At 55.3% G+C, this 69,946-nt stretch overlaps 1 protein-coding gene across 1 annotated transcript; it reads left to right on the top strand.

The window, feature by feature from the left end:
• The first annotated feature begins 9,895 nt into the window (after positions 1–9,895).
• NTSR1 (neurotensin receptor 1) lies at positions 9,896–63,866 on the top strand. The gene is made up of 4 exons (XM_025400031.1): positions 9,896–10,780; positions 57,122–57,323; positions 59,714–59,804; positions 61,115–63,866. Exons 1-4 carry the CDS (start codon positions 10,067–10,069, stop codon positions 61,362–61,364), a joined length of 1,257 nt encoding a protein of 418 aa, XP_025255816.1. The 5' UTR covers positions 9,896–10,066; the 3' UTR covers positions 61,365–63,866.
• Positions 63,867–69,946: the final 6,080 nt, after the last annotated feature.

Below are 69,946 nucleotides of genomic sequence, written 5' to 3'. Positions count from 1 at the left end.
TTTCCCCTGACAGGAGAGCAGGGTATCAGGGCCTGCCCTCCAGGTATCCTCATCCCCTAGGAGGTGAATAAATGATGGAGGTGTCTCCTAAATTCACAGATGACTGTCCCAGGACATCGGGGCACATGGCAAAAACCCAAGTCAAACAGTTCGAGAGAATAAAGATTCCATGGGACTGAAAGTCCAGGGGGCAGCTGGGGCTGGCCAGGGCCTCAAATGGTGTCCTCAGGAAGCTTCAGGCTCCATTTGACTCCAGGAATGGTCCCAGGAGGGCAGGAGTCCTGGGAAGGCATGGGGTTCAGACCCAGAGAGGGGCTTTGTAATCAAATGCATGCCTGTGGCTCCTCCAAGTTCCTGGGTTGGAATCCCAGCCCCCGCTCCTCCAAGTTCTTGTCTTGGGATCCCAACCCCCTGGGCAAAAGTGTGAGAAGTGGGGCCTTTGGGAGGGGATTTGGTGGTGAAGGTGGGGCTTCTTGCAAGAAGGCACCCTCTGTGAACCGGGAAACAGGCCCTCGGCAGACCTTGAATCTTCCCTTGATCTTGGCCTTGCGGCTCCCAGACCGTGAGAAGGGATTTCTGTTGTTTAGGAACTCCAGCCAGCCTCTGGTGTGTGTCAGCACCCCGAGTGGATGGAGACAGGCTCCCTCTCTCTTGCTGCTGGAATGTCTCCCCAGGAGCTTCCATCTCTCACCACCCTCACCTCCCAGCCAGAGGGAGGCCAGGAAGCCAGGGAGATGCTGCCTGAGCGGCAAGGGTGCCCTCTCTCCACACCCCCTGCCAGAACTTACTCTGTGGTGTGTCTAGCTGCAGGAAGTGGGAGATGGAGCCCTTAGCTGAGACTTGGGGTGAAAGGGGAATTCAGAGGCGGCCGATGGACCAGCCCTGGCTGTGTCCGTGGCTCATGGGAGCCCAGACTTGCTGTGTGGACTGGGCTTGGCGTCCCCATGCTGTCCCCCTTGGTGTCCCACATAGGCCCATGCTGGCACCCTGTGAACCCTCTGCTCTCTCTGAGGGTCATGGAGGGAGTGTGCCACCCTCAGTGAGCCGGGCAGCTGCCCTCAGACCCTCTTGCCCCTGGGGTTCCTTTCCCCCATGGCATGGCCTCACGTTGTTAAAGAAAGCGTCTCGAATGGGCCTTTGCAGCTCCAAGGTGAGAATGACAAAGGAGGAACCATTTCGAGGTTTTGCTTTTGGAAACTCCTAGGAAGCGACTACAAAATGGAAGACATTTTTCCTATTTCAATATTTCTAAGCATGGAGGACTCCTGACTGCGGATAAAGTCAGACACTTTGGATCTCTGGAGACGCAGAAGTCATGTTTGTGCAAACTCCATCCTTAGACCGAGGAGGAAGGAAGCCTGAAAGTCAGAGGGAAGAGATGCCTGCACCACGGCACCCAGTCCTGCCTTCCCCAGAGGGCAGCCTGGCACAGCCATGTGCAAGGAAGGACGGGCATGACAAGACCCTCAGCGTCCTGCTCCAACTCCAACCCTGCCTCGAGCATCTCCTCACCTCCTCCAGAGAATGCAAGAGCTGCCCGTCCTTTCTCTCCTGACAATAAACGGAAGACTCATATTAGCTGAATGCAGCCCTTTTAGCTTTACATCGCCTAGTGTGCTCACAAGCACGCCTGGAAAGTTAACCACAAATTGGTGCATTTATAAGAGCCATAAGCCCGCAGCTTCTGGGTGAGAGCAGACAAAATGCTACTTCTGTTTTGCAGATGGAACAGATGGGCTGGCTTGGCCCTCTGCATCGCCTGTGTTGCCTGTGTGTTGTCTTTTTCCCAAAAGCAAATTGCAAAAAGAAAATGGCTTTCCGCTGGGGGCCCAGCAATTAGGAACCCTCCTTCTAGCAGGAGGCAGAGAGGAGAGTATAGGTAGGCCAGGCAGGGCATGAGGAGAAAAGGGAATGGGCTTAGGGGGCTGGGGGCTGCTATTCATCAGTTTTAAACCTGGTCCAGAGAAATTGGTGGGAACGTCATAGGAAATTCTAAGGGACACTCTCTGTGTCCATCGGCCTGAGGTGCGTTCATAGCAAGCTCTTCCCAGGAATAACTTTTAGGAAACTGGGCTGCATTGAAATATGTCTTGGAAATGGATCTTCTTTCCTCAGAAGATAATCTACCTAATTCCCTGTTTCCTCCAAAACATCAGCTTTCTTTGTGTGTCTCTTGGCTGATTTCTTTAAACTTGCTGATGGGTTTCACAATCCAAGGTGACTCCAGGCCGTCTCTGCTTCACCCTTCCACGCGGTTCTGCTCAGCAGGCCTGGAAGGGCGCACGGTGAGATTGCTGGGTGGACAGGAGTCAAGGCTGTGCTTCTGCGAGGAGTCAAGTTAGAGCCGTGGCAACAAGTCCCCCCTGCTTCCTCTCCTCCCACCACCCCACTGCCTGCTGCCTCGGGCGGGACCCCAGAGCCACCAGCCCTGACCCGGGGCCCAGGCTGAATGTGCAGGGTCTTCCACCAGCTCCAGGAATAAAACTCCATGTCACAGGCACAGAGGTCCAGGAGCCGCGTCCCTAACCCCTCTGTCTTCTGACCTCGGGCTGCACACTGGCCCAACCCCGTCCCGCCCGCCACCCTTCCTGCTCACACACCACATTCCAGGACTCGGTGAACGTGTTCTCCTTGGACAAGTCTTCCCAAACTGCCCCACCTCAGCCAGTTCCCCCAGACAACCGGTGCTCTCCCCGTGAACGTGCTTGCTGTAGCAGCCCCGCCGGTCAGCCAGCGCGGAGGCACTCAGTGGGCTGGGCAGGCAGGAGTCCCAAGAGCCCGCAAGGCCCCAGCAGGGACGTCAGGGTGCAGGACGCTACGGTGCAGGATGCTGGGGTGCAGGGTGCCGGGATGCAGGGCGTCAGTCCTTGCTCCTGTTCACAGTCCAGCAAGCTGGGGAGGGACATGGAACTTCATGGGCAAGGTTCCTCCCTAACTGTGCCTCCCCCGCTCCACACAGAGCCGCTCTCCGGGCCCCATCTCCTGGACACCCACCTCCAGGTGCGGAGCAGCTGCAGCCACCTGGACTGTGGCCTCTGCCTGCTCTGTCCTCATACCGGGTTGGCCTGTCCTGAGAGGCCCCCTCTGTCCTCACTCTCCGCAGCACAGCTTGAGACACCGGAGCTGGACAGGAGGGGAGAGGTCTCTGAGCCGTGTGGAGCTGGGCTCTCGTCCTGAGCGCCTTCTGCTTGGAGGTGAAGGCCAGGACGGGTGCAGCCAGGGTGGGCAAAGAGAGCCTGGGGGACCCTGGGCCCCTCGTGCTGTCTTGGAGGGGAGAGGTCTGGTGTACAGCAGGGACTGGGCCCCAGCGGCCTCTTCCCACCTCCCCAGCCCACTTTAGCCATCTTTCATTCACTCATCATTCAGCCAGGCTCTCTGGACACGGCCAGTGTGGGATGCTCACAGCTGGCCTGCTGTGCTGTGAGGACAGCGCCGTGGCTCCCTGTGCATCCAATGTGCCAGACCCTCTCAGGCTGACGTCACTCTGGTTCTCCTGTCTCTCTATTCCACATTTAAGGGCCTTTATGACTCCTCTGGGCCCAGGACAACCCAGCACAGCCTCCCCATTTTGTGGTTGATGAGCTGCCTTAATCCGCCTGCCCCCTAATCCCCTTTGGCAGGTGCCCCAACATATTCACAGGTTCTGGAGAGTCTGGCATGAACATCCTTGGGATCCTTACTCTGCCCACCATGTGGGCAGCGCCATCTCATCCACACCCATGAACGTGAGGCACAGTTAACATCCCCATATTCCAGAGGAGGAAGCCGAAGCTCAGGGCCACCTAAGGTCGCTCACTCTGGAGGTGGCAGAGCCAAGACTTGAAGCCCCTGGGTCGGACTGCAGATCCCAAGCCCTCTGCCTGGTCGGGTGGAGCAGAGTCTCATTCACACTGAGAAACCAGCCACAAGCAGGAGGAGACGGTCCCTGGAGCTGCAGCCAGCGGAGAGGGTCCCCAGAACTCCAGCCAGGGGAGAGGGTCCCCGGAACTCCAGCCAGCGGAGATGCGGCTCTGTGCATCTGAGCAGAGAGAACACAAAGCATGGCAGGGCAGGCAGAGGATGCCCTCCTCCCTCCCTGCTGGGCACAGCCTTCTTTGCCAGGTGGATGCCAGCCCTGGGGAGAGGAGACAGAGCCTCCTGCTGGGTCTCAGAGAAAGGACAGGAGATGAGCGTGGGAAGACCTGCTCCTGCCAGCAGGGACCCTCTGAGCCCCTGTGCCTGGTAGCCCAACACGCATGCAGGCATACACACATGCATGCACACACAGACCATGCGGACAGCAGGCGATTCACAGGAAGACTTGCAGGTGCTGGCACCCAGGCGAGGGGAGAGGCTGAGCAGGTGAAGTGCCAGCTGTTCCCTCCAGGTGCTCACAATTCGCTCAACACACATCTCCCTGTCCTCTGGGTACCAGGCCCGCGCCAGATTCCCGCAGAGCCAGGTGGAGGGCAGATGGCTGGCTCTTGGGGGCATGAAAATTAAGGGAACTTGACCGCTTTTGCCCACTAGGTGTGAGCCCTTGAACCGAGGGCTCACCAGGAGGCTCTGGCCTCCAGGCAGACGGCAGAGACACACTTGTTGATATATGTCTGACGACTGTGTGAGTCAGACCATCCGGCTGAATCAGAGCCCGGAGGAAATACATGATTGAAAACTGGGCCCGTTGCAGAGCAGCCAGCTCTCCATGGAGCCATGTCAGGTTTGAATTGGAAGATTCTTGGCTTCTTAGCTGTGGCAGGTGAAGGAACCCTGGGTGATTTGGGATTTGGAGGGAGTGGGGAGACCTGGTCCCAGCAGGGGAGACCTGGGGTGGGGGGTCAATGGAGCAGGAGAGAGCATGGGAAGGGAGGGAGGCTGTTAAGAGCAAACTCCCACAATACACAGCCAGGGTGACCCTCAGCCCCAACTGCTTGAGACTGAGAGGGCTCCAGCTCCCAGGTCTCTGGACTTGCTGCTTTAAAACCTCGAAAGTCCCAGGAAAACCAGAGTGAATTGTTTGTCCTACCCTGAGCCTCCCAGCCTGCTGGTGCCATCTTCCTCAGGCGACCTGCGGGCACTGTGGAACGGCCATCCCAGCTCACCTGAGGCCCAAAACAGGAATGCTGAGTGTCTATGATGCTGATGGGGACCTCACATAACTCTGGTGGCCAATCACTCTCCATCCTCAGCCAAGCGCACAAGACAGCCACGGCAACGCCCCGAGCATGTCCCCACGCGGGCAAAGACGGAGTGTGTGACCCCACTCCGGGCCATCCTCCTCCCACCCAGCCTCTCCAGCTGCCCTGCAGCCACCGGGGTGGGCCCTGGCCTCTGTGTGGAATGAAGTGTGTGCACATCACAGCAGCCTGGCGACCTAGAGGCCACGTCGTGCATTTCACACACAGGAAACTGGGGGTCCAGGCCCAGTGAAGCTGGGATTTGAAACCACCTCCTCTCCAGCCTGTCACCCCGACATGCCCTCTGTATCCCTGGCCTTCCTGGGGCCCATCCCATGCAGCCGCCGCTGCACTTGTCGGCAGCCACACCCGCTTCCTCTTCTGGTTCTTCCCTGAGAACACGGCTCATGTTTCCAGAGAGCTGGCCGAGGTCCAAGGGGCGGCCTGGGAATGTGAGGGACAAGGATGCCGATGACTGAGGATTGATGGGCCTGTAGCACAACCCCCAGAATCTGCCAACAGCCCCAGAGATGCCTGGAGCGCAGCCAGTGTGAGCCTGGAAGGAGGCTCCGCCCTCCTTGCAGGCCTGCGAACACTTGCTGTGCGTACACACGTGCAGGTGCCGCTCCGTTTTTAAAGATCCTCCTTGGAACACTGTACGTCCTGGAACACGTGCAATTCCCGTGCTGTGGGTGGGAAAATCTATAGCCAAGCTCTACCAATTATGTTTATTACTTATCTTCTGTGCCTCTAACACATTCACGTTTCTCCCCCACCCACCTTCATCCTCACAGGAAACCAACTACTGCTGCCACTGAAACAATAAATGCCTGTTGTTTTAAGCCACTGAGTGTGAGGGCATTTTGTTATGCTGCAATAGATAACTGATGTAGATGTTATTGTAAACTTAATTTCTTCAATTTAGTAAGAGGGCATCCTGCTAGCAAGAGTCGCCCAACAGTGGTTGGGGGCCCGAGGGAAGAGAAGGATGGAGGCTGGAGAGATGGTGACTCTCCTACATTCAGAAGCCTGAAGCCTGCTGTGAACCAGTGACAGGTTTTGCACATCCTGCTGGCATGGCCTCATCCTGTTCACCATCGCATCCGCTCCACTCGTGCAACACAAACCCACTGAGTGCCAACTACGTGCCGGGCAGCGTTGGAGGGACTCAGAGTAAGCTAGCCAATGAAACAAGCAGGGACCCCCACCCTTGGGAGCGTCTTCCAAAGACCTCTCATGTGGTGACTCTTTGGATGTGATTGTCACCCCAGGCACAGATGACTACCTTGCTTGGTAATAAGGACATGGCCTTGCTTACACCACTCAGGGAACCACAGAAAGCCAGACTGTCCCCAGCACACGGGCTGCCCCTGTTCAGCACTCCTGCTGCACCCTAGCATCCCAGCCGTGCCCGTGGACCTCGGTCCTTGCTGCCCTTGGGACCGGCCAGCTCCTCAACAGGCAGCATTGGGAATGTTGGGATCAGGGCAGCAGGTCTCCAAGGTTCTCCAGCTTGCAGGAGACACTCGCCCCCGGAGCCCTGCCCGCAACGAGGCTGTGCCGGGCTTCATGTGTCAGTGAAGGCATCTGGTGGCCAAGGGTGTGGCTGCATCACCAATGGGCATGACCAGACCCGGCCCGGCCCTTCCCAAGCTTCACCGGCACTTTCTTAGAGTCTCAGCTGTTTAGGAAGGGCTTCTGTCTGCAGAAATCAGGAGAGAAAGGGGCAAACAACGTGGAGTTAAAAGCTTCCGGCTGCAGAGCCATCCGGTTGGTGAGTGCACAGGAGAACTCAGAACAGGCGAGCGCCTTGGAGCAGCTGAGCGGCGTAGCTGCCAGGAGTCCCCACCGGGGGCCCGCCATCCGCCGTGTAGAGCAAGGCCTTCCAAGTGACATTTTCCTACGTGGTTTTAAGCAAATGCTCCATCACAATATTTGCACTAAGTTGCCTTTTATGATTTTTTAAGCTCCCAGGCTAACTCAAAGATAAACCTTTGAAAATAAGGGCAGCTTAGCCAAAAGGTCAGGGGTTTGAAAACCAAACAATGAGCTTAGGCAGAGAGAGAGCACAATCTGCTGCATCCTCCTACTTTGGCTGGCAGAGGGACAGACTCCAGTGGCCATTGCTGTGGCCTTCCTCTTTGTGGGGGTCTCGAAAGAGGCGCCTGACGGCCCAGCCCGTGCTCAGGCCCCAGTGTTACCAAGACAGTGGTGAGTGCCTGGACCTGACACTGTCCAGCACATGTACTCCCTGCGTGGACACTAAGGTCCCCGCCCAAGCCCCTGTACTTATCCGGTGAATCATGCCTTCCAGAGGACAAATCCGGCCTATTCCAGCCTACTCTAGTGATGGAACACCTCACCTCACACCCGACACTTAGCTGAGGGTATCCAGCCCCTCTTCAGCCTGACATCAACCTCGTTCATTCCCCGTGGAGACCCATCAGTAACAGCCCTGCCCTTCATTCAGCCACTATTCCCGTTTTACAGACGACTCAATTGAGGCACAGAGACGCTAAGGACACTCGTCCAAATGTGAAGTAGCAGGGCCAACGTTCAAACCCTATCTGCTGGCTTCTGAGTCCACTATCCTGGCTTCCAGCAAAGGGACCGCCGGCATGTCCTTTGATGCCAGGATTTCTAAGCTGTGATGTTTGTGAGCTGCAGCTCCCTGACAACAGTATCAGGCTTCGGTTGAACAGAGAAGCCCAAAGCAGGGCGAGAACGGATGAATAAGCATGGAGTCCCGCTGCCAGCCATCAGCTCAGGAGCCTTGAATTCTCCTAGCTGGGTGGGCCCAGGAGGGGGTTCCTCAGCCTCCCACTTCCCTCAACACCCTGCAACACCTGCCCCAGCCTGCCCAGGTTTCCTGCTCCCAGCACAACAGCTGCAGCCAGCAACATCCACAAAGGCCAGGCTGATTCCCCAGCCCTGCACACACGCAGCCGCAGCTCTACCCAACCTCTCCCAGGGGTTCTGGGGAGGAGGGAGCAGGGGAGGGGGCGGGGAGGGCCTAGAGAAGGGACAGTAGTGCCCTGGGGGCTCCTGGGCAACCCAGACATGCGGGGGACAAGCTTGTGCCTGGTCACCTATGCCAGTGCTACCAGGCGCTGCGGGGACAGGGAAAGGACAAGAATCTCGCTCTCACCTGGCTCCCGAGCCAGGGGCAGGGGCACCCTGTGAGGCGCTCCGAGGGAGGGAGTGTGCACAGCCTGCAGGGCCTGTGAGGAGGCACTGACGCGTGCTGTGGGGCTGCCCCTCCCAAATCCTGCTGGGGTGTGGGCTCTCAGGGTGACTTCTTTTTTTTTTTTTTTTTTTTTTTTTTTTGAGGCGGAGTCTCGCTCTGTCGCCCAGGCTGGAGTGCAGTGGTGCGATCTCGGCTCACTGCAAGCTCCGCCTCCCGGTTCCCGCCATTCTCCTGCCTCAGCCTCCCGAGTAGCTGGGACTACAGGCGCCGCCACCACGCCCGGCTAGTTTTTTGTATTTTTAGTAGAGACGGGGTTTCACTGTGTTAGCCAGGATGATCTCGATCTCCTGACCTCGTGATCCGCCCGTCTCGGCCTCCCAAAGTGCTGGGATTACAGGACAAATCCAGGCGGTAATAAGGGGCCCAGGGGATCACATCCCATAGCATCATGAGACCGGCCCAGGGTGCCAGGTGTGGGGCCCTGAGTGGGGAGGGTGCTGTTCTGGGCACCTGCTTTCCACCCTCCCTCATTAACCCCTCCCCAGACTTTGATGAAACCATCTGTGGCTCCTGGCCTCTGCAGGACCCAGCCCCTCAGCTCCTCAGCCTCTGCAGGACCCAGCCCCTCAGCTCCTCAGCCTCTGCAGGTGTCCCTCAGCACTGCCTCACGCCCCTGCCCCAGGTGATAACTATGCCCTGAGCCCCCACCATTCCCACTGGGCATATCCCAGAAATATGCATTCACAGACCAGGCACGCCCATGACTGCGGCTAGATTTTAAAAGTAATCACAAGAAATGTAATCTCTAGTGGTCCTGGAGCCCCCCTGGGCACCCAGCTTCTGGCACCCTGTGGGCACCCAGGAGTGGGGGGGGGCGGCCCAACCAGCTGCGCAGCCGCCCAGCCCTGCCAGCGGGGAGCTTCCTCCCTCCCTGCCCTCCGGATACACCCTCACCCCCACTGAGCGAGCCCAGGGTTGGGGGAGGTGCATAGTTCCCTTACTAGCCGGAGCGAGAAATTGCGGAGAACAGGGAAAAGGGTGGCAGGAAGGGCCCGGTGCACGATACCCGCCGCACCCGCCCGGAATCCTGATTCCCTGGAGCGCTCAACCCAGCCTGCCCTGCCCCGGGGAGCGCGAGGGGGCGACCCGCCAGGCTGCACCCGGGTGGGGCGGGGACGACAGCGGGGGCTGCCTCCCTCCTCCGCCGCCACCCCCAACTGCTGGGCGCGCCGCGCGGCCGCCGGCTTCGTGGAGACGCGCAGAGCCGGGAGGGCGCGGGCGCGGCGGGAAGTGTGCGGGGCTAGGGTGCGCGGAGAGCGCGAGGGAGGAGATTCGGAGCGAGGGAGGGGAGCGCGCCGGGGCAGCCGTGCGTGCATTCCTCCCGGCGCCACAAGCTCGCCCCGCGCAGCCCGAGCCAGGCTGCGCGCTGTCCTCGGGAGCCTGGGGAACCGCGCGATTTGGAAATCAGAGGCACCCGGAACCGGTGGCAAGCGCCGAGCCCGGAGACAGCCCGAGGAACCGCGGAGTCTGGAGCCAGGAGCCCGGAGCTGGGGGCGGCGCGTCTGGGTCTGGCGCTTCCCGGCTGGACGGCGCGCCCGCTGGTCTTCGCCACGCGCCCTCCTCTGGGCTCCCGTTCATCGGTCCCCCACTGAGACGTGCCCACTCCCGCCCGGACTTCCAGCCCCGGAGGCGCCGGACAGAGCCGCGGACCCCAGCGCCCACCATGCGCCTCAACAGCTCCACGCCGGGAACCCCGGGCACGCCGGCCGCCGACCCCTTCCAGCGGGCGCAGGCAGGACTGGAGGCGGGGCTGCTAGCCCCGGGCTTCAGCAACGCTTCGGGCAACGCTTCGGAGCGCGTCCTGGCGGCACCCAGCAGCGAGCTGGACGTGAACACCGACATCTACTCCAAGGTGCTGGTGACCGCCGTGTACCTGGCGCTCTTCGTGGTGGGCACCGTGGGCAACACGGTGACGGCGTTCACGCTGGCGCGGAAGAAGTCGCTGCAGAGTCTGCAGAGCACGGTGCATTACCACCTGGGCAGCCTGGCGCTGTCCGACCTGCTCACCCTGCTGCTGGCCATGCCGGTGGAGCTGTACAACTTCATCTGGGTGCACCACCCCTGGGCCTTCGGCGACGCCGGCTGCCGCGGCTACTACTTCCTGCGCGACGCCTGCACCTACGCCACGGCCCTCAACGTGGCCAGCCTGAGTGTGGAGCGCTACCTGGCCATCTGCCACCCCTTCAAGGCCAAGACCCTCATGTCCCGAAGCCGCACCAAGAAGTTCATCAGCGCCATCTGGCTCGCCTCGGCCCTGCTGGCGGTGCCCATGCTGTTCACCATGGGCGAGCAGAACCGCAGCGCCGACGGCCAGCACGCCGGCGGCCTGGTGTGCACCCCCACCATCCACACCGCCACTGTCAAAGTCGTCATACAGGTAAGCCTCAGTAACCAGCCCCGGGGCTCCCCTCTCCTTCACCCCAAAAGCAACGCCAGTGGTGTGCCTTCTGGGTAGGGAATGGGAGAGATGTCACAGAGACAGTCTACTCCTGTGAGGCTGCGAAGGCGGTTGGGGCAGCTTGGGTGCAGCTCCGGAGTTGCCAGGCTCAGCCCCTATCTTCTCCCCTCCTGTTGAGGGGATGGAGCCCCTGCCTGTGACCTCCCTGGGGTTGGTGGCTGGGCCTCCGACGTCTGTGAATTCCTTAAGTTCTAATGGAAACATGTGCGCTGGCACCTGCGTCTCCAAAGGAAGAGGTCCCTTTCATCAGCTGCTCAAAAGGCTTTGTGCCCCCAACAGGTGACGTTCCTCTCCTCTGCAGAGAAGCCCCCAGACTGACTCTGCCAGTGCCTCCCAACTGCCTGCCCTGACCCAAACTGGGGAGTCAGAGCAGAACCTGATGCCATCTTGGGCTGGTTCCTAGTTTAGCCTCAGCTTTCCCATCTGTATGATGGGGTAGTCTTAGCATTGACCTCAGAAGGTAGAGCATTTGAGAGAGAATGTATGGGAAGTGTTTGCATGGCCCCCGACACGTAGAAGCGCTCACAGGTACTGTTACTGCTGGATGGTGGGGACGATGTTTCTGCTGGGAAGGTTGTGAGGCTCTGCGTGTGGTGGTGGTGTTGTGGTGAGGTGCATAAAACTGGAGCCGAGTGACCAAGGGCCCCCCAAGGGTCTGAGCAAAGCGCCGTAGGAATGCAGGTGGGAAGCCCCCTTGGGAATCAGTTTGGCTGAGGTTCGTGGCTGGAGGGGAGGACTGATCAAACCAAAGTCCCGAGCCGGAGGTTGGTGTCCAGGGAGGAAGTCAGGGCTGGTCGGGCACTTTGGATGGCACCTTGGACCACGAGCAGCCTTCGAGGTGTGGAGTTTCTTCCATTTCTGGTGGGCTAAGGAAGCCAGAGGGTGAAGGATCCAGGCAGAGTCGCCCACCTCTGCCCAGCTAGAGGGGCTGGGGTGGCTGGCTGTCCCCCTGGCTCCCGACACACCAGCATCGGCAGCCTCCCAGCTAAGCTTCTGTAGTTGCCTGGGCAGCCCTCATATGCCAGTGTGCCCGGTGGGGGTGGGGGCAGCAGTGCCGGGCAGGGCGTCACCTGGGCCCTAACTGACCCTCCACTGGCCACCACCCAGGTAGACTGGGGGGTGGGGGGTAGAACTGAGCTCCCAGTCTCCCCGGCTGCACGTAGAACTGGTGGCCACAGGTGTCTCCTCTCGGGGAGGCCCCTCCCACAGACACTGGTAGCAGGCAGTGAGTCAGGGCTGCTTTGCCTCTGCCGCAAGAGTCCCTGCCCTCCCCAGAGGCAGAAGTAGGCACGGCCCGTGGGGTAAACGCAGTGATAAGTGACCTCTCGCTCCCTTTGAGGCTTCATCTGCTCTCCCCAAGCTCCTGCCTTTGATCGGCATTGGCCAGGGGGAACCTATCCCCAGTCGGCGTGGAGGGGCCCCAGGGGCGACAGCCACCCAATCCTTCAGAAGGTGAGCAGTGGAGGGGTCAGTGCTGTCACTGCCCACCCAGGAGGTGTCCCCGCTCAGACCCCTGATCCTCCCGCTCCCCTGGCAAAAGGCCAGGAGCTCACCAGCCTCCACAATCCTCGAAAACAAACAGCTGAAAAGCACAGGGGCGTGATGACAGCTCGGCTCCACCCCCAAGAAAGTGTCCTCCCTGGCGTGCGTGGGTTCTCTGCTGGGTACTTGGGATTGGGCACCTGTGGGACATCATTTTGCCTCCCAAAGCACCACCTGTCCAGCCTTGTTGCTTCGAGGCTGTGAGGCAGATTTGGCCAAGTCATGCTGCGGCCAGCCACAGGCACTCGTCCACTCACAGAGGCCTGTGACACTTCAACCCTGGGACAGCGGCCCCATGCCCTGCAGATGCCATGCTGGCCGAGCGTTGCTGAATGCCCCTGGCATCCTCCACACCCTTGGAGAACGTAGTTTCCACTTTTCTTTAAAGGGCTCAGCTGCGTGCCTGGGAGCGGCTGATTACAAGGGTGCTCCTCCATCCGATGCTGGCGGCCTGGGGCTTTCCAGGGCCCTAATGCCGGCTGCTCCGTGTGCTCGAAAAGAACATTCCTTGTAGGAGAGGCCTTGGCTTCCCCCGACCCCTGCTCTGCCATTTGCCATTTTACTAGAGGTTTCCCCAGAATTAGGGGGTTTATGGTCTCCCCGTGGGCTTCTGGGCCACTGGCAGATCTGGGTGAACATTCAGCTTTCAAACGATGATGTCTGACTGAGGAGGGGCTGGATACCCTCAGCTAAGTGTCTGCCTCTCAGTGACCACGTTTGGAAGTGTTGGGGCAGTAGCCAATCAAATGGCCCCTCTTTCCAAAACAGGGGTCCTTTCCTGCCCCAGGGGCCCCTACGAAAGTTTGACTTGGGCACTTGCAAACAGAAATTGTGTTTAGAAATGAGGTGGTTTGGTGATAACACTTTGGAGCAACTTACGGTAATCCTCCCTGAAGCCAGCTGGGCATTTTCCTAGTGTGTAGCTGGGGCTGGGAGTCGACAGTGGAGTGGGCAGGGCTCTCAGGCCAGCAGACAGGACCTGGTGCCCAGGACCCTCCCAAAGGCCCCAGACCTGGCCCCAGTGCCAGCAGTGTGACTGGGAGAAGGTGCTGGGGGCTCAGGGACCTACGGGTGCTCCTGGGTTCCCCTGGACTGTCCTACCCCTCCTCTAGCCCACCCACACACGTGGCCCCACACAGGTAGATGGCCCTTGCTTCTTGGATGGTCCCCCATGGCACAGGTCCAACCTCCAGGTTTGACCTCGGCTGTGGCACAGGCTCTGTGTGGCAGGGCTCAGGGCTGATGGCCCAGATGGTGGGTCATCAGAGTCCCATGCTTATCCATCCACGGTGTGTATACTGAACGTATGCACACGTGTGTGTCCAGGGACCCACGGTGGCAGGGGCCTGGGACCTCAGGTATCCGATTCAAATCAGATGAGGGATGAGGTGGCTGCAGCCTTTGAAAGTTTTAGAGACCCGCCCCGACCACGGCCCCACACGAAAGCAAACCCTCTCGGCCTCACAGGCACGAGTCCATTAGATCCTTCTGAGTGGCCGTGAGGACTCCTTTCATCACTGCCATTGTCTGCACCAAGCGAGTCCCGCTCCTGCAGGCTCAGCCTCCCTGCCTCCTCCTTTGTTTTCTCTGCAAGCCTTCTTCATATTGAATACAAACAGCGGTGCTCTTTGCTGGGTTAGATCCCAACTCAGAGGGCACCTGCTCCCTCCCAGGGGCCGACGAGGCCTCGATTCATGCAGGAGGAGCTGGTCTCCTACAACCCCTGCTCCAGAGGCCTCCAGGAACAGACAGAGCGCAGGGCAACTTGGCGAACACCCCGGCTGTTCAGGGCTGGCAGAATTCCAGGAAAGGAGAGGCAGCTGAGACAGGGAAGGAGACGGGTTCCAGTGAAATCCGGCCGTGGATTATTTCAGGGCTCCTGTCCCGTGCCCCAGGCTGTGCCCAGCACCCTCCACAGGCAGAATCCTCATTCTTAGGAAGGATACAGAGGTGTTTAGAGTGTGGAGTCTGCAACTTATTCTCAAATCATTCAGGAAAAAAGGTGTGGCCAAATGGAAGGAGAGCAAGCAGACAGTGAATCAAGGGAGGAGACCGCTCGCGGGCCACGCGGCACTGGGCTGCAGACCTGCCACGGGCAGCCGAGCGTCCTGGGTATTCTTCCTGCGACTGTTCAGCAGTGGGAACTTTTTCTAGTTAGAAAGTTGCAGAAGGCCGGGCACGGTGGCTCACACCTGTCATCCCAGCACTTTGGGAGGCTGAGGCGGGTGGATCACCTGAGGTTAGGAGTTCAAGACTAGCCTGGCCAACATGGGGGAACCCAATCTCTGCTAAAAATACAAAAATTAGCCGGGCGTGGTGAAGGATGCCTGTAATCCCAGCTCCTTAGGAGGCTGAGTCGTGAGAATCGCTTGAGCTTCAGAGGCAGAGGTTGCAGTGAGCCAAGATCACACCACCACACTCCAGCCTGGGTGACAAGAGGGAAAATCCGTCTCAAAAAAAAAGTTACAGAAGAAGTTGTTCTTCAAGGGGTCCTTAGAACAGCCTGCCCCACTCTGACCTCCCCTGGGGGCGGGAAGGGGACCCACACCATGCAGCTCTGGGCGGCTCTGGCTCCGGCTGTGGCGGCCACAGTGTCCTCACCTGCAGCGCAGGGCTTCGAGTGCTGTTGGTGTGAGGCCAAGAGTCACACACTTCCTCCAGTCTGAAAAGCCCATGACCCTTTAGAGGAAAGGAGTGGAGCATTTTTCCTGCCTTTTCTATTCAAACGGTACTTTAGAATAACCCAAGAGTAGGTAAAGGGCAGCGTCTCAGTGCAGAAATGTTCACCAATAAGTGAAGAAGGAGCAGGAGTGTCAGAATCCCACTCATCAGGTGCAGTCCTGATCAAACAATGGATGCCGGCATGGATTCTTGGTAGCTGCCGGTGTCACGAAGGGGAGAGAGTTAGGTGTGAGGTGAGCTCTGGTGTGCACACAGCCCCATGGCATCCTTGGAGCAAAGCCATTGAATCTGAATCTGATGGAGCCCCTGATGCCACTGCCAACACACAGGACACACCAGGGACAGAGGAACAGGGACAAATGCACCATTAGGATACAGCCAGCAAAACCCAGACCACAAGAAACACCTCCAGACAAACAACTCAGTCTGTCCTACAAATAAACAGTGAGGGAATCGGAGACGGTGGCCTGGATTCTTAGCAAAGACTCGGACAAGTCAACCTGTTGCAGAATGCCGGCACCAAAGCCGATCATTCCTCATGCCAAGAAACAGCGAGAAAAGCCTGGGTAGTTGAATAGCTACAAATTCTTGTCCAGAGCTGTTATGGGTATGGTTGTCAAAATGGTCCTGATCTCTTAGAGGTACATATGGAAGTGTTTACAGACAAAATGATACAATGTCTCAGATTTACTGAAGCATGGTCTGGAGGAAGGGGCTATAGGATGGCAACAGAGGAGACAAGATTGGTCTTAAGTCTATAATCGTGGGAAGGGGGTGTCGATGACATTTTTGGTGTGTGTTTGAAAAATTTAGTAATTACAAGTTTTCAAAAGGTTAAAGTGCTATATGTTGGAAATAAAGAATTTGGCGAGAGAAATCAGACGTTCAGACGGTGACTCTGAGGCCGTGGGGGGTGAGAGGGCAGGACAGGACAGGGAGGCGACCTTGGCCTTGTTCCAGGCACTAGATCTGCCTGTTGGAGCCAGGTGGGAGACGGCAGGGAGAGGACCTGCAGACATGTACCTTGTTGGTTACATGTACCTTGTTGGTTCCGTGTTGGTTGCGGTTCAAAGCTCATGGAGCTGTAGGCTGAGGGGTGGATTTCAGCGCGTGTCAGTCCTGCCCCTGTGAGTCTGTGTTGGTTGCGGTTCAAAGCTCATGGAGCTGTAGGCTGAGGGGTGGATTTCAGCATGTGTTAGTCCTGCCTCCATGAGTCTGTGAAAAACAACAGCAGCAGAGAGTGGCCAAGCTGCCGTCCGCTCAAGGCTGTTTCGGGTGGCCAGGTCCTCCCTCCTGCCAGCCTGTGTGCACTCAAGATCCTCCTCCTCTGCATGGCCATGAAGGGCTGTGGGGACACGAGCCCCCCACCCCGCAGCCCCTCACGCCCTGACCAGGCTGCTGCCTGCACAATGCTAGCTCTGCAAGGTGGGCATGGAGGGGAATAGAGATCCTGGTTCTTGGCACTTGGGGGGATGGTGTTCCTGAGGTCACAGCCATGGGGTCTGCCTGCCCCAGAGACCCCCCACTGTTCCCCAGCCACACCCTGGAGTTTGACCTTGTCACCGCCAGTGAAGGTGCAGTCGCCGAGGGGCTGGCCCCATCCACATGGCATCCCAAGGGGAATGCACAACTCCAGAGGGGGACCACCGGGCTCCACAGTGTCAGTGAAGAAACCGAGGCCCAGAGAGGGGCAAGGCACCTGCCCCACCCCTGTGCCCACTGCTCTTCCCAAAAGCATCACCAGTGGGGCACCACCCACTCCAGGAGGCCAAGGAGAGAGCCCTGGGTCTGGAGTGCCACGTGGACCTGGTACAGGTTGGAGAGGGGAGGTGCCCAGCGTGCTGACCCACCCGAAGCCACCCACACCTGCTTTGGGACTTTACATCCCTGTGCACCTGTGGGGGCTGCGTCCTGCATACCCAGGGCTGGCTCCTGAAGGCAGGCAGGGGAGCAAGAAGGGGATCAGGGGAATGCTTCCCGAGAATTGGTGGTTTTGGGTTGTGCCCAGTGGCTCGGAATGGCTGGCTTGCTAGAACCCAGGTTCAAATCCCAGCTTTATCGCTGGCCAGCAGCATGACTCTGAGCAAGTGGTGTGACCATCTGTGCCTCTGTTTCCCTATCAGCCCACTGGAGGTAGCGACTGCCCTGCGGTCTCATGAGTTAATGACATAAAACGCTAGAGACTGTGCCTAGGGCGGAAGAAGGACTCAATTACCCACGCGTATGAATTTGTGTTCTCCCCTGAACAACAGCAGAAATGCAGCAGCACTTGGGAGGGCCGGGAGCCTCCCCAGGCAGGAGGAATTCTCTTCTGAGCATCTGGGCTAACATCTTTCCTTCCTTCCTTCATTCACTCATCATTCATTCACTGAACACTTACTACAAGCCAGGATGGGTGTATAGCAGCCCAAAAAAATTGGCAAAAAGTTCTGGCCCCCTGAACTCATGTCCCACCAGAGAAGATAGAAAATAAGCAAAATAGATAGGCATGATACATGACTGGCAGGGAGTATCAAGAGCTGCAGAGAAAACCACATGGGGGGAGCGCAGGGGTGCAGGCAGGTCAGGAAGGCCTCATGCAGACCCTGCAGGAGCACTCTGGTGGGCGTCGGGGAAGATGCCAGGTAGGGGAACAGCAGGTGCAAAGACCCCGGGGCAGGCACGTGCTGGGTGTCGGAGGAACAGCGCTTGCCTGGCTGGGGTGGCCAGAGCAGAGTGAGCAGAGGGCCGTGTGAGAAGCCACCGGCAGATCCCGCCGGGCCTCATAGACCTCGCTGCAGCTTTTATTCTAGAAGAAGTGAGTGGGCGTGGGAGATTCTGGGCAGAGCCGCCATGCAACTTACATGTTAAAGGGACAGCTCTGAGTGCTTTGTTGAGAATGCATTTAGGGGTCAGGAGAGTGGTTGGGAAGCTGCTGCCGGATGTCTTGGGAGTGACCAAGGTGACCTAGGCCAGGGTGGGGGTAGAGAAGGTGGTGGAGAGGGGTAGGATACCAGATACGTGCTTTTCTTTGTTCCTACTTCATTTTTCAACTGACATGCAGTAAGGTTCCCTTCTGTGCTTGTTCGCACCTGAGCTTCGATAAACGCAGCCCTGTATCCCCACTTCAGAAGACAGATGAGCCCCAGCCCCCAAACCCTGTGGCCCACCCACCCCGATGCCAGGCCCTCCACCCACTGGTCTGCTCTCCTTCCCCACAGCTTTGCCTTTTCTGGGGTGTCGCGTGAGTGGAGCCAGCTGGGCCGTGGCCTCTCGAGCAGGCCTTCTTCCTTCACTCCATCCTCTGAGCTGTTGCCTGCATCCACTAGGCGTTCCTTTTGACTGTGGAGTCAGATCCATTGTGTGGATAGACCACGTTTGGTTGATGCATTTGCTACTGAAAGACTTTTGGGTTGTTTCTAGGCTTGGGCGATTATGAATAAAGTAGCGACAAATATTGACATATGATGAATTTTGTGTGAATATACATTTTCATTTCTCATGAGTAAATACATTGGTTTCAGATTGCTGGGTCATACAGAAAGTGTGTTTGCCAGCATTTCCAAAGTGATGAGCTGTTTTGAATGTCCCTAACCCTAGCCCTAACCCACAAGAGAGCACCGGTCACTCTGCATCCTGGCCGGCTCTTGGTCTTGCCTCACTGCTCTGGCTATGACTTCCAGTATGATGGTGAATAGGAGTGATGAGAGTAGACATCCTTGCCTTGCTTCCAATCTTTTTTTTTTTCTTCCGAATCAGGATCTTACTCTGTCACCCAGGCCGGAGTGCGATGGTGCAATCTCACCTCTCTGCAACCTCCACCTCCCAGGCACAAGCGATTCTCCTGCCTCAGCCTCCTGAGTAGTTGGGATTACAGGCACATGCCACCACACCCGGGTAATTTTTTGTATTTTTTATGGCAATGGGGTCTCACCATGTTGCCCAGGCTGGTCTCAAACCCCTGGACTCAAGAGATCTTCCTGCCTCAGTCTCCCAAAGCGTTAGGATTACAGATGTGAGCCACCACACCCACCCTGCTCCCAATCTTAGGGGTAAAGTTTTCAGTCTTTCTAATTAAGTGTAAAGTTGTTACTTTTTAGTTTTTTTGTCAGTTTTTTTGTTTTGTTTTGTTTTGTTTTCATTTACCCATTCTAATAGGTGTGTATCTTGTTGTGGTTTTAATTTGCATTTCTTTAGTGACTAATGATGTTAAGCATCTTTTCTTGTGTTTAAGTGACATTTACTTATCTTCTTTGGTAAAATGCCTGTTCTAATTGTTTGCTATTTAAGAAATTGGGTTGTTTTCATATGGTTCAGTTTTTTTGTTTTTGTTTTTTTTTTTTTTTTGAGACAGAGTCTCGCTTAGTCGCCCAGGCTGGAGTGCAGTGGCGCGATCTCGGCTCACTGCAAGCTCCGCCTCCCGGGTTCACGCCATTCTCCTGCCTCAGCCTCCCGAGTAGCTGGGACTACAGGCGCCCGCCGCCTCGCCCGGCTAATTTTTTGCATTTTTAGTAGAGACGGGGTTTCACCATGTTAGCCAGGATGGTCTCGATCTCCTGACCTCGTGATCCGCCCGCCTCGGCCTCCCAAAGTGCTGGGATTACAGGCGTGAGCCACCGCGCCCGGCTCATATGGTTCAGTTTTGAGAGTTTTAAAAATACATTCTGCATATGAGACCTTTATCAGATATGTGATTGGCAAATATTTTCTCCCATGTAGCTTTTCTTTGCATTTGCCTAACATTGTATTTCACATGGCAAAGAGGTGCAATTTTGATAAAGTCCAACATATCACAAATTTTATGGATCACTCGTTTGGTATGGTGTCTAAGAATTCAACGCCTAGCCCAAGGCCACAAGGATTTTCTTCTGTATTACCTTCTAGAAGTTTTATAGTTTTATATTTATGTTTATCAGCTATTTTGAGTTCATTTTTCTGTAAGGTGTGAGGTATAGGTCCTCTTTTCTATAAGGTGTGAGGTATAGGTCCTCTTTTCTATAAGGTGTGAGGTATAGGTCCTTTTTTCTATAAGGGGTGAGGTATAGGTCCTCTTTTCTATAAGGTGTGAGGTATAGGTCCTCTTTTGCATATGAATATGCGAATGTGCCAGCATCCGATAACACGATGACAGCTTTCTCCATGGAAGCTTCTTTGTGCCTTGGTCAAGATAAGTAAGCTGACCACATCTGTGGAGTCGACATCTACTTTCTCTTTATTATTATTATTATTTTTTTTTTTGAGACTGAGTCTCGCTTTATTGCCCAGGCTGGAGTACAGTGGTATGATCTCACCTCACTGCAACCTCCACCTCCTGGGTTCAAGCTATTCTCTTTTTTTTTTTTTTTTTGAGACGGAGTCTTGCCGTGTCGCCCAGGCTGGAGTGCAGTGGCACGATCTCGGCTCACTGCAAGCTCCGCCTCCCGGGTTCACGCCATTCTCCCGCCTCAGCCTCCCGAGTAGCTGGGACTACAGGCGCCCGCCACCACGCCCGGCTAGTTTTTTGTATTTTTAGTAGAGACGGGGTTTCACCATGTTAGCCAGGATGGTCTCGATCTCCTGACCTCGTGATCCACCGGCCTCAGCCTCCCAAAGTGCTGGGATTACAGGCTTGAGCCACCACGCCCGGCCTCAAGCTATTCTCTTGCCTCAGCCTCACGAGTAGCTGGGATTACAGGCAGGTGCTACCACACCCAGCTAATTTTTGTATTTTTAGTAGAGATGGGGTTTCACCATGTTGGCCAGGCTGGTCTCAAACTCCTGACCTCAAGTGATCTGCCCCTCGGCCTCCCAAAGTGCTAGGATGACAGGCATGTGCCACCGTGCCCAGCCTATACCCACTTTTGTCTGTTCTTTTTTTTTTTTTTTTTTTTTTTGAGACGGAGTCTTGCTTTGTCACCCAGGTTTGTGGTGCAGTGGCCGGATCTTGGCTCACTGCAAGCTCCGCCTCCCGGGTTTACGCCATTCTCCTGCCTCAGCCTCCTGAGTAGCTGGGACTACAGGTGCCCGCCACATCGCCTGGCTAGTTTTTTGCATTTTTTTAGTAGAGACGGGGTTTCACCATATTAGCCAGGATGGTCTCAATCTCCTGACCTCATGATCCGCCCGTCTCGGCCTCCCAAAGTGCTGGGATTACAGGCTTGAGCCACCGCGGCCGGCCTTGTCTGTTCTTTTAATCTGTATATCCCTAGCATCTCGATCCCACACTCTTTTGATTACCTTAGCTTTACACTAAGTCTTTCAGGTAGCGTGAGTCTTCCAACTTTGTTCTTTTTCAGAATTGTTTTGGTTATTCCAGTTCCTTCACTTTCTATGGAAATTTTAGAATTAGCTTGTTAATAGCTACGAGAAAAGTCTGCTGGGATTTTGTTAGTGTGTAGTGGAGATTTGGCATCCTAACCTTGAGACTTTCAATGCATGAATACAGCACATCTCTCCATTTATTCAGGTCTTCTTTGATTTATTTCATCAGTAGTAGTTTCCAGCAAGTAGATCCTACTCATTGCTTTTAGATTTGTACCTAAATATTCATGGTTTTGGTGCTATTGCACATGGTACCTTTTTTGAAATTTGCTCTTTTCAATTTTTCATAACTAGTACATATAAATATAATTAGTTGTATATATTGACCTTATATTTGCATCCATGATAAACACACTCTTTAATTCTAACAGTTTTTGTGTAGGATCCTTGGGATTTTCCATGTAGGCAGTCGTTCTGTCTGTGAATAAAGAAAATTTTATTCTCTCCTTTCTAATCTGTATATGTTTATTTCCTTTTGTTGCCCTATTACTCTGGCTATGACTTCCAGTATGATGGTGAATAGGAGTGGTGAAAATTGACCTCTTGCCTTGTTCCTGATCTTAGGCAGAAAGTTTGTAGTCTTTTTAATCGAGTATGAAGTTTTTCGTTTATTTAAGCTTTTGGGAGAGCTCTTTATAAAGTTAGGAAAGTTTCCTTGTATTCCTAGTGTGCTGAGAGATTTTTTTCTTAATCATGAATGAATAAGTTTTGTGCAATGATTTTTCTGTCTCATCATGTGGTAAGATCCTGTGGATTTTCTCCATTAGTCAGTGAATGTAGCGAATTATATTGATTACTTTCCAGTTGTGATAAAATGTACATCACATAAAATTTACCACTTTAGTCAATTTAAGTGCACAGTTCTGTGGCACTAAGTACATTGTCACATGTCCATCCCCACCCTCCCTCTCAGTACATTGTCTTGCGACCTTCTCCACCCTCCCTCTCCAGAGCGCTTTTCATCTTTCCAAACTGAAGCTCTGCACCTGTCAAACACTAACTCCCCATTTCCTCCTCCCCCAGCCCCTGGCAACCACCATTCTACTTTTTGTCTCTATGAATTTGACCACTCCAGGTGCCTAATATAAGTGGAAAACCTTGGTTAATTTTTGAATGATGAACCAGCCTCACATTCCTGGGACAGACCTCATTTGGTCGTGTATTAGCTGGTTTTGACTTGCTAGTATTTTGCTGAGGATTTTTGCTTATGAGAGGATCTATGCTTATGAGAAATATTGTTCTGTAACTTTATTTTCCTGGATTATCTTCATCTGGTTTTCTGGCCTCATAACATGAGCTGGGAAGTTCTTGTTCCTTTTATGTTTTCTGTCAGAGGCTGTGTAGAATTGGCATGATTTCCTCTTTAAAGCTTTGGTAGATTCTCCAGCAAAACCATCTGGGCCTGGAGTTTTGTAGGAAGGTTTTTATAAATTCAATTCTTTTCAAAGAGACTGGGTGTAGTGGTTCATGCCTGTAATCCCAGCACTGTGGGAGGCCAAGGAGGGTGGATCACCTGAGGTCAGGAGTTTGAGACCAGCCTGACCAACAGGGTGAAATCCCATCTCTACTAAAAATACAAAACTTAGCCAGGTGTGGTGGTGGGCGCCTGTAGTCCTGGCAACTCAGGAGGCTGAGGCAGGAGAATCACTTTAACTCGGAAGGCAGAGGTTGCAGTGAGCCGAGATCACACCAGTGCACACCAGCCTGGGTGACAGAGCAAGACTCTATCTCGAAAAACAAATTATTTTAAAAGATAAAGGAATATTCAGGTTATATATTTCTTGATGAGTAAGTGTTAGTAATTTGTATCTTTTGAGGAATTGGTTCATATAATCTATTTTGTCAAATTTTAGAGCATAGATTTATTTGTGGTATTCTTTCATCATCCTTTTAATGTCTGTGGGGTCTGTAATATTGGTAATCTGTGACTTCTGTCTTTTCTCCTTGGTCAGTATGGCTAGGATTTTATTAACATTATTGTTCTTTTTCAATAATGAGCTTTTGGTTTTGTTTATTTTTTTTTTCTATTGTCTTTTAGCTTTCAATTTTATTTATTTATATTTCATTTCCTTTTTCTGTTTGCTTTGGATTTAATTTGCTCTTCTTTTCCTAGATTTCCTAAGGTGGGAGCTTAGATTATTGATTTAAGATCTTTATTCTTTTCTAACACAAACATGAAATGCTATAAATGTCCTCCTAGTTAGTGCTTTCGTGGTATCTCAAAATTTTTGAACATTGTTTTCTAATTTAGATCAAAATATTTTTATATCTCTTGAGACTTCCTCTTTAACCTTTGAGTTACTTAGAAGAGTGTTGTTTAGTTTCCAAATGTTTGGGATTTTCCAGATATTATTTTGTTATCCATTTCTAATCTAACCCTATTATGTTTAGAGAACAAACTTGCATGACTTAAATTCTTAAATTTGTGAATGCTTGTTTCATGGTTTAGGATAGTGGTCTATGCTGGTGAATGTCACATGCACACTTGAGCAGAATGTGTTGTGCTACTATTGCTGGCTATATTATTCCATGAAGGTCAATTTATTTGATAGTGTCATAGTATTTAATTCTAGAATTTTTATTGGTTCTTTTAATATAGTTTCTTTTTCTCTTTTAAGACCTTTCATTTTTCCATTTATTTCAAGAGAGTTACTTTTACATCAAGGAGCATGGTTATAATGCCTGCTTTAAAGTCTTTGTCTGGTAAATCCATCCTCTGGGTCATCTTGAGGGCGGCATTTATTGATTATCTTTTCCTTGAGAGTTAGTCCCATTTCCATGGTTCTTTTTCTGTTAAGTAATTTTGAATTAATTCCCGAACATTTTGAATTTCGTTGTGGTTGTTTGGGTTATGTTAAAATCCCCTGGAGAGGCAGTCATCTTGGTCAGAGCTGCCGCTTTTGTCTCACCGTCTGTCCGTAGTGGTTCTGATGTCAGGCCTGTTTTTGGGTCTTTTGCTGTTCAACCATTCCACATGCAAGCGCCATTCAGGGGCAAGCTTAGATCTTGGAGATGGTTTACATCATAGCGGTTTTCAAGCCCTTGACTATAATTGTTTAGCTATGTTCTTTATATATGGTAACTGCAGGACTTGTATTGACTCATACACAGAAGTGGGGGATCCCCTTGTTCAGCTCTCGCCTCTCTGAGATTTCCTCTCACACTCTAGTTTCCAGGGATCCTTTACTTAGTCCTCCAGCCAGGAAGCCAGAGTATTCCATGTTATGTCCTCTGCTGACTTCTTTAGATCCACCTCTCTGTATTTGCTCTTGGAATGGTTGCTCTGGAATATCAGTGTGCCTCTGAGTGGACTCTGAGTGGTCAGAGTCTGATCAGATTCACATCATGCTGATTTATACCTGACACTTCTTGCTTCTCACTTCCACCTTGAGGTCTGTTTCAATGGACTCATTTTCTTCTTGTCAGTGGGTCACATTTTCCTTTCTTTGCATATCTAGTCATTTTCAATCTGTACTAGACCTTGCAGATGACGCACTAAAGAGACTGGATTGTGTTATGTTCCTCTGGACAGTGTTGATGCTTATTTTAGCAGGCAGTTCAGAGGCAGACTCGTCATCTTGAACTTGTATTGGCTTGGTTTCATGCTTTGTTGAGTAAACAACTACGGAAAGCACAAGGCATTTTCCAATTCCTTCTCACTTGGAAGAACTCAGCGTGTACCTTCAGCCTCCTCTGTGGATTCTGTCTTGGCTGGGGTGGCTTTGGAGGCCTCGCTCTAGGGCTTCTCCATCCTCCTGTGCCATGGGCTTCCTGGCATCTCTGTTGGCTGCTCCATGTGTTAATGAGACTTCTTCCCTCTAGCTCTGCCAGGATACCAACCGCCCTCCAATAAGCCTTTCATGGCCTTGTTCTGTACACACTGAGCCAGCACAGATCCCATAGGAAAGCCAGCGGAGGCTTCTGAGGCTCGTCACCATGCAGTCCCCCTCTCTAGCACCTGGCTCTGCAGATGCAGCCACGGCCGCAGCCCCTGTCTCTGATCTCTGCCTTCTTGGCTCAGATAATAATGTTCTGCCTGGACCTCAGCTCTTATGTCTCCATCAGGAAACTGTCCCCAAACAGAGGCGTGGTGATGACGGGCTCACCTTGCAAGTATCCCTGCCCTCAGGGGCCACAGTCCTGAGGTTTGTCCAGGGTCTAAAAACAATTGCCTGATACATCGTGTACAATTTTATGGCTGTTTATGGCAGGAGAGTTAGTCCAGTACCCCTGGTGAAAGTCATCCATAGATTTTAAACACTGCCTACTTTCAAAAAGATCTGGGGCAGCTTATGATAAAAGGCTCGGGCTCAAAGGAATTATTAAAACAATGTTGTAAAAGAACACAGAACAAAGAAATAGAGTTATCCAAGAAACATGAGGCTGAGGACAGCCACTGTGTTTGAGTAAATCTTACACTGAAGCTTGTGAAAAAGAGCAACATTGTTTGGACGTAAACATTTTTAGCCTGTTGTCTGTGAAAAGGTGAACTTACTGTAAATTTCAGTAACTCTCCTTTGACATATTTAAAGGCTAAGAGAATTCTTTCAAGAGCCTTGTTTTCTTATAACTCAAAAACGGTTCCTCTCCTTAAAAACTCCCACTTCCAGGCTCTCGGCGTTCAGCGAGTGCAGGAGCCGTTTGGGAATCATTCCTGCTTGGGAATCACTAAACTGTGACTGCCCACAACAGCCGTGGGATGTGCCGTCTGGGATGTCGCTTCCTGTTGTTTGGCAGAATCATGAAGCCCCCGGCTCCTGTGAGTCAGGGAGGGACCGCAAGTGTGTCTGGGCTGTGTCACTCTGGAGCTGTGCGCGGAGCCGTCCGGGATCTGCTGGTCGGGAGCCAGGGCAAGGAACGCTCATTTGTCCACCTGTCGGCTTCAGGCTGCGGCCCAGCAGGATGTGCACAGTAGGAAGCGGCTGTCAGGGGTCACTATTTATTGCCTGGAGCTGAGGGATAAGCCGTTCCATCTGGGCTGACCCCATGGTAGAGGACCAGATCCAGGATCCCCAGACCAGGGTTCGCCAGCGGTTCCCATCACTGCCGCCCTGCCTGCACCCTTAAAGCACAAAAGCTGGCAGCGGAGACAGAGGTCTTTCCAGCCAGGGGCCTCCCCAGACACAGCAGCCTGAAGCTCTCCTCTCTGGACTGTCCTCAGTACAGGGAGCCCCCAAGCACAGGGCTTTGTTTCCCCTGCGCCTGTGATGGGCTGAGGGAGTCAGGGCCGAGCCAGCGGAACACTGGGGTTGCTTTGAAGCTGGCTTCAGGTGAACACGCTTGCCCCCTGGGTGGTCTCCAGGTGGTCTTCCCATGGCAGCAGGTCAGGTGGAGGCAGCAGCCTCTGGGGCAGGAGGCAGAGATGAGAGGGGCCATGGGCAAGGGGTCTGGCAGCTCTGTGTCTGCCCAGTGGCTTCAGCCAACTTGTAGGAGGCAGTGGGGAGTGGCAGCCCAAAAGGCCCCACTGTCCCCACAGGCCTGGCACAGGGTTGAGGGTCCAAGATTCTGCCCCGCTCAGAAGTTTGCTTTGCCGAAGTGGCCCGAACTCTCAGGGGACCCGAGCCACGGCCTCCCAAGTCCTGGGAGGAGCTAAGAGGACCCTTGCTGCACCCAGACGCCAGCTCAGAGGGCAGCAGCTCTCAATGGAGCCCCGGGACCGTGGGCCCAGAAGGTTAGGGACAAACACTCAGATGCTAGTGCAGTGACCTGGAAACGTGCCTGGAACAGTGAGGGTCCCCGAGGCCCCTACCCTGGTGAACTTGCCACAGACTAGAAGCAGGTAATTGCAGGGCACTCAGACAAGGTTAACACCCATTAAACTTCCTGCAGTGGATTTTCCTGACAGCTTCTTCAAAAGGAGCCCATCTAATGTATTAAAAATACCTGCATTTGTGTCCAATCAGCACAGAGATGCTCAGAAAGCCTCCAGTTAAAACCACCGGGGCGGAGATCTGTGTTTTGACAGCTCCAACCCCAAACACCTTTTGTGCTTCTGCCTGTCATGAGGAACCACAGAAACCTCAAGGGTCTCCTGGGCAGGCACTGGTCTCTTGGGGCTGCAGACTGAGGAGCTCAAAACACAGAAATGTGTCTTCCATGGCTCTGGAGGCCAGAAATCAGGGTCCCAGGCCCACAGTCCCCAGACGCTCTAGGGGAGGACCCCTCCTGCCTCCTCCAGCTCCTGGAGGCTCTTGGCATTCCTTGGCTTGTGGCCGAATCGCTCCTTTCTCTGCCTCTGTCTCCATGTGGCTTCTCCCTGTGCGTCTCTGTGTCATATAAGGATACTGGTCATTAGATTTAGGGCCTGCTCCGATCCAGGATGATCTCATCTCAGTCCTCAGTTACATCTGCACACTCTTTTCCCAAATAAGGTCACACAGGTTCCAATGGACACATCTTTTCAGGGCTACCAGTTACTCCACAACACCACAATTCAAGGGGAGAGGCAGCAGGCACCAGGCCTCCTCTCCCGGCACGCAAGAGCTCGCCGAGAGCACTGCTTCCCAGGGCACAGGGTGGGACTCCCTGGCTCCTGGTGGAGAGCAAGCACCAGAGCCCCAGATAGGTGCAAGGGGAGAAACAGGAAGGGGCTGGGGAGCTACCCCAGTCCCCAGCCCCAGCTCGGTTGCCTAGAACAGTCCCAAGACCAGCATGATTCTGGCCTCCCAGCGAGGGGGAAGGAAGAGGAGCAGGGGTAGAAGTGACTTTTCACAGCCTCATCCTGCAGGGCCTCCAGCCAGGTCAGGCCGTGGGAGACATGGTGGGAAGTGGGAGGCAGGAGGTGAGTGGGCTCAGGGCATTTGCCGCCTTCTCCCCACTGCACTGTCTCCACACTGTTGGCCTCGTCTCCCCGTGGCTGCCTCTCGGTCCTGTCACTGCCCACTCCTCTTGCTCCCTGGGGGATAAGGTGGAAAGCGGTCCCCTGGATTCAAGCCTTAGAATCCTGCAGCCACCCAACCGGCCGCCCCTTCTGTCCACACCTCGTCTGCTGTCCCTGAGCTCAGTGTCTTCCAGTTGCTGGTTGGAGGTGCCAGCTGGTTCCTGCTGGGTCCATCTGACAGTGACACAGGGAGGTTCAGGCGGGCATGGGCACTGCCACCTCAACTCTGAGTGTTACTAGTATCACCCCCCACCTTGAATCCCAGCAAACCAAGAGGAGGGAGGAGGAGGGAGGGAGAGGGAAAAGAAGGGAGGTGGAGGAAGGGGGAGGGAGAAAGAGAAAGGAGAGAGGGGGAGGGAGGGGAAGGGAGAAGGAGGAAGGGGGAGGGAGGAGGGAGGCTAGCAGTGCCCAGGATCACCCAGCCCAGGAAGAGCATGGAAAGGAGGCCGGCCCTGGCTTGGGGATGGGGGGACTCTGGGTGGCTCTGCCATGCACCCTGAAAATCTCTGTCCACCAACCTCGTGGGCCAAGAGATCTGCTGCCCTGTCCCTGCCCTAGGGCTTGACTAGAATGTCAGGGACAGCGTTTGGGGTAGAACAAAATGGACATGCTCCCCTGCCCTTGGGGTGAGCAGCCCTTCCGAACCGGTCTCAACCCTCTCTGTGGGGCTGCCGTTCTCCTGATTCCCTCCCCAAAATTGTCAGCTGGGATCACCTTGTAGAAACCGCAGTTAAAACCCAAGCACAGGACTCCGAGGAGACGGATCTCCTGAGAGGCTCCAGTCTGCAAGAGCCGGCAGATCAGCCTGCATCTGTCAAGGGAACTGCCGTGACTATCTGTCCATAAATAAAACCTGTTTTCATTTCTCCTGCCCTCAAGAAACTGCTGCTATCGGAGACCAGACCCAGGAGGGTGGGCTGCTTATAAAGGAAACCCAAGAGGCACCAGCTTGGCCTCGCTTGGCACTGCATCCCCACTGCCTGTCTGCCTGTCCCCGGGAGAATCAGCCATCCCGGGCACAGCAGGCTTTAGGACGCTGAGATTGCCTGGGCATGCTGGCTGGTGCCTGTAGCCCCTGCCATGGAGGCTGAGGCAGGAGAATCACTTGAGCCTGGGAGGTTGAGGCTGCAGTGAGCCGTGATGGCAACTACTGCACTCCAGCCTGGGCAGCAGAGCAAGACCCTGTCTCAAAAAAAAAAAAAAAAAAAAAAAAAAAGATGGTGGGAATGGCTTCACAACCGTGGAGTGCTTTTCTCATTTTACTAGGTGAGGAGGAACAGGTTCATGCTCCCCGAGGCACAGGCACCTAAGACAAGCCTGTGCTGGCCGCGTTCGTGGAGGAGGCTACAGATGGCCAAGATGCTCACAGGCCAGGCAGTTCCTGCCCAGGCTTTGAATGTGGCCCCATCCACACTGGGATGGTTTTGAGAACCAGATGCCGGTACGTGCACCTGTCTCTCTGAGCCCCATCTGGAAACTGCTTTGTGGACAGCCGTGGCCTTGGATGAAAGGGGTCCTCACCGGAGCTTGCTGGGGTGCATGGCCGGAGGAAAAGGGTTTCTTTTTTTTCTTTTTCTTTTTTTTTTTTTTGAGATGGAGTCTTGCTCTGTCGCCCAGCCTGGAGTGCAGTAGCGCAATCTCGGCTCACTGCAAGCTCCGCCTCCCGGGTTCACGCCATTCTCCTGCCTCAGCCTCCCAAGTAGCTGGGACTACAGGCACCCGCCACCTTACCCAGCTAGTTTTTTGTATTTTTTAGTAGAGACGGGATTTCACTGTGTCAGCCAGGATGGTCTCGATCTCCTGACCTCGTGATCCGCCCGCCTCGGCCTCCCAACGTGCTGGGATTACAGGCTTGAGCCACCGCGCCTGGCCTGGAGAAGGGTTTCTGTGTCACCTGTTTTCATTGGTCCCGAGGCTCAAAGCCCTCCTGGAGTCCCTGAGAGACCGCCTCGTCCACCTGGGAAGCAGGTCGCCTGCTTAAGCCAGGGCAGGACACATCAGCCCTGCACAGGAGCCCATGAGGGCTCCTCACTGCCCCCTCCTGAGCTGGGCTCCTGCAGGCTCCCTTGCCCCACAGACCTGTCACCATGTGGATGCACTTTCTGCAGCTCACAGGCCTGAGGGCAGGGTTTCCTCTCCACCCTCGGAACAGCAAGGGCTGGGTGGAAGTGGGGGTCCCAGCGAGTCCCAGCCCAGAGTGCCAGGAACAGGTGAGCTGGAGTGAGAAGGAACACTGAAAACACACAGGTTGGCACTGCCTGGGGCCACGGGTTCTGCCCCAGAGACTGTGCCAACCAGACTGCCGATGGGTCTGGAGCCACCTCTGCACCCTGCCAGGCCGCCGGCGCTCAGCACTGGTCTGAGGAGAGTCCACTGCGGTGCGGCCGCTGGGCAGTAGCTCTGAGCCGCCGCCTCCAGCATCAAGGTGACTGAGGGGATAGCACAGAGAGGGCAGATGGACGTGGATTTCCTGGAGGGGAGGCGGGAGTGCCTGAGCCACAAACAGGTTTCATCACAAAACCTGTGTCTGGCGTGGTGGCAGGGGGACCTGTGGGCTGAAACCAGCGGTCCCTGGGCCAGCAAATGGCCGTGGCCCCAGAACCGCACAGCAGTGGCCAGGGCCCACGGCCTTGGGTCAGACCTCAGTCTTCTGGAGTTTCCTGAGGGCCAGAATGGGAGAAGAGCAAGAAGGGCAGGTGGGCATGGGTGCCGTGGCGAGGGTGGGGCCAAGTGGGCAAAGGGACAGACCTGTGTTCCCAGTGCTCCTGGCGTCGGCCGACCCAGCACCCGGGGCCTGCACTCACTCACCTCCTGTCACAGCAGACAGTGCTGGGGGCCCAGCGAGGCCCGAGGCCCACGGTGCCTACAGGGCCAAGGCAGGGCCAGTCTAGGCCTGGCCCTGTCATCTGACCCTTTACGCACCCTTCTAGGGCTCCTTATGACCACAAGGAAGAGCCACATTGATGGATGACGGGTGTGCACTGGATAGCAGGGAGGGCTTCCTGGAGGAGGGGCCAAGTCGGCTTTGAAGTTGGGGACAGGGAGTGGTGCACGGGTCCCTCCCGAATCTCCCAGCTTCTGAGCCTTGATCAACAGGAAGGAGACAGGTACCTTGGGGTCAGGGCTCTCCCTTTTCCTCCCCGGTTACTCAGCCAGACCCCAGGGTCACCTCCTCCATGAAGCCCCGTTTCCCCATCCCTGTGGTCAGTGTGTGCGGCGGCCCCACCCTGAGAAGGGGCGGAGCTGGGTGGGTGCAGACACTGCTGGTGATGAACAGACAGACGTCGTCGCTGCAGGAGCAGGCGGAGCTTCCGTTCCCAGCACCAGCTTCACTCCCGGGGATTTTACTGTTCAGTTTCTAAAAATGGCAGAGAGTTCATTTCTCAACATCCCCTTGGCAGGGCTGCTTCCATTTCGGTGAAAGTGGGGGCCGTTTGTGGTTTTCTCTGCCTGCTGGAGTCTGGGCCACGGTGTCTGCGGAAGACGCCACGTGCACAGCTGGGCTTTCTTTGTGTGTGCCAGCATTGCTCAGGAAGGGGAAGGAAAAGGAAAATGAGTCGTGAAGGGCAGGCCAGCACCCGGAGGCCAAACAGGTTTCGCGGCAGCTGCTTCCGCCAAACGCCAGAGGCAAGTCCACCGGGTCACCTGGACAGCCCAGCCAGCTGCTGTCACCTGCACCCAGAACCAGCCCTCAGTGGAGTCCTCACTCCAGACAGAGGGGTTTCGGGATGCTGAGAAGGATCTTGGGGTAGATTCTTTTCTGAAGGAAGCTGGAGATGCTGAGTTGGAAAGGGACCCTAAGCCTGTCCCCTGACCCCACCCAGCCCTTACGGTGACACTCAGAAGAAGCTGCTGGCAAGACCCAAGAGATGGACGTGCAGTCCTCGGTCTGTGCACACCTGAAGGGCTCGTGCCCTGCGGGGAGCTGAACCTGAGACTGAAGCTGTATCGAGACACATTTACTCACAGCATGTCCCAAATGCCCGACACCCGCGGATCCACCCAAGTCTGCTTCTCTGCTGTGCCTGCAGCCCCCAGGAGTGGCCATCTGCATGGTCAAAGCCACGCCTCCTAACCTGGGAGCTCTCGGGGGAGGTCAGGGTGGGGAGAGAGTAGCTCCCTGGGAGCCCCAGGGTGGCCTGTTCATCACAGGCTCTGTGGCTTCCAGTCCACTGGGGAGAGATGAGACAAAGGGAGAGCGGAAAGATCTGGAATTTCTTTTGTGCATGGAGCAAGGGCAGTCCTCAGAAGCACAGCCTGAGACAGGGATTGGGGTGCAGGTGATGGATGGAGGGTGGGCCCTCAGTGGAGGGAAGGGAAACACTGGTGTAGCTCAGAGCCTTACAGGCTCAGGAACCTCTCCCGGGGTGCTTCCCGAATGCAGATGCCAAGGCTCACCCCAGACCAACTAGATCAGAATCTTCAGGGCAGGGACCTAGAACCTGGGCCTTGGGGTTTGGGTTTCTACATTTTTTTTTTTTTTTTTTTTTTGAGACGGAGTCTCGCTCTGTCGCCCAGGCTGGAGTGCAGTGGCGCGGTCTCAGCTCTGCACCTCCCAGGTTCAAGTGATTCTCCTGCCTCAGCCTCCTGAGTAGCTGGGATTACAGGAGCCCACCACCTCTCCTGGCTAATTTTTTATATTTTTGGTAGAGACAGGGTTTCACCATGTTGGCCAGGCTGGTCTCAGACTCCTGACCTCAAGTGATCCACCTGCCTCGGCCTCCCAAAGTGCTGGGATGACAGGCCTGAGCCACCATGCCTGGCCATCTAAATTGTTATTAATAGACTTTATTTTTTAGAACAGTTGTAGAGAAGCGTTGAGCCCACAGGACAGTGGCTCCATGGTGGCTCCTGGCCCCCACTTGTTAATAACAGGTGTCTCCCTGTTACTAACATTTTGCATTACTATATTGTTACATCCATGAGCCAATATTGATACATTATTAAGGAAGGTCCGCAGTTTATATTACGGTTCACTCAGTCTTGTGCCTTCTGTGGGTTTAGACAAATGTGTAATGTCCTATATCTACTATCCCAGGATCCTGCAGAAGAGTTTCATTGCCCTAAAAAGTCCCTGGAGGCGGGGCACGGTGGCTCACGCCTGTAATCCCAGCACTTTGGGAGGCCGAAGCGGGCGGATCACGAGGTCAGGAGATCGAGACCATCCTGGCTAACATGGTGAAACCCCGTCTCTACTAAAAATACAAAAAAGTAGCCAGGCGTGGTGGCGGCGCCTGTATTCCCAGCTACTTGGGAGGTTGAGGCAGGAGAATGGCATGAACCCGGGAGACGGAGCTTGCAGTGAGCCGAGATCGCACCACTGCACTCCAGCCTGGGCGACAGAGCGAGACTCCGTCTCAAAAAAAAAAAAAAAAAATTCCTGGGAGCCCCACGTGTTCATTCCTCCCTCCCCACAACCCCTGGCACCCACTGACCCTCTTATTGTCTTTCCAGTTTGTCTTATCCAGAACATCATACAGCTGGGGTTTATACAGTATGCAGCCTTTTCAGACTGGCTTCTTCCCCTTCACAGCGTGTAGCTACGGTTTCTCCCTGTCTTTTCATGGCTTGATAGCTTGTTCTTGGTACGGCTGAATAATATTCCGTTATCTGGATGTCACAGCTTGTTTATTCACTCAGCTGTTGAGGGACATCTCGGTTCCTGGCATTTGTGAAGAAGGCTGCTAGAAACACACATGTGCAGGTTTCTGTGTGACTTTCTCCTCCTTTGGGAGTAGAAATGCCAAGGAGGGCGGTCGTTGGAACACGTGGTACGAATATGTTGAGCTTTGTAGGAAGTTGCCCAAGTGCCTTCCAGTGCGGCCGTGCTGCCTCGAACCCCAGCAGCCGCGGTGAGGGCTGTTCTGTCTCCACAGCCTCGCCAGCGTTTGGTGTTGTCAGGATCCTGGTTCTGGTTTTTGTAGCCGTTCTCATTTGATCTCATTGTTGTTTTCATCGACATTTCTCTAATGGCATGTGATGTTGAGCATTTTTCATGTGCTTATTTTTCCATCGCTACGTCTTCTTTGATGCGGTGTCTATTCAGACATTTTGCCCAATTTTTAATGTTTGTTTCCTTATTGTTGAGTTTTAAAAGTTCTTTATATATTTTGGATAACAGTCCTTTATCAGGTATGTCTTTTGCAAATATTTTCTCCCAGGCTGTATCTTGTCTTCTTATTCGTTTACCAGTGTCATTTTTAGAGTGTTTTTTGTTTGTTTGTTTTTTGTTTTTGAGACAGAGTTTCACTCTTGTTGCCCAGACTGGAGTGCAATGGCGCAATCTTGGCTCACCACAACCTCTGCCTCCCGGGTTCAAGTGATTCTCCTGCCTCAGCCTCCCGAGTAGCTGGGATTACAGGCGTGCGCCACCATGTCCAGCTAACTTTGTATTTTTAATAGAGACGGGGTTTCTCCATGTTGGTCAGGCTGGTCTCAAACTCCTGACCTCAGGTGATCTGCCAACCTCGGCCTCCCAAAGTGCTGGGACTACAGGCGTGAGCCATCTCGCCTGGCTGTGTAATTTTTTAATTTTAGTAAGTCCAGCTTATTCATTTTTTTCTTTTTGTGGATTATGCTTTTGATGTTTTATCTAGAAACTCATTGCCAAACCCAAGATACCTAGATTTACACCCAAGATACCTAGATTTTATTACCTAGAAATTTTATCTTGCATTTTATATTAAATAAAATGTGTTATTATCTATAAATTATATTATCTTGCATTTTATATTAAGGTCTGTGATGCCTTTTGAGTTAATTATCCCAAAAAGTGTAAGACCCATTTTTTTCTACATGTGAATGTCCAGTTGTTCCAGCACCATTTGTTGAAAGACAGTCTTTTCAACATCAATAACCTTTGCTTCTTTCTCAAAGATCATTTGCCCGTGCATGTGTCTGTCCACTTCTGGGCTCTCTCTTCTGTTCCATTGGAATATTTGTCTGTTCTTTAGCCATGATTACACTTTACTGGCCAGGCGAGGTGGCTCACGCCTATAATCCCAGCACTTTGGGAGGCTGAGGCGGGTGGATCTCTTGAGGTCAGAAGTTCAAGGCCAGCCTGGCCAATATGGTGAAACCCCATCTCTACTAAAAATACGAAAATTAGCCAGTTGTGGTGGCAGGTGCCTGAAATCCCAGCTACTCAAGAGGCTGAGGCAGGAGAATCACTTGAACCCAGGAGGCAGAGGCTGCAGTGAGCCAAGATCATGTCACCACACTCCAGCCTGGGCGACAGAATGAGACTCCATTTTAAAAAAAAGGTTACACTGTACAGATTACTGGGGCTTTATAGCAAGTGTTGAAATCAGGTAGTGTCCATCCTGTGAACTCACAGTATGACGTTAAATAGGAGTGAGGATAGGGGTCCTCCCTGCTTCCTTCCCTATCTTAGGAAGAAAAGCTTCAGGTTTCTCACCATTAAGTATGGATATGGGCTGTAGGTTTTTACTAGATGTTCTTTACCAAGTTGAGGGAGTTCCCTTGTATTCCTGGCTTGTGAAAGGTTTTTCTCACAGACGAGTGTTGGGTTTTGGGAAATGGTTCCTATTGCCGTGATGGATTTCAATCATCTGTTTCCGAACCTTGCAGCAGCCTCGTGTACCTGGAATAAATCCTGTGGTGTGTAATTCTTAGCATGTAGTGCTGGATGGGATTTGCTGCTATTTGTATAATTCTTAGTATGTGGTGCTGGATGGGAAATCCTATGGTGTATAATTCTTAGTATGTAGTGTTGGATTTGCTGCTATTTTGTTGAGGGTTTTGCATCTGTGTTCATGAGACATCTTGGTCTGCGTTTTCCTTTCTTGTAACATCCTTGGTTTTGTTATTGGGGTGATGCCGGCCTTGTAGAGTGAGTTATAAAGTGTTCCCTCTGCTTCTATTTCCTGGAAGAGACTGTAGAGAATATCTATCATCTGTTCCTTAAATTCATGGCAGAATTCTAAGTCAGTGTCCCTGCATGGCTCTGGGCACGCTGGTTCCCAACATGATCTCTCCGCTTCTCTTCCTTGGGCTCTCGCTGCCTGGGCCTGGAGGGTCACATTGGGCACAGGAGGCGGCTCAGGCTGAGAACCAACGGCGCTCACATCACCTAAAGGAGGTTCCCGGCTGGCAGCCTCCAGGTGCTGGAATGTTTCTCGGTGAGAAGCCACCACGGGAGTCTGTGGGCTTGTCACATCACCCACAGGCGTGGCCCCAAGGCCACGTATCCAAGCAGCAGTGCCGTGCATATTCATGTCGGCATTGGACTTGCAAATTCCGAGTGAAGTAAATGTCATCTGCAGCGTGTAGACATTCGTTCTTTCAGGAGAAGATCTGTCGGAGAAAATGCAAGCTGATTACCAGCCTAACAGAGAAATGTGCATCCTGGTCCCTGCAGGGCCACCCTGGAGGCGCCTCCGCATCTCCCATGCACAGCTCTGGGGGAGCTGAAAATTAGCACCAATTAGGGGAAAATGAAGCTCTTGGTTTCCTCCTGAAGCATTTGGTTGAAGCTTTCTGCGCTCCTTTCTGGGGGCAAATGAGCATCTCTCGGGACAGTTGTGTTTCTCTTGGGCAGGGAGCCACTGGCAGCTTCCCAGTGGGACTTGTGCCTTCCAGTCCAGATTTCCACTTCGGAAAGGGAAGGTTCTAGAAAGTTCTAGAAAGCTCGGCTGTGGCTGACTCCTGGCTTAGGGCTCCAGCCTGTCTCACCTAGCAATGCAGGGTGAGCCATGTGGGCTGGCTTCTGGGGATGGGGAGGAGAGAGACAGAGAGACACACAGGGAGAAACAAGGAGATAGAGAAGAGAGAGGGAGAGAGAAAAGGAAAGAGAGGAGAGAGGGAAAGGCAGAGAGAGAGAGACAGAGGGAGAAACAAAGAGAGAGAGGAGAGACACAGAGATAAAGGGAGGAACAGAGGAGAGAGAGGGGAGGAGTGGGAGGGAGACGGCATCCTCTCCTCCCTGCCCTTGCCTGGGGTCTCGGCTGAGGGAGGGAAGGCTCTGTGCTGGGGAAGAGGCCTCCAGCAGGGAGTAGTGACTGATGAATATATGATTTGCTACTTTATCTCAATAGAGGATTTGAACAGCCCCCAGACAAGGTCGCATCTTTAATGACGGTTTTGGATGCTGAGCCAGCCCAGCTTGGAGGGGGCTTCATTTCACAGATGAGGAGCCTGAGGCTGGGGGAAGCCACGTGCTCAGATGCACACAGCTGGGGCCGGCGGCGGGTTTGCCCGACCTCAATTCTGTGCTTCTCATCCTGGAAGCGACCGCCTTGTCCCCTCTGCAGCCTCCTTCTCTGGCTCAGCCACGTGGGTCACTACTGAGTTCACTCTTCAGCCCTGGTGGGGGACGGGCAAGAGAGGCGGCGTGAGGGGCGGGCGGAGGCAGCGAGGCCTGGGGTGAGACCTTTCTGGAGCCTTCTCTGGAGTGTGACCCCCTCCCCACCAAAAAAAAGTCTTGGCTCAGCTCTCGGGCTTTGGTGCAGCGGGGGATCATGGCCAATGCAAAGGAGGCCGAGCTCTGCTCCCAGAAGGACGTGGCCCCGCTCATCTTACCCAGGCTTCATTTTGGGGCTGTCTTTTTAGATGGTTGAAAATGAGTAACTCATCCTTGACCTTGTGCAATGCCCACGCCCTCTGCCCAGGGCTGACCTGGAGGCCCTGGGTTCTCTGCCGAGCAGAGCTAGGGCCAAGACCACGCCTGGGGAAAGAGGGGCAGACGCTGGTGTGCCTGGCCCAGGTGGCGTCCCACAAAAGCTGCAGGCAGCCCTGTCTAATGTGGCAGGCCTGGGCCACACGTGGCCACTGGGCATTGAGACATGGCTGGTCTGAGTGAAGATGAGCTTCGGCCTGAAATCCACACCGGGTTTTAGAGAGTTAATGCAGAAAGGCAGGTGTACAATAGCTCACTAATACCGTTGCACATTGAAATGGTATTTTGAATACATTAAGTTAAATAAGATATCGTATTAAAATTATCATAACTGTTTTCTTTCCACTTTTGTAACATAGCTACTGGTACATTTAAGCCTCGCGTGGCCTGCGTCCTATTTCCACAGGACTGTGCGGCCCGAGTCCCTCCCTGCCAACGAGAAGAAGCCCTCAGGTGGCCTCGGGGCATGTCCAGAGCCCGTGCAGCCTCCCCTCGGGTGGGGTGCCACGTGCGGGGTGCCAGGTGCCGGCTGAGGCCCCATATGGAGGCTGCCCTGCGCAATGGGCAGTAACCAGCGGGATGCCATTGTGGGCAGTGATGTGCACGCTAAAGAAAGATGCCCAGCTCCCTCCTCCCCCCCACCCGGCCACCAGCTCAGTGCCAAAACTGTGGGCAGGGCGTAGGAGGCAGCGAGTGCCCTTGGGGAGCTACCAGGCCTGCGGGGTCCTTGGCAGAGGGGCAGTTCTCAGCACAGGGAGGAAACTGTGCAGGATGGTCAGCCTGTCCCCACAGCAAGGGATGCTACCTGGGGCTCCCGGGTAACCCCATTCATAGTTATTGGAATTGCTGCGATGGAGGCAGGCGGAAGAGGTGGCACTGCCAGGGAAGCAGGGGCCCCGTGGGGAGAGAGTGGGTGCCTCCTTCACTTTCCTCAAAGCCTGGCAGCCTTGCAGTGAGACTGCCACTCTCTACAACAAAGAGCCAGCTCCACTGCGCACGCCGGAGTCTCACAGAGAAGCCGATTATGTCTTTGTGGCAAACACATTATTAGGAGTGAGATGAATTCGTTCTGTGGGTGGGGATGGTTCAGGAAGAGGCATCCCAGCCCCAGGAACAGCCTCACCGCAAGGTGGCCTCAGCCTCCCCCATGCTCCCCTGGAGGCTGCTCCCTGGCTTGGGGGGTGGGTAACACGGGTGCCCCCCGACACGGCGAGGGGAGCTCACCTCCTGAGGCTGGAGCGCAGGGAAGGAGGAAAGGGCACACGCGATGCCCGAGGACCAGGGACGGGGTCTTCCCCACTGTGACCTATGGGGCCGTGCAGGGGGCAGGAGCAGCCCCCATCCCAAAAGGAAATGGGACAGGAGTTGCCGAGAACAGGCCCCCTCACCCTTCAATTCCTCACGGGTTCAGCACTTTCTCTGAGGGGGTCTGGTCTGAATCCCAAATTCACATTCTGTATTCAACTGTTCCCTTCATTACAAAGAACAAATTTCAGAGCCCAGTAATTCCCGTTTAAATTTGTCAGTGTTCATCCCTCGACAGAAACAAGTGTGTGGTGATTACAAAAACCGGGGTATTAGCCCAGTGGACGGTTTGTTCTGAAACCTGTCCCTTCAGGGCAGGGCCTGGATTAGGAGGCCTGAGATCTGCCTGGAGCCTGGGGTGCTCGGGCAGGGGCGTCATGGCTGTGGGTTCTCTGCACTTGCCCCATGGCGCAGGGTGGGAAGGGTAGCCAGCCTCCTTTCCCAGTCTGGGTCTGGGGCTACTGCCCTTGACAGCTGGGGAGACCCTGGGAGCCCAGACGCAGAGCCCCACTCCCTGTACCTCAGGCGCAATCCCCTGAAAGACAGGTGCCACTTGGTTTTCAAAAAGGCAGGAACCAAACCCCTCTCACAGTTCCAGAAGCTTCCCTGAGTCCCAGTTTAGGTGCAGAATCTCCTCTGTGGATCACTCCAACTGGGGAACCAGGAGAGGGGGTTGGGGAGAGGAGGGAAGTGACTTCCACCTGCAGGTGGGGCGAAGCGACGGCTTCCAGCTCTGCAGGGCAGGCCCGACCCTCCGGGAGACCCCTTTTCCCAGAGAAGACTCTGAGGCCCTGGCCTGTGGCTCCCAGGGAACAACCTGGACCCTCAGCATAGGACCCACAAGCCAAGGCCCTCCTCTCTTTTTACTGCTTCGTTTTCTGTCTGTGACCAGGACCCAGGCCACATGCACACACCTTGCCTAGGAGTTACTTAGTGATGTGTTCCGCGGTGTCCCCACCCAAATCTCATCTTGAATTGTAATCCCCATAATACCCCGTGTCAAGGGCGGGACCAGGTGCAGCTGACTGGATCATGGGGGCGGTTCACCCCAGGCTGTTCTTGGGATGGTGAGTGAATCGCACGAGATCTGATGGTTTAGAAGCGTCTGGCGTTTGCCCTGCTCTCACTCGCTCCGTCCTGCTGCCCTGTGAAGAAAGTGCCTGCTTCTCCCTCCACCGTGATGGAGGTCTCCTGAGCCTCCCCTGCCCTGCAGAACTGTCAGTTCAGCCTCTTTCCTTTATAAACTGCATAGTCTCGGCAGTTCTTTAGAGCAGCGTGAAAATGGACTCAGACACTCGGCCTGGGCCCAGTCTTTTCCGGATGGGTGGTGCGATGGTCAGCCCTGTGTTCACGAGGACGGGGCCAACCCACCCCCACCTGGAGCTGTAAAGTTCATCAGCCCCACCTGCTCCTCTACGTACTGCTGCGGCCGCGTCAGCCACCGTGAGTGGTTCTGCTCAAAAGTTGAGATCCTCTGGCCCATGAAGCCACAGGGACTCACTCTCCAGACCTTCACAGAAAGCATCCACTTGCCCCGCCCTAGGATGCGTGTCCAGAGGTGAAATGGCTCCCTCTGTGCTGTTGGAGAGCCCCTGGACTCACGGCTGCGCCCCTGCTCATCGGGCACAATGGCAGGCACAGGACCCCTGTGGGGCCACTTGTCCCACTTGCAGGGAGGGGCTGAGCATGGGACACAGCATCCACACCTGCACTTCAACCCTCGGTGGCCTTGCCCCACTCAGGGGCTGAGGAGAGCCTGGAGAGAGATGCCATCCCTGCCTGGGCGCTGCGATCCTCCTTCCTTCCCACCTGCCCTCGCCCCCACATCTGCCCATCGCCAGGTCCCGCCCCAGATGCAGGCCACACCTGGGTCCCCCCCGGCCCCAGCCCTGAGAGCAAAGCCCAAATGCAACTGTGGCTGCAGCGGCCTCCTTCTTTACCTCCTGCTGCTGCTTCCCACTTCTGAGCAACTCCAAGGCCAGGATTGATGACTTGACCCCTGCCCCCGGTCCTCCCCGCCCCCCACACACCTGCACCACCTCACACACTCTTACCTCCTTCCTCCCGGCCCACAGATGCCCTTCAGCCCTGGAGCCTCTGCGTAAAGCTCCCTCCTCTGGAAAATGGCCCCTTGTCTCCCCCAGACCACGCTGCATGCCCCTTGGTCCTCTGTCACAGCCACATCCCTTTCCCTGCAGTGCCCATCTGCCCACGTCTGCCCGCCCCACCCCCTCCTCTGCCTCTGTGCAAGGCGCCTCAGATGCCTCAGGTGCACCGTCAGGGCTTGTGAAGGCTCCATGAGGCAGGCCTGGGCACTCAGTGCACACAGAGGGTGCTGGAGGGTGCGGACGGCCGGCCTGGGTGAACCCAGGGAAAGGACAGACAAGGCAGGTGCAGCCACTGAGTTCTGGAACATTCCAAGAAGAGTCAGGCAAACTACTCCCTGCTCAGGTCTGCAGCCCAGCTTGGGGAGAAGCCTGAAGCCACGGGGTCAGCCTCCCAGCTGCCGGCAGTAATAGCTGAGCCACGGGGAGGCCTCGTTCCTGAAATGGCCTCAGCTGCCACGTGTCCCTGCAGGGTGGAAGGACAGGCTGATGGCCATGAGCGAAGCATTGGGAAAATCTCCCAGAGAGCCTGTGAGCCGCGCATCTGGCTCTCTAGAGACAGGCTTCTCCTGTAGCCAATCAGCCTTCTCTGGCTTTCACCAGCTCATACCTTGCAAGGCGGCCACAGGCCTCAGCTGGGCCTGGGTCGGGGCCTTCAGCCACACCTGGGTGGGCAGGGAGCCCTGTGCACAGCCTGTCTTCTGCCTGCAGGGTTAGCATGGCAGGAACCCGGGCTGGAGGCTGGGAACACGCCCAGGCTCACACTGGTCCTTCAGGTGGCTCCAGCCTTGCTGCTCTTGGCAGCAGAGATGGCGGAGGGTCTAGGTCTCAGGCCAGAGATCTCCAAAATGGACCAGCCCATCCCTTTCCATCATGAGGAGGAGACAGGGCCAGCACGAGAAGGGAAATAAGCTCAGGGTCGTTCAGTGGGGCCAAAATCCTGGGCTGCCTTGTTCTTGAGTCTAGGATCTAGAAACAGGGAAAATCTGGGACTTGCCGCCTCCGTAGTGATCCATCTTCTACACACGCGTGTTTTCATGCACTGAGCCATTCATAGAACAGAAAAGCCTGCTCACTGTTGGAAAGGAAAGCCCTGCTTGGCTGTGAGGGAGACGCCTGTGGAAGCTCATGTCGTGTGGCGACGTTGGGGCCCGTCGGGCTCTTGAGACTGAACCGGGAGAGGCCGAGAGGCTCCCCAGGACATTTCTGGGCAGCAGGACCCTCTGGCTGTGCTTGGCCCCAGCCCCTGGGCTCTCTCAGTTCACCGAGTCTCCGTGTCCCATGCTCTTGAATTCCCAGACTCGGCATTTGATGGGGCGGCCCTGGGTCCCACTGCCTTTCCAGAGCACTGGCCCTTCCTCTCGGCCACGCAGGGGGGAGGCTGGCGCCCCTGGAATCACACAGGAGGGGCCTGGCTGAAGCACAAAGGGCGGAGATCCAGAGTTAAGCCAGAGCCTGGGGCCCCTCTGAGCCCAGGGGCTGGGCAGCTGGGGAAGCCAGGAGAGCCAGATACCACTGAGTCAGTCCCTCCCATGCAGGTACTCGGGGGTGTGAGGGGCAGCCCCGGCCCTCCTCTCTCACCCCTGCAGCCTCCTCCGGTGGGTGAGGACCCTTGGCTCTGTGTCCTCCATAATCAGATTCACCATGGCAGGGCACAACTAATTCCATTGACACTGCTGAGATGCTGTGTACAGCCAGACGTCCATGGGACACAGTGGCCAGCTTGGCCAGTGTGTGGCCACTGGGCGCTGGGAGGGGCAGGATGTGCCTGATGCCCATATGGCTGCATGGCAGAAGGGCACACAGAACCATGGGGCTGGAGGTGCAGCGGCCAGTGACGGCCAGAACTGGAGAACAGGCCAGTGGGGTTCAGGGCATGTCCTGCACACACAGCCCGGGCATGGCTGTCCCGCAGGCAGCTGGGAACACTCGCTCTTTTCCAAATGTGCGCTCTGCAATGGAAAGTTCAGTCCTGCTGGGACTGCTGGCCCCCAGCAGCACCACCTCGTCCCCAGCTGCAGGGCCTCCCCTCTTGGTCATAGCTGGGGCTTTGCACACACTCCCTGGAAACCCATGGCTTGCATTTGCAGGTCTCTGGGCTTTTCCTGCATGGAGCAGAGAACTTTTCCCGATGGCATGGCTTTTGTCAAGGGACCGGGCTCCAAAACGCTCTGTGCTAAGTGTGTTGGCCCCACTTCTAATCTGTCAGGTTAGTGCCCTGCGTTCTAGCAAAGTGTAAACAAAAGCTTTAGCAAACCTGATCAAATGGGCTCATTCTTAGTCATAGGGTGAGCGGCAGGCAGATCTCACAAGTCATGCAGGCCAGAAGGAAAAGGGTTGTGCTGACAGTCTGAGGGTAGAGACGAGAGCTGTGGACTCAGGCCCAGGGGAGCCCCCACCTGGCCACGGGTTTCCTCATCTGAGAAACAGGAGTGTGAGGCCCCACCAGGGATCCTTCTGCTCAGATCCCCAGAGAGGTGGGGGCTGTGACTGGGGCCAGAATTCCACCGCGACTCACTGCTCTGCGCAGCCTCCTGTGCTTGTCAAGAGTTTTTAAAGCTCCGTCATTTCTTCTCAGCAGGTGCCTCGTGGGTGTGGGCATTCTCATGGGCTTGAAGCTGGCAGATATTTGAAAACATGGCAGAGACCCACAGCCCACAGCCTCAGCCGCTGGCTGTCATCTGTCGCTGCCTGTGATTTACTCTTGAGAAATGCTGGAGCAGCTGAAAAGCAACTCGCTGCCCCAGCACTGCCCTCAGAGTGACTAATGGGGCATACCTTCCCCAGATGTTGCTGAGGGTCCTGGGCCCCGGCCAGGCTGAGTGAGGGGAGGGCCGTTCCCAGGGCTGAGGGCCAGGAGCCTCCCCTCCTCCTGTCCTGGAGAGCACCTGCCCAGCACAGGTGGAGGAGGTGAGGATGTCAGGAAGGCCCTTTCCCTAATCCAACTGAGGCCCTCTGGGCTAAGTCAGTGGTCTCCTGGCAGCCAGGCTGTCAGCCGGGCACAGACAGGATGTGGCTTCCAGGGGCTTCTGTTCTGCCAAGTCCCCACTCAGACAGTGGCCTCTATGGCTCCAGCAATCAGGAGGGAAAAGATTCCGACTCCCACTCTCAGGGCTCCCTGCTGCCTGGAAGAGGAGAGGAGGGCACACCTCTTGCAGAGGTGACGGGTGACTCACCTGCCCCGCTCAGAGGAGGGGGTCTGCAGGTAGCCAGAGTTCTCCTGATGGGATCCTTGCCCCCTGCTGGCTTGGGGGTCCCCACACCGGCCCCCTGCCCCACACCATGTTCCTCCTCACCCCAGGTCTGTGCGCCCCTTCAAGCATGCCCGGGCACTGTCCGTGGTACTGAACCCCTGAGGCTCCCTGGGGCTCTGGCATTCTCTTGAGCCTCTCCCAGAAATTCCAAACCAGAAGAAAAGCGCAGGGACCAGAGTGGAGGAGCCATGGACAGAGGCTGTGGGGCAGGCTCTGTCCCTGAGAGGTCAGCAAGGAGCCACAGCCTTGGACTAGAGGCTCTCAAAACCTGGCAGTGGCCCACAGAAGGCACATGCTCAGGTGAGGCACGTGCTGCCAAAGCTTCACCAGTGGAGAGGAGGACCCTGCTTGTAGGCTGGTCCCTGATGGAGGCAGTGAGAGCTCATGCTGTGGGATCAGGCCCCTGGGTTCACAGCTGTGCCTGGGTTTATCTACAAGATGAGGCTGACAGGAGCCTCTGCCTCACAGACAAGACCTGTGTGCCTGGGGTGGTGCACACAGAGATGTGTAGACCCCAGGACAGTCGATGTCAGCTAGAAAGTGCAGGTTAGAGGAATTCAAACCATTATTTTTTAATACTGGGCCAAAACCTGTACATCAGAGCTCTCTAATGAAGGTGTGGATGGGGTTGTGATGGGCCAAGTACTAGCCAGAAGCTGTGCTGTCCATTTCATCCCCTCCCCACGGTGGTCCCACAGACACCATGGTGGCTCACATGGCCCCTCCAGGTCATACGCCTGTCCTCTCCCCAGTCCTGCCCTCAGGGACTCAGAAACCCTGGCGTTCCAGGAGGTGGTGTGTGGGCTCCTCCTCAGGCCAGGTCTGCGGTCACTGCTGACCACACGGCAATGCACGGCTTTCCAGGCTCCCGTCCACCGTGGGTCAGGCATGTCCCCACTGGGCAGCAAGTCCCACAGCTTTGCATTCCAGATCCCAGCAGCATCGTGAGCCGGGCCTGAAACTGCTCAGATGCCTGGGAGGGATGACCGAGGGCAGAGACTGGGGACTGAGGGACAGCACAGTATCCCAAGCTGGCCACTACCAGAACCTTCTAGAACAAGGTCAGACCACCAGTTCTTTATGCCTTCCGTCCTCTGCTCCCCAGACACCTGCTTACACAGAGTCCTAGGTCTCAGGTGTCCTGTGGGTGGCCCACGGTGGCCTCTGCTTTTCCCTGGGTCCCCCCATGGTGTCTCCTCTGAGGACAGCCACTGGTCAGAGCCTCCTGGATGACCTCACTCCTGGAAAGCACTGGGCTGTGTCACCTTAAAGATCCCTTTGCTCTCTTGGCCCTGGCACCCCACCTCTGGCATGGGGAGCAGGGACCCTCCAGGGTTCCCATCTCTCTCCCCCAGTGTTTCCCCAGTTTCAGGGCTGTGAGGTGGTCACAGTGGCTTTGGTGTGGCTGTGGGATTCCTGTTCATCCCAGGGCACCTGTCGCAGGACACATCCACAGCAGAGGCAAGTGGAACATTCTCTGAGTTTCAGCTTCATGTTGGTAGTTCACTGTGGGAATCTGGCTTTGGGGGAACACACCTGAGACCGTCCCAACTACCCTGCCCTCTCCCCAGATCAGCTCAGTGGGGTCCAATCCAGAGTCAGGCTGGAGGGGAACACGGAGCCGCCCCTGCTGGACGCGCATCCCGGCCATCTCAGGCCCACCCATTGCCTCATTGCCCCCTGCCCCCAGTCCAGTCAGCCGAGTGCCCCGTGGTGTGAGTGCGTCAGGACATGGTGACCAGCCTCAAAGGGTGGGCCTTTGAGTTGTTCCGCAGTCGTTGGTGTTTTGAACAAGCCTGTGCTGACAGCCCTGGCACACAGCGTTTCTGAATTAACTCTGCCGTCGTTCCTGGCCTCAGCTGTGGTGGGGAAGGCAGGTCGGAGTCATGAGAACCCTGAGGGTTGCTCCCAAGTCAGTGTTTGCTGGGTCCAGCGGGGGCCTCTCCACCTGGAGTCTGTCTGGGAGGTTAGAAGAGACCGTCCCTGAGCCTGGGCCCTGCTGGGGCTGGTCATCCACTCAGGGAGGGGGCGATCCCCTGCCAGCCCAGCAAAGCCACCCCAGCGGTCACCACCTTGGGAGGGTGTGGACAGGAGCCTCCCCTCCCACCCGCCGCACAGCTTCTGCACCCATCTTACAAAGCCTGTGGGTTCTGCAAAGCAAAAGTGTTTTGCACCTTCCCACTCAGCACAGGCTGGCCATGGAGCCGGGAAGCAGTGGGCCAGTCTGGGGCTGTCTCTTGATCTAAACACGATGGGATTAATTAGAGAGAAAGGCAGAATACAAAACAAGCAATTGCTCTCGAAGAGTGAGGTGAGAACGCCCTGCCTGAGGTTGAGGGGCTGAGGCCGGCTGTCTGGAGCCTGTGTTGGGGGCACCCTCCTGCTGGCTGGCTGTGCCCTCACCCGTGGACAGGCATACTGTGTGCACCCCTCCCACTCCCCACCTGCTCTCCACGGCCAAGCTCAGACCAACCACCCAGAGGCTGCAGCCTCACCCAGATCCCCCTAACACACCTGCTGTTTCATTGTCTAACCTTTCACTCAACCTCCCTCCTCCTCAACAAAATTACAAATGTGAGGGGGCAGAGGCCAGGCTGTCCCTCCCATAGGCCTGGCCCCACCAGCCGTCGCCCCAGCGTGTCCCATCCCAGCCTCCCGAGTCACAGCCCTGTGCCCCCCAATTTGCTCCCTTTTCTACACCCAAGGGAGCACAGTCAGTGCTCCGGGAACTGAGGCAGCACCTCTGGGCTCACTCTTCTAGAAATGATGCTGAGGGGCTGGGCGCGGTGGCTCATGCCTGTAATCCCAGCACTTTGGGAGGCTGAGGTGGGCGGATCATGAGGTCAGGAGATCGAGACCATCCTGGCTAACGTGGTGAAACCCGTCTTTACTAAAAATACAAAAAAATTAGCCAGGTGTGGCAGCTGGGCACCTGTAGTTCCAGCTACTCGGGAGGCTGAGGCAGGAGAATGGCGTGAACCCAGGAGGTGGAGCTTGCAGTGAGCCGAGATCGCACCACTGCACTCCAGCCTGGGTGACAGAGCAAGACTCCGTCTCAAAAAAAACTAAAAATAAATAAAAATAAAAAATTAGCTGGGCATGGTGGCGCGTGCCTGTAATCCCAGCTACTTAGGAAGGCTGAGGCAGGAGAATTGCTTGAACCTGGGAGGTGGAGGTTGCGATGAGCCGAGATTGCGCCACTGCTCTCCAGCCTGGGCAACAAGAGCAAAGCTCGGTCTTACACACAAAAAAAAAAAAAAAAAGAAAGAAAGAAAGAAAAGAAAAAAGAAATGGAGCCCAGGAGGACCTGCCGAGCTCACAGCTGGCCAGGGAGCAAGCCAGGCCACCCTTCCTGGCACCAAACCCCAGGCACTCGGCTGCCTCCCAAAGACTTGAGGCCCTACCAGCCACTCAAACGCCATCCCCCAGACCCAGACAGGGCCAGGAGGCAGGGGATGGCCGCTGAGGGGTGCACACAGCAGAGGATACTGCCCGAAGCACGAATGAGATTCCCATGGAGGCAGCCCCACCTCCAGACCACCACGGCTGTCACAGCAGACACCCCTGTCTCCCACCACGACCTTCTGCTCCGAAACAATCACCCCCAAAACCTCAGACCCAGCCACTGAGGCCCACAGCCCAGAGCCCAGCTACCCAGCCGGCTCCGAGGTGGGTGGCCCAGCCAGTTCCTGCCACCTGAGGGTGCTGGTACACACACCAGACTCAGAGGGAGACCCAGACAGACAGCGACACAGAGACAGAGAAACAGATACACAGAGGAAAACAGAGTTACAGAGAGAGAGACACAGAGAGACACAGAGACAGAGATACAGAGACACAAGAAAACAGAGAGAGATAGAGACGGAGACACAGATAAGATACAACCGAGATAAACAGATGCAGGAAAACAGACTCAGAGAGAGACACAGGAGAACAGAGACACAGAGATACAGAGATAGAGACACAGAGAAACAACAGAGACACACAGAGACAGAGACACAGGAAAACACACAGAGAGATATGCAGAGAGAGACACCACAGAGGCACAGACACAGGAAGGAAAACATACAAGGAGAGAGAGACAGAGTCACAGAAAAACAGAGACATCACAGGAGAAAGATACAAAGAGAGACAGAGACACATGTTCTGTGTCGCCTCCAAATCCAGCTGTGGCGCGGACCCCGCTGGGACTGGACAGCCTCGCCGTCCCCAGGGCTTCCCTGATGTCGGCCGCGACCCTCCCCTGCTGCTTGGAATTGCAAAGCCAGGTGGTCTGGGAGTCACAGCCACCACGCGTCCCCCAGAATATTCATGGGGCTGGGCCAGGTGACTCCCTGCTCTCTTTAGAGACAAACAGAAAGACTCCAGGGTGCTGTGGTGTCAGTGGCGCTGAGACGTCCTCTGGCCGGCCCTGCATGACCTTCAAGCTGCTTGAGTCCACTACACAAAGTCCCTCAAGGCCACCCTATGTGGCCAGGGCTGAGACGCCTAGAGAGGTAGACGCTCAGCCTGGGCAGGGACGGGGGCCAGACCTAGCAGGGGTCAGAGAAGGGGTCAGCCAGGAGGAAGGTCCAGGCTGCCGCCCGGCGGGTCACACTACCCCAGCCTGGCCATCTGCTTCCTGTTCAGTTCTCACCCTCTGAGTTCTCAGGTCCTTGAGTTTGCAGGACCGTATGCCAGGAGTGCTCAGGGTCCCTGCAGGCTCATGGGTGCCATCAGGTCAGAGATGAGAAGTCACCTTTGAGCAGAGGCCTTCCCGGAACCCCCAGCACTACCGCAGCCAGGCTGCCACAAGCATCGCTGTGTCTGTAGCTCTTATTGGCCCTGAAGTTACTGCAGGTGGTTCTGTCAGTGGTCTCTCCTCCCCAGGATCCAAGACCCCTGATGGGAGGGGCTCCTATGCCTTCTCGAAGGCAGTGATGTTTGTGGGAGGGGACGGAAGGAGGAAGGGAGAAAGGTGGAGGGAAGCTAGACTAACCAAGAGAAAAGGGAGAAGACGTAGCTAAAATCAGAAGTGAAAGAAGAGACTTTATGAGATGCCACAGAAATCAAAAGGATCATAATAAACTGTGAACAATTTTATACAAACCAGCTGGACAGCCTGGAAGAAATGGATACATTCCTAGAATGTAAAGAAACTCACAAGCTTCCTAGAGTCAAACGTGAAGAAATGGAAAATCTGAAAGGACCAATAACAAATAAGGAGACTGAATCAGTTATCAAAAACGTCCCAAAAAAGAAAACCCCAGGGCAGGACCAGGTTGCTTCGCTGATGGATGCTACAAACATTTAAAGAAGAATTAACACCAGTCCTTATACAATTCTGAAAATGTGAAGAGGAAGGAACACTTTCTAACTCATCTTACGAGGTCAGCATTGTCCTGACACCAAAGCCAGAGAATGACGCTATGAGAAAAGAACCAAGAGGCAAAAATTCTCAACAAAATACTAGCAAACTGCATTCAACACCATGTTGAAAGGATCATCCTTCATGAGCAGGTGGGATTTATCCCTGGGATGCAAACATGGTTCAGCACACGCGAATCAGTAAACGTGATTCACCATATGAACAGAATGAAGGACAAGAGCCATTCGATCATCTCATTTGATACAGAAAAAGCATTTGACAAAACTCAGCATCCTTTCATGATAAAAACACCCAACAAATTGGGTATTGAAGGCATGCTACACAATAAAGGCCATGTGTGACAGACCCACAGCTAACACCACACTCAGTGTAAATACCACGTATGACAGACCCACAGCCAACGCCACACTCAGTGTAAAGGCCACGTATGACAGACCCATAGCTAATACCACACTCAGTGTAAAGGCCACGTATGACCCACAGCTAACACCACACTCAGTGTAAAGGCCACATATGACAGACCCATAGCTATCACAACACTCAGTGTAAAGGCCACGTATGACAGACCCACAGCTAACACCACACTCAGTGGTAAGAAGTAGAAAGCTTTTTCTCTAAGGTCAGGCAAAGCAAGGATGCTCTACTCAACGTGGTCCTGGAAGGCCTAGCCAGAGTCATTAAGCAAGGCAAAGCAATAAAAGGCATTCACATCAGAAAGGAAGAAGTAAAATTTTCTCTGCAGATGACATGAACTTATGTATAGAAAACCCTAAAGACTCCACCAAAAAAAAAAAAAAAAAGCTGTTAGAACTAATAAACACATTGAATAAAGTTGCAGGATAAAAAATTGACATATGAAAATGAGTTGTGTCTCTATACACTAACAATGAATTATCCCAAAAAGAAATCAAGAGGGCTGGGCACAGTGGCTCACACCTATAATCCCAGCAGTTTAGGAGGCCAAGGCGGGTGGATCACCTGAGGTCAGGGGTTCGAAACCAGCCTGGCCAACATGGCAAAACCCAGTCTCTATTAAAAATACAGAACTAGCTGGGCATGGTGGCACATGCCTATAATCCCAGCTACTTGGGAGGCTGAGGCAGCAGAATTGCTTGGACCTGAGAGGCAGAGGTTGCAGTGAGCCAAAATGGTGCCATTGCACTCCAGCCTGGGCAACAAGAATGAGAATCTGTCTCAAAACAACAACAACAAAAAAAAAAAAAAAGCAAGAAAACAATCCCATTTACAATAACATCAAAAAGAGTAAATTTAACCAACGAAGTAAAAGACCTGTACACTGAATGTAACATGATGAAAGAAATTGACACAAATAAATGGAAAGATATCTCATGTTCATGGTTTGCAAGAATTAATAGTGTTAAAATTTTTGTACTACCCAAAGTGATCTACGGATTCAGTGTAATCCCTATCAAAATTTCAATGACATTTTATGCAAAATAGAAAAAAAATCCTAGGATTCATATTTAACCACAAAAGAGCTCAAATAGTCAAAGCCATATTAAGAAAGAACAAAACTGAAGGCATCACACTTCCTAATTTCTTTTTATATTACAAAGCTATAGTAATCAAAACAGCATGGTACTAACCCCACATAGATCCATGGAACAGAACAGAGAGCCCAGAAATAAACCCACTTTTGTACAGTCAAATAATCTTTGACAAGGTGCTATGGTTTGAATGTCCCCTCCAAAACTCATATTAAAACTTCATCCCCAGTGTGACAGGATTGAGAGGTAGAGCCTTTCAGAGGTGATGGGATCTGTGAGGATTCAGCCCTCATGAATGGATTAATCCATTCATAAATAAATAAGTTAATGGATTAAGGGGCGATCACACAAGGGGAGCTGGTGGCTTTATGAGACGAGAAAGAGAGACCTGGGCTAGCATGCTCAGCCCCCTCTGCATGTGATGCCCCACGCCATGGTGGAACTTTTCCAAGAGTCCCCCCCAGCAAGAAGGCTCTCATCAGTTGCATCCCTTGGACCTTGGACTTCCCAGCCTCCATAACCATGATAAATACATGCCTTTTCTTTATAAATTACCCAGTTTCAGGTCTTCTGTTATAAGCAACATAAAATGGACTTAGACACAAGGGCACCAATACACGGTGGGGAAAAAGCAGTCTCCTCAGTGATGGGAAAACTGGATATCCCCATGCAAAAGAATGAAATTGCACCCTTATCTCACCCCATGCAAAAAAAAAAAAAAATCAGCTTAAAGTGGATTAAAGATCTAAACATAAAACCTGAAACTGTAACACTGCTAGGAGAAAACATAGAAGAAAAGCTTCTTGACATTGGTCTCGGCAATGATTTTTTTATGGCAGTAAAAACACAGGCAACAAAAACAACGTAAATGAGACTACATTAAATTGAAAAGTCTCTGCACAGCAGAAGAAACAACAAAATGAAAAGGCAGTCTACAAAATGGGAGAAGAATAAGCAATTTAAAAATGGAAAAGGGACCTGAGTAGACATTTTTCCAAAGAAGAGCTACATATGGCCAATGGGTTTATGAAAGGTGCTCAACACAACACCACTAGTCATCAGGAAACGGCAAATCAAAACCACAGTGAGCTACCCCCGTACACCTGTTAGGATGGCGACCATCAAAAAGCAGGCAGATAACTAGTGGTGGGGACAATGTGGCGAAAAGGGAATCCTGGTGCACTGTTGGTGGGAATGTATGAAACGGGTACAGCTGTTACGGAAAACAGTATGGGGACTCCCAAAAAAATTAAAGATGGAACCACCATAGGATCCAGCAATCCTACTTCTGGGTGTTTATGCAAAGGAAGTGGAATCTGGATCTTGAAAAGATCCCTGCAAGCCCATGTCCACTGCAGCACTGTTCACAATAGCCAAGATACGGAATCACCCCAAGTGTCCCTCGACAGACCCACGGATCGAGAGAGCGTGGTGCGGATACACAGCGGAGTGCTGCTCCGTCTTGAAAAACAAGCAGATCTTGTCATTTGCAGTAACCTCAATAAACCTGGGGACATTATGCTAAGTGAAATAAGCCAGGCGCAGAAAGACAAATACTGTGTGATCTCGCTTATGTGTGGAATCTGAAAAAGCCAAACTCGTGAAAACAGAGAGCAGAGCACTGAGTGCTGGGGGAGGGGAATGAGGAACCAGGAGAGGACGATCAGGGGCTGCAAAGTTTCAGGTATAAGGCGAGTAAGTTCTGGAGCTTTGAGGTACGGCATGAGGACCAGAGTTAACAATACTGTATCGCACACTCAAAGTTTCCTAGAATAAATCTTGTGTTCTCACTACAATAAAAGGGGGTCACTATGTGAGGTGATGGATGTGTTCATTAGCTTGATGGTGGTGATCACTTCACAATTATCCATAGATCAAAACATCACATCGTACACAGTAAATAGATACAAATTTTTTGAGATGGGCGTCTCGCTCTGTCACCAAGGCTGGAGTGCAGTGACACAGTCATAGCTCACTGTAGCCTCAAACTCCTGGGCTCAAGCACTCCTCCCATCTCAGCCTCCCAAGTAGCTGGCACTATAGGCATATGTCACCATGCCTGGATGACTTTTTAGTTTTTGTAGAGATGGGGTCTCACTATGTTGCCCAGACTGGTCTGAAACTCCTGGCCTCAAGGGATCTTCCTGCCTCAGCCTCCCAAAATACTGAGATTCCAGGAATGAACCACGGTACCTGGCCAATAGATACAATTTTTATTTGTCAATTATCCCTCAATAAAGCTGTGGGAAAAGGTTAAAAATACATACATTTAAATTTAAAACTTCCATGAAGGTTTTTGGTTTTAGGTTTTAATCATTTCAATCTTCTCACCATCTGGAATTTTTTTGGTGTAAGATCTCTATGAGTTACGGTACAAGCTCCAGGAACTAAGTCAAATTGTCTTATCCCTTAAAAAAAGGAATATTTATTTCTCTCAAGACACACTGAAAGTCCAACAGGCACCGCTTGATCCAAGAGCACAAACGACGTCCTGGGGTGCTCTGTTCCACCGGTGCTGGCTCCATTCTTTGGCAGGTCTTCCCTAAAAGGTAGGAAAACGGCACCGATGGCCACAGGTGCATTTCCCGCTCAGTGAGCCCAGGCAAAGCTGGTGTCTAACAAAGGCCTGGGGCCGGCCCTCATCAGACAAATGTGATTGGTGCAAATCTTTGGCTGACCTGTCCAATGAGGGTCCACCCAGGCCTGTTGGGATGTGTTGATTGGCCAGGTCTGGGCCACATGCCAGCTGGATGGAGGGTGCACGGCTCCCCAGGGGAAGGAGGCTGTGGTCCAGGCCATCAGCTGTCCAGCACCATGCCTGGGTGGCCAGTCTTCTCCCCGATGATCTGGATGCTGTCTCCATCACAGACGGAGCTTCTGTCTGATCTGGCACAGTCAATGCTGAATTCCCCTCATTAAGGTCACTCGCAGTGACACTCAGGTACATCCCAGTGGCTGGCAAGGCTGAGGCTCCCTTGTCTCAGCGACCTGCCACACTGCCTTTCAAGAGCCTTCCTGGCCATTCTGAGACTATTTCCCACTTGAATTGTAGAGTCCGTGTGTCTACGCACATAGCTCTCGTGTTTTATGGGGACTGGATGTACAGAGGTGATCTCAACGGGTCCTTCTGTCCAGGAAGGGGCCTGTCCTTGCCCCTGCTCAGTCCTTCCCTCACCCCGGCAGCATCGCAGCCTTTCCTCCGAGCCCCGCGCTGCTCACGGACGTGCTCCCTTTGCTTGTCGTGGAGGTGGGGGCAGCTCCTTACCCAGAGAGGGAGAGATTACAGGAAAGGACACCATGAGCCAAAGCCCTGCTTCCAGCTGTGCGTCTGGGAAGAGAAGGCTGGCCCCGGGAGTCAGGGAGTCAGCATTCCCCTCACCCCCCAGTCCTACTCAGCTTCAGTCTCCAGGGTGGACAGGTGGGGGATGCGGGGGAGGGCCACACTCCCTCTGCAAGGCGGGGCTGCCCTGCCTCTGTCCCCACACACGGCCCTGCGGCAGCCTCTGCTCCCTCCCTCTGGAAACTGCAGGATCCTTCCACAGGGGCAGCCAGGGGGCCGGGGCCAGACCACCGGCCCCGGGGCAGCTACCACCGGCCCCCAGAGGTAGCTATTTTTGCCGCCCGTGTCGGTGAGGTTGGTATTTTAAATGTTTTGACATTTAAAATCTGTGTTGGATACATTGGTGCTGTTTAAACTATCCCCGGATTGCAGTGACTCACAGGGAATTGATTTGTCTCCTGAGACTGGGCCTGGCCATCCCCCGTCCCCGCTCCCAGCAGCCCGAGTGGGAAGAGGGAGTTTTTACCTGCCCCCAGTCCCACCAGCACCTTGTTGTCCTGCAGAAGGTGGACTTCAGCCAGAGCAGCAGAAATGAGGGACGTGGGGCAGCCTCAGATCCAGACACCCATGCAGGGGAGGGCAGAAGAGACCCGTCGTCCAGCCAGGGTCAGCAGCAGTGGCAGTGGCTGTCAGGAGCCCACACAGGTGGCAGGAGCGAGGGACGCGGGGCTGGCAGGTGCAGGACGCTGCCTTCCGGGGGTTTGAGTGCCCCTTCTCCATGCATGTCTTCTGATCTGTTAGCAGAACTCTGCTGAAATGGAACATGAGGGTGAACTCAGGCTGCCTCCTCCCTGAAGGCCTCTGAGTGCTTCTGAGTGGAGCCGGGAGCTTCAGTGGGAGCAGGAAGGACCTTCAGAGGTGCCTCAGCCAGTGCCCAGAGGGGGCCAGGGAGAAAACCCACCGACATTCCCACGACCCGGCACCTCTCAGTGGCTGCCCTGTCCCATGGCCACCGCCGCCTTCATTAGCGGGACACGGTGAGGATTGTCCTCACTGGGACCGTCCTGACTTGGACTGTTGAGGCCACACGGCTCTGCCCTCCCTGGTGGGAGGAGGTCGGGAGGGAGGTGGCCCCTGCAGCCCAGCCCAGGGAATCCCACGGCAGATACTCCTGAACTTTCTACTGAAATCACAGCCACGGGCTGCAGAGCCAGTACACGCCACTTCTCCAAGATTCCCAAAAGCTTCTTGGAATCAGAAATTCAGCATGAGGATCCCAGGCAGCTTGGCAGAGAGGGGGCAGCCTCCGTCTCTGGCACCAGATCGAACCCGCAAGTGCGGAAGCCAAAGGCACCAAGATCTGGCTTGCAGAGAAGAGCATCTTACAAAGAATCCAAGGCCAAGGAAGGTTTTAAAGCCATTGATGGCTGTTATTCCACTGCCCCGGGGAGGGGTGCCGGTTTCTCCACTGGAAGCTGGGCCGTGGCCGTCCTGGCGGGTTCTCCTGCTGCGCGACCACAGACGCATCCCCTTCCTGTTCTGAGCAGCAGCTCTGGTTGAGGAGGAGGCTGGGCCTCTGAGCAGCAGCTCTGGTTGAGAAGGAGGCTGAGCCACTGCCCCATCTGGGGAAGCCATGGCCACACTGCCGGTGCCTGCAGAGTCACGTCTCAGCCAGGAGTCGCAGAAGGAGCAGGACTCAGTTCGGGCCAGGCTCAGATCCAGGCGCAGCCCCTCCTGCGCTGGAGTCTTTGGGCAGGACCTCTAGCCTGTCCAGGACTTGGATCAGGTGCCGAGTAGCTGTGATGACCCAGCCTTGTGGGTTGATGTGGAAGCTAGAGTTGGGGAGCGGGGCTCCAGGTGCTAATAACAGGGGCCCCGTACCTTTCAATGCCCTGAGAGGTAGCTGGGGTGGGCGAGAGGAAGGGGCTTCTATTAGTGTGAGCTATCAGGACCTAAGAGAACCGTCTGCACACAGCTGCAAGGCCAGAGCTTGGCTGTCCCACAAGACGGGCCTCGGATGGGGCAGCCACGTGCTTGCGGGCCTCAGCCATAAACACAACGTGTCCAGACCTGGGAACCAAGAGCCCAGGGCCTTTGCCACAGCCGGGACACCCCAGTGTTTGTGTTCCTTGCTGTGTATAAGTGGGACCCTCAGGAGGGGCCCATGAAGGTGGGGCAGTCTGTGAACTTCTTCCCAGTCCGAGGCAGGGTCGGGAGCAGGCTGAGGGCCAGCTTGGAACAGCGGCTGGGGTGGCTGTGTCTTCCGGGCAGCTGGGATAGGGCCGGACCTCCTGAACTTGTGTTGATTGAGGGCCTCGCACCTAGCAGGCCTGACACTCCAGCCAGCACGGCAGGCATCCCAGGTTGGGGTGCATGAGTCCCGCTGCTGGCTCTGACGGCCTCCCCCTTCCTCTCCGCAGGTCAACACCTTTATGTCCTTCATATTCCCCATGGTGGTCATCTCGGTCCTGAACACCATCATTGCCAACAAGCTGACTGTCATGGTACGCCAGGCGGCCGAGCAGGGCCAGGTGTGCACGGTTGGGGGCGAGCACAGCACATTCAGCATGGCCATCGAGCCCGGAAGGGTCCAGGCCCTGCGGCACGGCGTGCGCGTTCTACGTACGTAACCTCTGGGCCCTCCAGGGGCGGGAGGCAGGCCAGGGCCAGCAAAGGCAGCGAGCGCCGAACCACCCCAAGCCTGGGCAAGGTTTAAAGACATAGGGATGGAGCTATCAGGCCAAGACCCAAGGGTGCCAGCTCCCCCCAGGGGTGAGTGCCATTCTGCACTCCATCCCTGCATCTATCCATCCATCCTTCCTTCCCTCTATCCATTCATCCTTCCCTCCATCCATCCATCCTTCCTTCCCTCCATCCATCTACCCCTCCCTCCTCCCTTCATCCCTCCCTCCATCCAACCATCCCTCTCTCCCTCCCTCCATTCACTCCTCTACCTCTCCCTCCATCCCTTCCTCCCTCCCTCCAGCCATCCATCCCTCTCTGCCTCCCTCCTTTCATCCCTCCCTCCCTCATTCCATCCCTCCCACTCTCCCTCCCTCCATCCCTCATTTCATCCCTCCCTCTCTCCCTCCCTCCATCCATCCATTCCTCCTTCCCTCCCTCCCTCCCTCCCTCCCTCCCTTGTTCACATTCTCCAAGCAGGACTTGGAGAGTGTGATGGGAATAGGAGAGAATGAAGCCCTTCCATGCCTGAGACCCAGGTCTTCAGTTTGGTTTGCCTGAAGCATTTGGCTTGAGCTCCTCCCTGGTGCTGGCCCATTTTCAGGGCTTGTTCGAAGATGTGGCCAGTCACAGGAGAGGCCCATAGCCAAGTATATGACCCTAAGGGAGCCTGGCTCTGGGCTCAGCCTTCCCTGCTCATGGGAACCAGCCAGAGCTTTGGACACAGAGCCCTCAGGGCTGGTGAAGCCCAAGGTGTGGCCCACACAGCAGGGCAATGCCCATTCTGTCGAAACCCTGAGGACCAGCCCCAGCTCAGGACTGCTGGCTTGCCGACCTCCGAGGTGTGTCCTGGGCCTGGCGTGTGCCTGTTGTTTTCATAGCAGCCATCCTAATAGATTTGAGGTGGCATCTCGTTGTGGTTTAGATTTGCATTTCTCCAGTGATTTATGATTAATGATTAATAACATCTTTCATGTGCTTGTTGACCATTTGTATCTTCTTTGGAGAAATATCTGAGTCCTTTGCCCATTTTTGAATTGGATTGTTTGTTTTCATGTTGAGTTTTAAGAGTTATACTCTTTTTTTTTTTTTTTTTTTTTTGAGACTGAGTCTTGCTCTGTCGCCCAGGCTGGAGTGCAGTGGCCAGATCTCAGCTCACTGCAAGCTCCGCCTCCCGGGTTCACGCCATTCTCCTGCCTCAGCCTCCCGAGTAGCTGGGACTACAGGCGCCCACTGCCTCGCCCGGCTAGTTTTCTGTATTTTTTAGTAGAGACGGGGTTTCACTGTGTCGGCCAGGATGGTCTCGATCTCCTGACCTCGTGATCCGCCTGTCTCGGCCTCCCAAAGTGCTGGGATTACAGGCTGGAGCCACCGCGCCCGGCCAAGAGTTATACTCTTGAGGTTAACTCATTATCAGATGTGATTTGCAAATATTTTCTCCCTTTCTATGCGCCGACTTCCACTCTCCCGATGGCATCCTTTGATACACAGAAATTTAGTGTTTATGTTGTTCAATTTATCTACTTTTTTCTTTTGTGACCTGTGCTTTTGGTGTCATACCCAAGAAATCATTGCCAAACTCAATGTTGTGAAGTCATTATGTTTTCTCCCAGGAGTTTTATGGTTTTAATTCTTATGTTCAGGTCTTTAATCCACTTCAAGTCCATTGTTGTATATGGTGTGAGGGGAGGATCCACCTTCATGTAAGTGGATGTCCCGTTTTCCTAACACCCTTTGTTGAATAGACTGTCCTTTCCCCACTGAATGGTCTTGTTGAAGATCACTTGACCATAAAGGTGAGGGTTCCTTTCTGGGATTTCTAGTGTATTCCCTTGGTCTATTTGTCTATCTTTAAGCCAGCACAACCCTGTAACTTTGTAGTAAGTTTTGAAATCAAGAAGTGTAAGACCTCCAACTTTATTTTCTTACAAGATTGTTTTGGCTGCCCAGGATCCTTTGAGATTTCATATGAATTGTAGGATAGATTTTTCTATTTCTGCAAAAAGCATTCTTGAAATGTGATAGGGATGGAATCTGTAGAGGGCTTTGGGTAGTACCGATACCGTAACAATATCAAGCCTTCCAATCCATGAACATGGGATGTCTCGCTGCACCTCCCTCAGGCCATGTGTCTCTTTCTCTGAGGCCATTATCTCTCTGTCTCTGAGGCCACGTTTCCGTCTCTGATCCAGTGTGTACCTCCCTGAGCCCATGCCTCTCCCTTTCTGAGCCTGTGTCCTGTCTCTGAGCCTGTGTCTCCCTCCCCAAGCCCACGTCTCTCCCTCTCTGAGCCCGTGTCCTATCTCTGAGCCCACGTCTCTGTGCCTCAGGTGCAGTGGTCATTGCCTTTGTGGTCTGCTGGCTGCCCTACCACGTGCGGCGCCTCATGTTCTGCTACATTTCGGACGAGCAGTGGACTCCGTGAGTACTGGGAGGTTGGGTGCCAGACAAGTTAAGTGCTCCCAAAACAGTGGGTGGGTGTGGCAGGCACTGCTGAGAGGACCCACTCAGGACAGGGGTGTGGTGTGTCCCCCGGTGAACCCCTGGGCAGGGGTGTGCTGTGACTGGGGCCGGGAGAAGGCCATGATGGGATAGGTTCAGGGCAGGGACTGTGCAGGCCAGTCTGGTGCAGAGAAGGAAAGTCGGTCCTAAGAGAGATGGCCCAGGCAGTTTCCTGAAGGTGTAAAGAGAGACATCCCTGGTTCTGCTGGGGACATGGTGGGGGTGTCACCTCCTCATATGGGAGCTGTCAGAGCCCCAAGGCCACCCAGGTTGGACCCACAGGGCTCAGCCTGGAGTTATACTCAGGGCTGTGACTTATGGCAGCAAGAGCTGCAATACTGACAAACTTTGCTTATACAGCAAAGTCAGCAAAGGGAAAAGACACATGGAGTGGGGTCAGGGGGAGACCAGATGCAGTTTCCAGGGCCCCCTCCCAGAGGAGCCTCACGGGACGATGTGGGGGCTGATCACAGGGGCACCCACTGCCTGGCAAAACCCCTACTGTTTGCACCAACAGTTCAGGTGCAGGGAGCCCCCCTCATCCGAAAATGGCAGAGCCTTCCCAAATCCAAAGCCCCAGGCACCAGCCAGAGGCCAGCCTTGCCGGCTGGCTGTCCTAAGATGGCACCTTGGGACCTACTTGTGAGCTGTTTTCTGTGCAGTGGGACTGCCAGATTCCAGAATAACAGGTTCCTTCCAGTGACAACCACTGGGGAGGGCGCACCTAGGACCAATGTGGGGGAGAAGGCACAGGCAACAGAGTGCGGCCACCACAAAAGCTTCTGAAACTCGGGACTGCCTGGTGGTAATTGAGCTGCCTGGTGAGGGAGGAGGGCACGGTGTGTGGCTGCTGGGGAGGCGTGGAGGGGGTTCCTGCCCTGGCTGTTTGGTTAGGCCAGGACCAGCCGAGCCCTGGACACTTGGATGCACAGAGCTGTGAAGGGCAATGCAGGCGGCCGCAGGGAGAGGCAGGGATGGACAAGCAGAGTCCATGCCCCACCTAAAGAAGCCCAGGCTGGGCAGGAGCACAACCAGAACTTGCAGCTGCTCAGGAGAAGCCAGACCCTGGAGTTAGTTGTGAAATGTCCCCATGTGCAGCCATTCTCAAGTGGTGTTTTAATTAGCATCTGAGCCACCACATCCCTCGGCCACTGTGGCCCCGGCTGTCACCCCCGCCTTGGGGCCCTCAAGAGCTCTGTCTGGGGTCTGAATGCCTCCTCTCCCTGCAGGTTCCTCTACGACTTCTACCACTACTTCTACATGGTGACCAACGCACTCTTTTACGTCAGCTCCACCATCAACCCCATCCTGTACAACCTCGTCTCCGCCAACTTCCGCCACATCTTCCTGGCCACACTGGCCTGCCTCTGCCCTGTGTGGCGGCGTAGGAGGAAGAGGCCAGCCTTCTCGAGGAAGGCCAACAGCGTGTCCAGCAACCACACCCTGTCCAGCAACGCCACCCGCGAGACGCTGTACTAGGCCCTGCGCCCCAGGCCGTGTCCAGGAGGAGCCTGGCCATGGGTCCTTGCCCCCGACAAACAGAGCAGCCCCCACCCGGGAGCCTTGATGGGGGTCAGGCAGAGGCCAGCCTGTGCTGGAGTCTGAGGCCTGGGACCCCCCCTTCCACCCCCCAACCCCTGTTTCTCATCCGCGTCTCCCGGGCCTGTCCCCAACTCCTCCCCACCCCTCCCCCATCTCCTCTTTGAAAGCCAGAACAAGAGAGCGCTCCTCTCCCAGATAGGAAAAGGGCCTCTCACAAGGAGAAATTAGTGTGCAGCCAAAGGCGTTTTCTTTGTTCCTGGACTAATGGATGGTTCCAGTGAAGGAAATGAAAGGTGCTGTGTGGGGCTGGGCCTCTGATGTCTGGGCTGCTGTTCCCATGTCCACATCTCTGAGGCCTGCACCCCCTCTGTCTAGCTCGGGGAGTCCAGCCCCAGTCCCACAGGCTCCGTGCCTTTGGGCCTTGCCTGCAGACCCTGCCAGGCAGACCCATGCCCCCCTCCTCAGGCAGTTCCAAGAAAGCCCCCCGACTCTCCCCTTCAGGCCTGGCAAGCTGGGGGCCACTGCTGGGGCCAGGGGTCCCTCCCACCACCCTTGCCGCAGGCAGCCGTAGCCCCCAGAAGGGACCATGAGCCCAAAAAGGACAAAAATGGGTTGACCTGGAATCGCCCAGACCTCGGCCTCCCCTCCTCCCTCCCATCTTCTCCCAGGCCAAGGCCCAGGGGCTCTGCTGGGACACCAAGTGGGAGGGGGCTCAGGCCTCAGCCTCACGATCTTTAGCTGTGGCCTCTCAGGCTCGACAGAAGGGACACCAGATCAGGGGCCTGGTCTCCTGCACCTGCCCACGTGGCCATGGCCAGGACGGGGTGCGCATTCCGTGTGCTCTGCTTGTGGCTGTGCAGGCTGACGTCTGGCAGCCATGCCCAGAGCTGGCTTCAGGGTGGGGCCTTGAAAAGGGGAATGTGGGACAGGGCCGATGGTGCCTGGTCCCTGAGTAAGACGCCAGGTCCCAGGAACTCAGGCTTCAGGTGAGAAGGAGCCGTGCGTCCAGGCATCGCTGGCCGGCAGCCCTGGGCTGAGGCACAGACTCATTTGTCACCCTCTGGCGGCGGCAGCCCTAGCCCCAGCCTCCAAGCAGTTGAAAAAGCTGGCGCCTCCTTGGTCTCTAGGATCCAGGCTCCACAGAGGACAGGACTGGCCAGGCCCCTGGCTTAAGAAGGTTGCCTGAGCCCAAGAGAAGACATTCCCAGGAGAAGCTGGCTGGGACCAGCCAGGAGCTGGGAGCCACAGGAAGCAAAAGTCAGCCTTTTCTTCAAAGGATTTCCATGTCTCGGAGCAGCCTTTGCCCAGGGGAAGTGGGCTCTGGGCAGGCTGCCTGCACCGGCCATGTGGACCTGGGACCCGGACACCTGATCTTGGGCTGTGTTCAGCCACTTTGCCTTCTCCAGACTCAGTTTCCCTGTCTGTGAAATGAGAGTTGAATGCTATAGTATCTGCAGTCACTTGGATCTGGCTGTTGAGTTGATGGGTTCCTTGAGCCCCACAAAATCCCTCTCCAGCCACAGGACCCTTCGGCTCACCAAGAACAGGGCCCAGGGGAGTCAGGCCCATTCGCTGCACTTCCTATCAAACCTTGCCTCCCACAAGCCTTGTCAGCCAGGCAGCCCTCCCAGCGACCGAGGGCCACCAACCCCAGGGAAACAGGGCGAGCACAGAGGGACCTTCCTCCCCCACAGAGCTCCCATAACATGGTCTGCTCTGGACAGAGGAGCTTTGCTGCCAGCCAGGGGGGTCCAGAGGCCAGTGCAGCCCCTACCCCTGCTCAGGAGTGTTAGGAGTGGGCTCAGAGTTTAGCAAATGCTAAGGCCCCTCAGGCTGGGCTCTGAACGTGGACCTGGACTCGGAGCCAGACAGGGGAGCCTCAGACCCTTCTCTGGGGCTCCTGGACCTTGGGCCATAATTTCTGAGCCTCGGTTTTCCCGTCTAAAAAACAGGTGTGGTCGTTCTACCCTCTCACCTGGATGGGACTGTTCTGGAGGACACACCCTGGAACAGACAGAATGGTGTCTCTCAGGATGGTGCTCTGAGAAAGGGCAACGTGGACGCCGCACTGCCCCGTAGACGCAGGATCTCCAGGGCGGAGTCTGTGACTGTGACTGTGACTGAAGTCGGTTTTTCCTATTGATGTTTTTATGCTCCTCTCTGTGCACTTGCTGTAGGTAGGGACACATGTCCACGCACCACAGACGCACCCACGACACCTGATCTTATATCATTAGCTTGCGGCCAGGTCACGAGGTGTGCCCAGAAGCTGGCCCTGCCTGCCATGAGTGCGTCGGTCATGGAGTCTGGAGCCCCTGAGCTGCCCCCGGTGATGACGCAGCCCCGTAGCTCAAACGCCCACCCCCACTCCCACCATCTGCAGTTGATGAAAACAAACCCCTATCTCAATAAAGGTGTCCGAAGGGCCCTGGATGTGGACTTGAGTGTTGAGGGCCTGCACGTGCCCACCCACTCATTCATTCGCTCATTCGTTCATTCAGACACACACCGACGCAGCAGCCAGCCTGCACTGGGCCTCTTACCAAACACCACAGGGCTTTGGCCCCAGAGGCTGGCGAGTGGGGGTGCCAGGATCCCTCTGCTCACAGCCCACCCACCCTCCCTAATTCTTCAAGGAGCAGCAGACCTCCTGCAGGGCCTAGTGACCACTGGGGGGCCTGTGTGGGCAAGTCCTCACCGTCTCCTGAGCTTCAGTCTCCTGATCTGTGCGCTGGACACAGAGGAGGCTCAGTGAAGCGGGGAGCCCGGGGTCCCATGACCACTCAGCTCAGATCTCCATGGCCCCCTCTAGCCAACCCAGGGGTCCTGTGGTTGGTGGGGTCATGGCCCAGTCAAGGCCTTAGCAGTGGACAGATAGGCCTGGGTGCAGTACTGAGCCTCTGGCCTGGGCCCAACCCCGTGCAGGCCACTGAGGAGACAGAAGATGCAGCTGAACCCTCACCCCAGGACATCTGCTCTAAAAATGAGGGTTCCCAGGCACCTCCCAGACCCACCGTTTCCGATTCTCCCCTGCCAAGGCCCTGGTCATTCTACATCCCTGGATGGGCGGCTCTGGCTCTCTGCTGTGCTCCCTTTTAGGGCACCAACAGCTTTTCTCCTGCTTGCCTGAGCCTGAGCCACAAGAGGCTGGTGACAGCAGAATCTGCAGGGTGGGGCCCTGGAGTCTTTCTCACAAGCCTCCTGGACCTCAGGATTAGGCGTGCTGGGCTCACCCTGTGGAGCTCAGCAGAAGCAGCATTTGCTTGGGCTTGAACAGTCCAGGAAGGCTGCCTGGAGGAGGAGGCAGGTGGGCCGGTGGGAGGCAGAGCCTGAGCAAGGGAGAGGGCAGGAGTGAGGGGTCTCCCCAGGGACATGTGGGGCTCAGAGTGGCTGGAGAGGAGAAGGACAGGTGCTAGGGGAGCAGCAGGGGAGGGAGAAGGTGGGTCGGGAGCTTGAGGGATTTGAGCGCCCATGGAGGGGCTGAGTAGGGCCCTGGCGGGAGGCAGAGGGGAGGAGCCTTGGGGCCCCCATGGTCAGGAGACTGCCATGGTTCCTGGCTCCTGGTGGCAGGGAGCACCCCTTTCTGAGGGGGTCCTCTTGGCCATCTTCAGCAGCCCTGGCCCTGCCTGCCCCTCCCTGCAGCACTTAGAGATTCTCTAAGTGTTGTTTTCCTGTGCCTGGGGGCTCAGGACTCCTTCCTTTGGGGGCAGTCAGCTGGCAGCAGGGCTGGGAGGGGTCTGGGTGAGGGTGGGGAGATAAACTATAACCCTGATCATCTCATGGGGTCTTGGCACATGCTGCCAGGCCCCTCCCTCCCAGCACCCAGCACACACCTTCACCTGCCCTCCCAAGGGGCGCTGCCCCAGATCCCCACCAGGCTCAGCCTGTCCTTGTCTGTGCTAAAGTGTTAGTGGCCACAGCATCTCCTGGTAACAAAGATCCCCCCACCTTCACCCAAAGGACAGCAAAAACACAGAACAACCCCACCCAGCCTAGGGGCAAGGTCCCCCACCTTCCTCTCCACACCGCACCTGCCCAGCTCGGTCCCCCACCTTCCTCTCCACGCCGCACCGGCCCAGCTCGGAGGTGGGGGTGGCTGGAGAGGGGACTCCTGGGCCCCTGAATCAGAAGAGGCTGCAGGGTCTCTGGGAAGACCCTGTCACCCAACAGCTGCTCTCTCCAGGAAGCCTTAAATCCCCGACAGAGGAAAGCCCAGAGCCAGAAGGAGGCCGGATGGGGTCAAGGAGAGCCTGCTGCCTTGGGGTCCCCCTTCCCCTCGGCTGTGTGTGGTCACAAGGTGGGCACAGGGAGAGGGCACTCACCATGTGGAGCCCCTGGGGGGCCTGCGTTGTGCACCCAGAGGCTGAGTGGCGAGCGCTGGGTGAAGAGGGGATGCCAGCTCTTCCCTATTCCCCAGGCAGCACAGCACAGCTGTGAGGGCACAGGGGCTGACGCACAGAGTCCTGGGCCGAACTCCAGCTCTCCACTGTGAGCTGGGACATGGGATAAGGTGAAAGTTAGCACTCAGGGCCCTGCCCACAGGACCAAGGTTGGCCCCGCCAGGGGAGCTGGGAGGGAGGCGGAGGCTGCCTTCCTTGGCTTTGGGCCTTGGCGGCCAGGCCAGTGTCCCTCCTGGCCCAGAGTGGCACCTGGACCCTCGACTGCTGCCCTCCACAGGCTCCCTGCCTGAACCTGTCCACACCCCCAAGCCTTCAGAGGAGGACGGTGGCCCAATTCGTCCCCAGGGTTTGACACTCCGCAATGTTTAAGGTTAAGGAACTGGTGTCATTCATGAGCCTCGTGCCTGGCTGCCTGGCTCCTTCTCTGCCCTGGTCTAGTCTGAGCCCCCTCCACCAACCGCAGAGCCTGGTGCCACCCCTCCTGTCACTCTGGAGGTGGCCCAGGGTGTAGCACTGCCTGCAACCAGGTCCCTGCTGTCCTCTCCACTCTTGAGCCTCTCTCCCCTCCAAGCCTCTCCCTGGTCTAAACCTCCCTCCCCTCTGAGCCTCCCTCCGAGCCCCTCCTCCCTCTCCTCTCTTCTCCCTGCCCCTCCCTCTCGCAGCTTCCTCCCTGGAGCTGGGGGCTGTCTCTCTGACTGCATCTCTGGAGGAGGAGGAAGAGGATTGAGAGATAGGACTTTAAGGGCAGATTCTGCCAGGCATCGCCCGGGAGCCCCGGCTGAACCCAGCTGTGTGCAGGGAGCCTCCGGCCGCCCTGGGGCTGAGTATCCTTAGGTCACTGTTCCCATTTGACTGGCCGAGGAAGCCAAGGCTCTGGTAATCTGCCAGGATCCCACAGCCTCCCTGAGCTTGAAGACCATGGTCTCATCAACCAAGGAAGGAAGGAAGGAAGGAAAGAAGGAAGGAAGGAAGGAAGGAAAAACTCACCCACTGTCTGCTTGTGAGCTGATGAGGATGTCCCTCCCATCCCCACAGGAGGACCCCCCCACAGGAGGACCCCCTCCCGGAGAGCTGACAGCCCCACAGTAGTGCCTTCTGTGCTGGGCGTGTCCCTGCCTCATCCCCCTTCCCACCTCCCTGCCTCTGCCTCCATCTCACGCACAGGGTTCCTCAAGCACCCCCGCCCAGCCCCAAGCCTCTAGGGCAGAGGCAGGGCCTTGTTGACAGCCAAAACGCTGTCCTCTGGGGGACAAAGAGAAAGCCCCTTTCCCAACTACAGGCCTGCAGTGCTCCCGCTGTCCCTGAGCCTTGTGTCTCCTGGGCAGGCAGATGGGTGGGCTCATGTCAGAACCACCAGGAAGCCTGTTCCAGACCAGCTTCCCAGGCCCCAGCTGAGCCCCAGGCAATCAGAAGCTGGGGTGGCCTGGAAATCTGCATGTTAACAACTTCTCCAGGAGAGTCAGATGTGCCCTGGGGTGGGAGAGCCACCTCCCTATACCTACCCATCCATCCATTCATTCATTCATTCATCCGCTCCGTGCTCCTCGGGACCTGGCTGACTCGTCACCCCCCTGGCTGGCACAGAACGGAGGATGTAGGGCTCTGCTGCCCCAGCCCCTGCAGGGAATTCTCACAACCCCTGTTCACTGCAAGGCGTAGGAGATCACTGCACCCCAGCCCGAGGAACACTGACATTGAGGAGAACATCACAGGAATGGAAATACAATCGTGGAATTCCACCGTCATGGAGCAGGAGATCTGGGGACACTGGCCAGGCAGCCACCCCAGGCACCCTCGATCACCAGTCCCATGAACCCAGAGCCCAGGTCAAGCCCTCCCCACCCAGCAGGTCTGCTGAGCTCCATGCTGTTCCAGCACAGAGACAGAAGCCCATCAGCTATAAGACCCACCCAGGAGGACAGTGCTGGCCGGTCGCCATCGCGAGGCAACAGGGGAGCTCTTGGGAGAGAACTCTATACACTCTAAATACCTCTGAAGGAAGAAAAACCAGCCACAGCCACTGAGACCTGAGCTTTCTGTACAGAAAAGGTTCCTACCGCCTCCTCCCTCTCTCCCAGCTCCCTCACTCCCTGCAATTATGACTGGAATTCCAGTTTTATCAGAGCACCATGGAAACCATGGCCAGGCTGAATTTGTGAAAGGAATGACGCCAAGCAGAGAGAGAACCAGGTAGGGGAAGGCTGGGAGCCAAGGCAGGGCAGCGAGAGCAAGGCAGACAAGGAGGGGCTGGCACCTGCACGGTGCCTGCAGCACGTGGTGAGCAGGCCCTCCCCAGCACACATGTACGTACACACATGCACCCCACGCACATGCACACAGCATGCACACACACACCCATGCACACACACACCCATGCACACACACCATGCACATGTGCCAGCACATGCATACACACAGGCACACTCGTATATACACACAGGCACACTTGTGCACATACATGCACCCATGGGCACACACACCATGCACAGGTGCCAGCACATGCATACACACAGGCACACTCGTGTGTACACACGGCACACTTGTGCACATACATGCACCCACATGCACACATTTACACTCAACACCCACACACGCACAAGTGCATATACACATGCTTGCACGCACACACAGGTATGGCATGTGAACATGAGTGCACACGCACAAGTGCTCACACTCGGGCACACTCAGCCTGCATAGGGCCTCCCATCTCACTAGGAACGGCACGTTCCTTGGGTCTGTGAGACCTGCCACTTCTCATCCTGCCAGGCCAACTAACCAGGCGACTAGCAGAGCCATTGGGGACACCCCCAGCCAGGGCCAGACCCCAGCCAATTACCCAGGGCCTGCAGCAAGGTCCTGTCAGCTCAACCCCCACCACCTGACCTGGTTCAAGACCCATGGCCACTGAGGGCCAGTCTGCAGTTAGGCAAAGGGGCAGGCGTAGGGGCCCTGAGGGTTAGCAGCTGTGTCTAGAGCTCGCTGGACAAAGGCCAGGCCAGGCACACTTCAGAAAGCACCTGCCTCCCACCCACTCTTGTTGGTCCCCCACCCCAGGCACCACACGGCACTGAGGTCTCATCTCGGGTCCCCAATGCCAGGCTCTAGGCCAGCCCTGTCAGGATGGGGCAGAACCCTGGGGGTGGGGGGGACCTGTGGCTGGGCCACCACGCTGCAAGTACAGCAGTGAGAATGACAGCCAGGAAAGGACACTGGCAGCAATAGGGGGCTCTGCCCAGGGCTCTCTGCCTGGGTCGGGGCAGGCCGGGTGTCAGGCAGTCGCATCCCTCGTTTGTTATCCCCACAGGCAGGAGCTGGATAAATACTCAGCCTCCTTCCCGCTCCGGGGGAGTCACTGGAGGGTGCTCAGCAGGGGTACTAAGTCATCAGCCCTTCCCAGCGTGCCCCCTTCCCTACTCCCTGTCTTCCTGAGTCACCTCCCAAAGAAATGAATGGCTTCCACGTCAACCCTGGCCTCACATTCTGCTTCCAGGGAGAGTCAGCCAAAAACATCAGGAGACAGCCATGGTGTGGGGACTGGAAGGACCGGGACCCAGACACCAGCACTCCAGCCTGGACACCTGCTCACCGGCATGCGCACAGGTGAATATGGAGGGGGGGGGGGAACAGGGAAAGGAAAAGGGGGCCCCCTGGAGGGAAAGGTGTGGAAGCCGAGGCCTGGAGGGGGCAGATGAGAGGAATGTTCTGGGCAAAGGGGCAAGTTCCTGGCCCTGTTGTTACCATGGCCCAGGGCTCCCCTCACCCAGCTGACAGCATAGCCCCACAGAGCCCCCAGGGAGGGCCCCGCCTCACAGAGCCTCATGCCTGCAGACAGGGCCGGGTGAGGTGGACATCTCTGCACCTACACATCCTCACAACAGGAGGATGCATGTTGCACAGATGGGGAAACTGAGGCTGGGAAAGGGAACATGACCTGCCCATGATCCCACAGATGTGACTGCCAGAGCTGGAACTAAAACCAGCGTCCTTCCCCAAATCCAGATGTGACTCGAAGTCCTGAGTGCATGAAGATCACACAAGGACAGAGGCTCCTGGGGCCTGCACAAACCACAGTTCCAGGCGCCCCAGCTCCAGCAGGCCCGCACACTCCACCAGGGCCTG

The sequence above is a fragment of the Theropithecus gelada genome, chromosome 10 (genome assembly GCF_003255815.1).
Source record: "Theropithecus gelada isolate Dixy chromosome 10, Tgel_1.0, whole genome shotgun sequence".
In the NCBI taxonomy this organism is placed as follows: domain Eukaryota; kingdom Metazoa; phylum Chordata; class Mammalia; order Primates; family Cercopithecidae; genus Theropithecus; species Theropithecus gelada.
Note: the sequence above shows the minus strand (reverse complement) of the source record. Positions and strands in the feature narration are given on the sequence as shown.

What these genes read in the sequence shown, in the direction of transcription:
- NTSR1 (XM_025400031.1), top strand. Translation starts at nt 10,067, where the DNA reads ATGCGCCTCAACAGCTCCACGCCGGGAACCCCGGGCACGCCGGCCGCC. An exon ending in CTGTCAAAGTCGTCATACAG is followed by an intron (nt 10,781 to 57,121) that starts GTAAGCCTCAGT and finishes TCCTCTCCGCAG; the next exon opens with GTCAACACCTTTATGTCCTT. An exon ending in GCACGGCGTGCGCGTTCTAC is followed by an intron (nt 57,324 to 59,713) that starts GTACGTAACCTC and finishes TCTGTGCCTCAG; the next exon opens with GTGCAGTGGTCATTGCCTTT.